At 32.5% G+C, this 72,089-nt stretch overlaps 3 protein-coding genes and 1 long non-coding RNA gene across 9 annotated transcripts; 2 read left to right on the top strand and 2 right to left on the bottom strand.

Annotated features, from left to right (window-relative positions):
* Positions 1-17,686: 17,686 nt before the first annotated feature.
* On the bottom strand, positions 17,687-23,001 carry LOC105798286 (alpha-mannosidase 2). Its single transcript, XM_012628300.2, has 4 exons — positions 22,322-23,001; positions 21,451-21,600; positions 21,243-21,275; positions 17,687-20,861 (listed from the first exon to the last, which is right to left on the bottom strand). Exons 1-4 carry the CDS (start codon positions 22,898-22,900, stop codon positions 18,126-18,128), a joined length of 3,498 nt encoding a protein of 1,165 aa, XP_012483754.1. The 5' UTR covers positions 22,901-23,001; the 3' UTR covers positions 17,687-18,125.
* Positions 23,002-25,009: 2,008 nt separating this feature from the next.
* LOC105765988 (uncharacterized) lies at positions 25,010-28,329 on the top strand. Of its 2 annotated transcripts, none has more exons than XR_008188587.1 (5): positions 25,010-25,227; positions 25,433-25,565; positions 25,730-25,914; positions 27,054-27,124; positions 27,664-28,329. It is a non-coding gene; the product is annotated as an uncharacterized LOC105765988 (long non-coding RNA). The 2 variants fall into 2 exon arrangements; XR_008188586.1 differs by having other exon boundaries at positions 25,421-25,565.
* A 22,473-nt stretch (positions 28,330-50,802) lies between these two features.
* Positions 50,803-54,261, top strand: LOC105798285 (E2F transcription factor-like E2FF). The gene is made up of 11 exons (XM_012628298.2): positions 50,803-51,051; positions 51,148-51,215; positions 51,470-51,522; positions 51,612-51,689; positions 51,776-51,829; positions 52,067-52,151; positions 52,318-52,385; positions 52,482-52,554; positions 52,642-52,703; positions 52,925-53,312; positions 53,897-54,261. Exons 1-11 carry the CDS (start codon positions 50,963-50,965, stop codon positions 53,977-53,979), a joined length of 1,101 nt encoding a protein of 366 aa, XP_012483752.1. The 5' UTR covers positions 50,803-50,962; the 3' UTR covers positions 53,980-54,261.
* Positions 54,262-55,856: 1,595 nt separating this feature from the next.
* Positions 55,857-65,819, bottom strand: LOC105798283 (paired amphipathic helix protein Sin3-like 2). Of its 5 annotated transcripts, none has more exons than XR_001134997.2 (24): positions 65,543-65,819; positions 65,368-65,443; positions 64,628-64,837; positions 64,356-64,536; positions 64,172-64,270; positions 63,881-64,054; positions 63,504-63,777; positions 63,122-63,258; positions 62,963-63,038; positions 62,851-62,880; positions 62,303-62,466; positions 62,064-62,218; positions 61,291-61,418; positions 60,926-61,180; positions 60,190-60,816; positions 59,956-60,047; positions 58,249-58,863; positions 58,057-58,157; positions 57,831-57,969; positions 57,605-57,757; positions 57,333-57,496; positions 56,676-56,787; positions 56,367-56,477; positions 55,857-56,261 (listed from the first exon to the last, which is right to left on the bottom strand). XR_001134997.2 is itself a non-coding variant. In XM_012628289.2 (24 exons), exons 2-23 carry the CDS (start codon positions 65,439-65,441, stop codon positions 56,396-56,398), a joined length of 4,083 nt encoding a protein of 1,360 aa, XP_012483743.2. In that variant the 5' UTR covers positions 65,442-65,443; positions 65,543-65,819; the 3' UTR covers positions 55,857-56,261; positions 56,367-56,395. The 5 variants fall into 5 exon arrangements, 3 of the variants coding, with proteins under 3 accessions (XP_012483743.2, XP_012483748.2, XP_012483749.2); XR_001134998.2 differs by having other exon boundaries at positions 56,367-56,474; XM_012628289.2 differs by having other exon boundaries at positions 56,367-56,518.
* Between the last annotated feature and the right edge of the window lie 6,270 nt (positions 65,820-72,089).

The raw sequence follows: 72,089 nt of genomic DNA, 5'->3' as shown, positions 1-72,089 counted from the left end.
CCGAGCTCATACGGGAAAAACGACAACCATCCGGGGTGCCGAGGGAAGTTGTGCCCACGGTTGACCACTAGGCATGACGGCTGCGACGACGGTGATTTTTGGTGGTAGAGCAATGAAAAAATTTGACGTCTAGTAGGACTCTACCGGGTAACTTGATGTCAAATTAACTTTTCCAAAGATTATATTATTTTAATGAATTTAATATTAAATTTAATTTAATATTTATCTAGATAGTATTTTATTAAATCAATATTAATATGAGATATTAAAATTGATTTAACAATTATCTAGATAATATTTTATTATTTTAAAATTAATGTAATTAATTCTAATCCTAGTTGAACTCTCTCTGAAGTCTCCCTATATAAAGAGAGCACAAGTCATTATTCTCACACATATGAATTCAAGAAAAGTGGTAGAAAGAAAATTCTCTGAAAAAATTATTTCAGAAAATTTCTAGAGATATTATTTTTATTTACAACTTGACCTCAGAAGTCCTACGAAATTGCCCCATTGATAATTTGTGAAAAAAATTTCTAATTCGAAGCGGGCCCACATTCGACAGACATGAGCTTGAGGACACGGAGAAGACTACTCAGTCGAAGTAGTCATTCTAAATGAATCATAAAGGTATAATTTTGTTTAAATGCTTATTACTTTAGATAACACAACCAAGTTCTTATTTTTCGAAAAAATTTTAAAACTCTGGTTTTCCCTTAAACTTATTTTTTATTGTATTTTCCGAACCCGATTTTCCAACATCTACTACAAAAGAAGTCATAGAGTTGGATGAAATTGTTCCTAATGTTTCAATAACAACAATGGAGAACCTTACTACAAAAGAGGTCTTAAAATTTGAAACTATTAATCCTCGTGTTGCAACAATTGCTAAAAAAATTGATGCATTAGTTGTTAAAGGTACAATAGAAGAAAATGTTGATTCTATATTAGTTAACCTTATGCCTAAGTTAAAAGAGAAAAAAGGAAATAAACCTATAAAGCCCCTCTTTTTAAAGAAGAAGCTAAAGAAGATGAAAGAAGAGAAAGAAATCAATGATAGATTATTGATGATATAAACATTCATTTGTATGACTTTTAGAGTTTGGATGTGATCACGTTATTGTAAGCATAGAATTTGTTGCCATTTTCCATTTATCTTCAACCTTATGAGAAAGCCATTTTTCTTGAGTTCTATAACAACCTTCACAAAGTTATCACTGTACGAGTATAGAGCACCAGGTCTATGTTCGAGGCCATACTTTTGATTTCACTCCTACCTCAATCAATAATTTTTTGAACCATAATGGAGCAGAAATTGATTATATGAAAGATTTCAATGTAGTTGTCAAAGACTTTACCAAAGGAATTAGACTAATTTGTCCTAGAAGTAAGGATCTAGATGCCTTCACTTATTAGAAATTCCATCAACAAAACTTTAGGAGTCTTGCTTCATAAAATTGGAAATATGTCTTCTTTTGATCTTAGAGTCTAGCTTTTTATCAAATTATTGTACATGTAGATGCTACAAATACCTTCTTGAGGTTTCCATTCCCTTCACTCATCTTCCAAATCCTTATGAAGTAGAAAAACATAGTGTTTAAAAATAACTATATTGAGCCTTCTCCACCATTGATCAAGATCCTAAACAAACTTAAGAAAAAAACATGCTGATGACACTACTCGATTTGATGATGAGCCAAGCACTGAAGTTGAACCAGAAACTCCATATGTTGACGATAATGATGCACTTGATGTTGCAACAACTAAACCTAGAAACTACACAAAAGACATGCATGATTGAAAATGTTGAAAACTGTATTAAGCTCAAAGACAAGAAGTAAGCCTTTTTAGTTTCCCATGGATTTAAACTATGTTATGTTTGTAACTTATTTAGGTTCTATTAGAGCCACCTTTTTAATTACAACGACAGATGCAACTTGAGGTATAACTGGAATTTGGATAAAACTACCTTATTTATGTTGGAAACTTTTTTATCCAAAATGATATGAACTTTGCAAAATACTTATGGCCTATCTATGATGCTCAAACATGCAAGAATCAAATCAACAAGGATTAATTAGATTCTTTCGATGTAATTCAATTTCCTTTTTTCTAAAGATCGAAACGTATTACCTTATGGATATTTTGGAGATTTCATTCTTTATCTTAGCCTTTAGACAATAGAAGACTTGATTATATGACTACTTATTTGGGAATGTAATTGTAATTGATTGTATCTTATTGTCACACCTCAGTCTAGAAATAAAGCTTAGGTGTATTTGAATTGAAGTCCCTAGGTTACTCAATTTCTTTTTATTATTCCCTATTGTAATTGTTTAGTACCAAGTTGTAAAATTTTGGGTTGAAGCGGGCCTTAGAGTAATTCTGGTTAGGAAATAATTGGAGTGAAACCAAATGATTGAGAACTACACAATTCCCCCTAGGGAAAACATAATGATAAGGCTATAAAATTTTATAATGTTTATCAAGTTCTAGAGATCAATAGGGGAGAAGGGGTATAAAAGGAGGAGAATTAGAGTTGTCTGGACTGCCCTCGGACCCTCCCATTCTCTCATTCTTGCATTCATTACTTTTCTTCCATTTTTTCTTTGGGTTGTTTCGTAAACAATAGAAAAAGGAATAAGGGAACAGTCTGTATGTTGGTGAAAATGAACGTTTTAGCTCGAGTAATGGAGATTTTGTCAAACTACTAATAACGAAGGAGAATGACCAAGTGAAAAAGGAGAAACTAAGCAGAGGAAGGTGATACTGGCTTCCAAGAATGCTTGTTGGTGAGTTCCTGAACTCAAACCTTCAGTTTTTTTTTTTTTTTGCATGTTCAGTATGGTGATTTGGACTATGGTTTCTTAGAAAAATTTTGTTGCATGTTCAACTAACGTCAAGATGTCGCTCTGTTTTGAGATATTTACTGTATGATGATGCGTTTTAAATGTTCGTATACATATGCATGTCTGGCTGCAAGCATAAACTTGTGGTATTGATGAAATGTTTACTAGGTAAACTGCTACTGATTATGTTGTCTTGTTGAATGGTCCACTGGTTGTAATGTGTATTAGAGACTGTGGTGAAATGTTTGGTATGCTCTGTTTTGTGCTAGTAACCCGTATGTTCAGCTGACTGTGGGAATCGTTGAATGCTTACTATATGTTATTTTAGTGAAAATGAATTATGTGCGGAGTATGGAGGGATGTAATGATGGATGAAGGAATAACGAGATGTCATGTTGTGCACTTTATGACGCTTGTTATTTGGCTTTGTGGAGGTTAGGTTGGACTGTATGGAGATATGGAAACAAGTATGTGATGACCTTGCGAGGGTTCTTATCAAGTATGAGACTCTACGAAGTCTAAGGCTTTGAGCCTTATGTATGTATACAAGCCCCATGGCAATAGGCATTTGCAAGTTATGACAATCTGCTGGACTTGTCTTCATGTTTCAAGTTACGATGACTATTAGATGTATCCTCAAGTTTCCATGCTAAGGCTATACGTTGGGCTCTACCATATAAGAATCCGTATGACTATTTGTTTCTTAAATCCGCACATTTGAATCCGCATGGAATGATTTCTCGCATCGTAACCCATCAAGTGTGAATTTAGCTTATAAGAATCTGTATCTATGAACCTTCAAGCAAGAGTCTGCAAGGACTATTCCCTGTATCAGTCCGTAAGGACTATTCCATGTATGATTCCACAAGGATTGTTCCATGTATGAGTCCACAAGGACTATTCCAAGTATGAGTTCACAAGAATCATTATTAAATCACGGTCCGCAACGAAGGTTACAAGCATGAGTCTGTGAGGTTTATTAAGAAGAATGAATCCACATGCATGTTTTCGCCGATTATGAATCTGTGTATATAAGTCCGCAAAAGTTATCCTCAAATTTACAAATTAACACAATCCATAGGGCATTTCTTTTCAAGCATGTGTATTCGGAAACTATCTCCTAAGCATGTGCACTAGTACGTATCCGCAACAACCTTCTCCAAGCATATGTTCGCAAGGTGTGAACACACAAATCTAAGTCCACCAAAACCTAGCCGTAGGTTTAAGTTCATAAAAAGTGAAATTATATGTAAAAGTCCATTAATCATGAATTTACGAAAATTAAATTTTCAAGAGTGAATTCACTGAGATTAATTCTTACGAATAATCCGCAATGGAAACATATGTCAAAACTCAACGCACGTAACTTATCTGCGGAATAAATTTTCAAGAAATTCGTAAGTGTAAATTTATTTCTCCTAGATGAAAACATGCATATATTTAGAGTGGATGGTAGAATTTAAACTCAGGGTTAAATTTTGTTATTTAATTGAACTTCAGGACATGGTGTAAGTCTCTTACAATAAGAACATCTTATAATATTGACTAGGATTTGGTTAATTTGCCTGTGATTATGAAACTCCTTTAACTCATCCTTCTGGATAGGTGGATTGTGTTGTTTAGTTCGCGAGCAAGTAGCAATCACATGGTAACATAACAAGATGGTTTCAATTCTATGTATAGCAACCCCGGTTGGCTGATTGTTTAGCTAAACAATTAAGGTGTTACATTCGCGATACTCATCTTTTTGGAAATTTACAGTTTAGTCCTAATATGTACTTGAAAAAAGTTAAGTTTTTGTAAGCTCTCCTATACTCGATAATACTTGTATATCGTGTTGAATACATGACTTGTTTAAAATTAATTATTAACTCATATAAATGATTGTGAATGATTATCGTTGCTCTAGTGATGAATGTGATATCTCGTAACCTAGATTAGACAATTAAGTCAAGTAACGGGGTGTCAAACTTATCAAGTCAAATAAACTTGTATGTATAATCAACTTGTATTAAGTTAAAGGAACTAAGAGAGAACTTTATTTTTTTCTATATAAAACTATCATTTTAAGTGCAAGTCATTTGGTTTACACCTAAGCTTTCAGAAGGAAAGTCTTAGGGTAGAATGACCCAGTCTAGAGTACAAGTGTGAAGTTGCTATATATTGAGTGTGTAGCACTTAAAATCATAGTTTGTACTTGTTAAAGTACAGTGGATTAATGATTTTTCGTCAAATGTAGTTGTCAATTCAGGTCAATTCCAGACTAAAGGAGTTTGTTTTCTAGGCAATTTAGGATTTTATATTTCATTTTCAGTAATTAGGCCTTAGGATAGAGAGTTAATAAAAATAAGTGTTTTTAACACATTTTTTAGGTGTGGTGACCCAATAGACTAACACGAGCCTTGGGCTGTGCTAATTGGTTTAATTGAGGGTGTAAGATAGATATATAAAGGCCCAATTAATGTTGAAGCACAGGTTGAGTGACGTACAAGCTTCCCGGGATGTCAACGCGCCAAAAGAGCGATACAAAGGTGTATGAGGGTGTCGTGTTATGTCACACCACGCAAGGGGTGTGGCGCGGCACAAGGCCGATGTGTTGCCCAATCTTATAGAGGGTATTCTCATCCACACAATCAAACTTATTCGAAGACATAGAACGTGCGAATGACCTAATTTGGGCTATCAACACCTCTATAAATATGACATTAGGAGTTGAATGTAATCAAATCGTCTTATACGCCTTCAAAACCCTCAATAGTTTAGACGTATATTTAATTTATTTTCTTTTCAGATTTTCATAACTTTCTTATTTTGCTTCTTGAATCAATTTTGATTCAAGGGTTTGTTTATTTAATTAAAGTATTCAATTTATATTTTGCCTTTGCATTTGTTTTATTTCTTTATTCCAATCGATTTTCAATCCGTAATTATTCAATTCTCTTTTCCCCTTCAAATTGATCATGTTCTTTACATGGTTTATTCAATCGGGAGAGAGATCATGAATAAAATGAGTGGCTAAATCCTTTAGGGGAGATTAACAAGTGGATGGGGGTGTGATTAATGGAGGATTTAGGGTTTCTCGAGAGGATTAGTTGGTATAAATTATGTGTGATTGAACTATTAGACTTGACAACCCTAATAAGTTATCATAAGCTAGACGAGGTTGAGAGATAAGTTGAACTAAGTAAATCGTAATTTATCTTGGTTGAGAAAGTGAGGTCAGAAGATAAGCGAGTATCAACCATTCGAGTAAGCTAATTAGAGACCGGGAAGTAATAACTGGTTAATCGATAGCTAATCCACCCTAAAACCTAACCGAAGTTGGTTACAAATCCTGAAGCTAGTTAATCTTCCTGATTGGTTTATCGATTTATTTTGTTATTGTAAAAAGTGTTTTCATTATTTATTTCATCCTCCCTTGGGTACGATCCTTGAAATATTTTTGGAATTTCATTGTACAACTATATTACAATTTGACCCGTGCACTTACGGACACCGCCATTCTCAATTCTTATATTTTTGGTGTTATATTTATTTTATAAAAGATAGTGTGTTTATAGGCGGTCAATTAACTCTTTAGACAAAGCCCCACATAGAAATATTACGAACTGCACAAGCAAGTTTTTTTGTCCATCGCTATTCTTATTTGCAGTTGTTACTTGGTTTAATTGCAACTTACCATATATTTGGACGTGTGTTCTTTCTAGTTCAATAAAAATATATAATTTGAGTTGAATTATTATTGAATCGAAGTTGGAGGTTAAGAAATTTAAGCTTCGTTTGGATTCAGGAAACAAATGCCATTTTCATTTTCATTTTCCTAGATAATGTTAACATTGAAGAAAATATATTTGATTGAAAATTTTAAAAGGGAAAATGAAAATATGTAAAAATTATTAAAAAATAGTAATAAAAAGTTGTTTCATTGTTTTCACTAAAATGTTTTGTAAAAGTGGAAGTGAAAATGAAAATGATGAAAACAAAGATTTTTAACTTGAAATGAATTAACCTTGGTTCAAATCATATAAATGCAAAAATATTTTAAAATATTAAATCCAACCCCTAGTTCAAATTCATATAAATGTAATAAACTTTTTTATTCCTCGTGTTTCTATTATAGACAAATAGTTACCAAACATGTTTTTATTTTTTATTGAAAATAAGTTTTATTTCTATTCATCAAACTTATTTTTCAATTTAAAAGAAAAAGAAAATAACTGATTTTTGAAAATGGAAAATGAGAAATGAAATTAAAAATATTTTTAGAAAGGTTTGAATTTAAATTAAATTATTTTTAAATTATTTAAATTATTTTTAAATTATCTTATTTAATTTAATTACAAAAATATAAAAATATTTGTACAAAATCTATTTTATTTTAATATTTTTAAATAGTAATATGTGCTTTTTCCCATAAACAGTTTGAAGTAAGTGGAAAATAGATTATTGCTTTCATTGGGTGTGCTTCTTTTGTTATAAATACCAAGAAAGCTTATTTCTTTTTTGAACAAAAAAGAAAAGAACTCTTGTTTCTTTATTGTCTATCCTTAATTATTGATTGTGGGTTACCTTTTAAGACTACAACTTTTGTCCCCAGGAAAATGAAAACTATAAACTCAAAAACAAAAAAGAAATGGTTTTTTCTACGTTTCTAATCCATGCGTTACGTTATGAACTAATTTACATGATGACACATTCCAAGTTGTGCAACCTCAACTATCTCATCTATCACTGGTATCACAAATCGTATTCAAAGCGTTTGAATACGTTAAGCAATTCCAAACAAAACTAAAGTTATATTTCATAAATTGAATGAATTTAGGTTAGGTTGATACAAGGTATCAACGGCAGGGATAGGAGAAGATGGCGTTCTGGTTCAGAAAAAAATAAAGAAGAAGAAGAAGAAACCCCCTTTTCTTTGGAATGTCTATCACTCTTTATTATGCTGGGTCGGATTCGGGGTCGGACCTAACTCTTTTTAAATTCCTAAAGAGTGCGATAATCTAATTAATTATGTTTTTAATATAAATATTTTAATTTTTAATGATATTATCTATATATACACGTCATCATTCAGTCAGGTCACAATTAATTGGAGAATTTATGAAAAGACCATTATTATTATAAAGCAATAAATGTATTTTGAAAACCATTTTATTTTTCATATAAAATTTAAAAAATATTTGTACGTGATGAATTATATCATTTGAACCGAAACTTTATTTGACTATTATGTTGATTTTCTCTCACATGACTTGATCTTTATGTTTTATGTTTCATCTTTTTAAAGAATTCGATTTTATTTAAATTTTTATCATCTGTGTCTAATCTTCATAAATGAAGAACTTTCTAACTCCAAAGTGACTTTGACTAAAAGTATTTCATTTCTTTATAACTTTTACTATATAAAAATATAAATTATAAACTCTTATGAATAATTAAAATATCTAATTAAAATTTATATAAAAAATAATGAAAGGTTAGAAATCTTAAAATTCTTTTTAAAATAATTATAAAATTAAAAGAGATATATTTTGATAATATTTTAAAATATGATTAAAAAAGTCTGATTTAAATATAAAAAATTTTAATTGAAAATTTACCCGATCCCCATTTAAAAAAAATAAATCATCGTATAAAACCGAGTCGATTTAAGTTAAATCCCAACATTTAAAGTTGTTTGTCATCTCTATCTCTATACTCATATTCAAAAAATATCCTACATAAATTTAAGACAAAAATACTTGAATGGGAAGGATATATTCATGTATGCGTGGGAGCACCCAAAATAAACAGAACCAGGCACTCCTAAAAGAAAACAGAAACACTGGGTGGTAGCTGACGGGATTCTCCACCCTAAAAAGAAGCACATCAACCATTAAAAGGAAAAAATGAGGCAGATATGTGTAGAGAAAAGATGAACAATCTTAACTTTTTAGGGTTTTTGGGAAGTTCTTTTAGCGACCGATGGTAACGTAAAAAATCATCAGTGGTTTAAAATGAGATGGATATCACTTTGGTTTTAAAGGGTATACCACCACAACCAAAACCCAAAAGATAAAAGCATTTGGTCAATAAAAAGATATTCCCATTCAACGTAATCTCCCCCCACTTTCTGTTTCCTTTCCTATTATCTTTTCATTTTGTTGTTGTAGTGTTCATTCCAACAATCATCAATCCAAGCGTATCCGCTCAATATTTAAAAAATAAATTTGAGAAATAGATTAGAATAAAAAAAATTTAAAGTTTATTTAAAGTCTAAGTTGATCTAATACTGAAAGTTTTGGACCAACTCAACTTTACTTATTTTTCAATTTTACTTTACTTTTATATATTAAGGTGTACCTATTTAAATGTTTAATAAAATCAAAATAAATAAATTTATTAAATATTAAATAAAAATATTAATTTTTAATATGAATAGATTTAAATAGGTTTAGATGGTGATGCAAAGGAGGCTAGTTCGCCTAAACAAGTGAAGAAGTGGAAAGTGTATAAGTGAGGAGGCTCTGAGCTAAGGAAGACAATATGTAGAGGACTTAGGATTACTAAAAGAGTGATGGATCCGATCTCTTGTTCATCGTTCTTTAAGGTATATATAGGAGAAGGGTTTCCTAGCCAGTAGTGCCACGTCACTGACAATTTTGGGACTTGGTGAATATGTGATCAAGCATAGTACTGCTTTGACATCTTCCTTGCTAAGTTAGTACAAGGTTGTTATGTCTCACTGGTTCCTTGGTAGTCCCTATGGGGATAAAAGCTTTCTTGTTAAAGGCAAGTGACATGGTAGCAGGTGGTCTATTCAGATGGCTGCTCAACCAATGACCAACTAGGCAGTGCGAGGTGGAAAGTTGTTTACGGGTGCTTCTCAAGTTACTTGTTATGATATCATGTGTTCAAGCTGGTATAATAAAATTAATATTTATAAACATGGGAGGATTTGATATGCTTCAGCTAAGCTAAGTTTAGATAGGTACGTACTAATAGTCTATGAAAACATTTATTTATAATGATTGATCTGAATAACATTTATATTATATTTTGTAATTAGGACCAAAAACGTGCAATTATAATCCTACTTTAGAAACAAGAGTCTTTGCTCAACCATGGCAAAGCAAATATAGTGCTTCTTTTTTTATCTTATCTGCTGCAAAAGCAATGTTTAAAGTCGGTTACTTTGATGACCAAAACTCTTCTATTCGTCATCAAATTTGATTGATAAACTTGATTATCCTTTTACAGGATTTTTATGGCTTAGCATTTCTTTATTATTTTAACAATTAGCAGTGAGTTAAGGGGACAAAGGAAAAAAAAAGTTACTTAAGTCTCATTCATAGATACATAACACATATACATATATATGTATATAGACAGACAGACATATAATTGTCTTTGCCTTGTTTTCTGGTTAGATTTTTAACAACATTTTAAGGTTACTTTTAAAATTGAAATTTGATTTGTCATATGGGATCATTAAGAATAAATATTAGATGTGTAAGTATACCTAAATCTATTGATATGTTGAAATTTTCGAGTCTTGTTGCTTTGATCTTCCAAATTAACACACAAGTATGTCGTAAAAGTTAGGTATGTGTAATTTTGTTGACCATAACCTTAATATATAACTTTTACACATCAACCTTAATTTCTAATTAGTCCATCATCAATTACAAATTAGTTATTAGAATATCTACACATATTTTACTCACAGTTGATTTAATAATTAAAGCCCAATAAGCTTTAACCAAATTAGATCATTTTAATTTGCACTAACATTTTATAACTGTAAATAATAACATACAATTATTCTTATTATATATATGATGTCAATATTATCCAACAATCTCCCACTTGGACCACATATATTTATATTAATTACTTTATAATTATATGTCATTATATAACCTTATGCTCAAAACCTTACTATATCCAAAAGGTATTCCGAACAATCTCATCCATTAATTATGCTAACAAAGAACCAACCCAACATTCGTTACATATATCGTAACGAAATCCATCCCTGGTCACGTATATTAACACAACCAAATGACATGTATCAAGTGCAGATGTGTAGCTTGGAAATTATATGCGATGTGATCTAAACATGTTTATTTCCTACTGGTCCGCCTTAAACCTTAGTGAGATTAAACATTACCAAATCAGAGTGTGAATAAACCAAATAAACATTATTTCTGCAGAAAATAGCATTAAAATTGTAAACTAACATAACTGGAAATGTGTTATAACAGGCATTTAAAATTATAAACTCCCACTAAAATCGAATAGCTTGAAATGACATTACACTCATATGAGAAATGTGCTCATAAAAACATCAGGTGGTAGTCCCTTAGTAAACGGATCTGCAATCATGGAGTTTGTCCCAATATGCTTTATAAACACCTTACCACTCTGAAATCTTTCTTAAATAACCATGAATTTAAAATTTATGTACATTGACTTTGATGTGCTCCTGTTGTTATTGGAATAAAGGAATGTCATTTATTGTAACTCCCTAAACCCAACCCGATTCACTGGGTCGGATGTCGGGTGTTACTTCACATAACTTAGCAAAATTTCAAAACTGTTGACGGATAGTCCTTACTTCAAACATATTTCTTATTATTTTATTTAAAGGCTCAATATCAAAGAAACAAACAAAAGTATTTAAAAATAATACATCAAACTTGTTACAACATGAAAGATTGGTAAAGACAAACTCATTAAGGCGTAATCCTACAATATGCCACTTTTACAAATATCCCACTGTATGCATAATGACTCAGTTCGCTGCTTTCTTGGTGTTGTCCCTCCTAGTACAATCACTTCTATGACAATACCTAAAACATAAACATAACACTTGTAAGTTACACAAATTTAGTGAGCTTTTAATATAGAATACCTTGGCGAATATGGTCATAATATCGTATGTGTGCCTGTACACTAATTTCCATACTTAAACTATCATTCCTATATCAGGTGGACACCCTTATAATATCGGCTTTCACTTATACGCCAAGTATCATGGTTAACATGCAAGTTTTACTTCCCTACTTAACTGACTTCAAGTCTTAGTAAATGATATTCCTCTATCTTTTCATCATATAATTCCAAAGATGCCTCTCAGAGAAATACCTCTACGAAGTCCACTTTTTACAATTTTCCTCTTCAACCCAACATTATCACTTTCCCAGAATGGTTGGAAGCACCTGCTTGGCTTGAGTTGCCAAGATTTTTCGGTCTATCAACAAACCAACCAACAAAAAGGTCTACCCCACTTGGTTGATTACTTGTGCCAGAACCTCATGCCTGGCCCGATGGGAAACTACTGGAGAAATTAGTATTAGGGTGAGTCATCTTAGTTTTCTGGTTTTTCTGATGGTCGAAAATCTGTCCACGCTCACCGCACGAAACTGTTGAGTGTTTTTAGTGTGTATCACTTTTAAAGAGTTAGATTCTCTATTTATATGATACGATTACTATTCATGGATGGGATGTCATAGGTAGGTCCCAATGCATATGAACACATACCTTATTCTAAGGTTAACACGTGTTTTCTAGATGTGGGTTTGCTTGCATGGTGGTGCGAACCCACATCTTACAATCTCATATAAGGATGCAAACACCTCACATGCAAACTCAATAAGCGAACCATGTAGACTACGGTCAAGACCCAATTAGTAATCGAGTAGCGGGTCGGTAATGGTGAGTACCATAACAATCTTTATTATTTGTTGCTTTTAATAATAATATAATGAGAAAAGACCTAATCTCATAACTTTCGTCTTAAAATAGAGAAAATAAGGGCCAAAGTGAGAGAAAAGTGAAATATGTATTTGCTTTTCTATATTTATTTGTAGGGACTTCACTTTCGTTTCATTTTTTCATCATATTATATAAAAGTACAAATTTGGAAAAACTTTTGAACTAAATATTAGAAGTTGTGATTATTAAACATTTAAAAATAATTATAATTAATTTACAATTATTAGTTTAAAATGTTGTGCTAATTTTAAAATAGAGTTATTACTTAAATAGAACTCTAAGGGCGGGTTTGGATGGGTGTTGCATTTAGCTAGGTTAGTGTAAAATCATCGGTGGCAGTGATATTAGATACAATAGTGATACTATAGCGTGCAACATAAAGTAAGCTAAACGCACTGTACCGCACCCCACCGCCCATCTAAACCCACCCTAAGTATAAAATATAAAAATTTGTTGTGATAATTATAATTGTACAATTATTTAAAAATTTTATTGTGTGTGACCGGTCCGAACATTTCGCGTCGCCCATGTCGTGCGCCCCTAACAACTTAACATATTTTTAAATATTTATATCATAGTATTATCTCTATAATTTTAAATCGAATTCAAAATTACCAATAAATATTATTGTTGATGAGAAGGAGATGGAGGAAGTTGGAGAGACAGTTCCTAGGAGTGTCGCATCTTCCCCAACGCCTCCTATTAGTTTAACAATTTATCAATCTCGTACAAAGTGTAATGTGATCTTTAATTGGGTTTTTTTTTACCCTAACTATTCTTGGGTAATTTCTTACTAAATCTCTAGAGAATGAGCTTTTTCAACCTACTTTCCCTTTAAATTTTATATTAACCGAATTGTCGCTTAAGGCTTCCTTTGGTTTCAAGTTTTCAGGCTGTGAGGTGCGTTTACAGTGCCAAACTCACTGCAGCAGTTGTTTGGTTTACACAGTGAGTGCAGTGAGGTTTCTTTTCCACCACACTGGTCAGCTAATTTTCAGCTGGAGAAATCAGCAGCAGTGGATGAATTTACTGAGCTGTTGGCACTGTAACAGACAAAAACACCCTTACTTTTACTTATTATTTTACCATTTTAGCCTTGAAAATTAAATTAATTTCTTTCCCAATCTGCAGAAAACCCTGCTCTTCAATTCCTTCAATTGACACTCACAGCAGACTCAAAGAAGCTCATATTCTCGACTCATCCTATCAATCTTGTTCTCAACTTTGATCTGGTAAGTCAAAAGCCTTCTTTTTCTACTCTATATATGTGTTTGAATTTTGTCAAAGTAGTTTCTGTTTTTCCTTCTCATCTTGTTCTCATCTTGTTCTTAGCTAAGAAAATAACAACAAATAAATATGTCCTCACATGGAGGACAAAATCTTAAAGCAGTTAAGTAATTACTAGAAATGAAAAAGAATTTTTGTATTCATACACAAATCCATATGTTCTTTCTCCATTATTTTCTTACCTCTACTTGCCGTTGAAGAGATTGAACATAATTGATGATTTCATCAAGCATACCAGCTTTGCCTGTGATTTTGTTACACCCTAGTATAAATCTTGCAGATACTTCATTCTTTCACTGATTTTCTCCCTTCTAACCTATATAAATCAACATAATTAAAACATTATTATCTAATGAAAGAGACCTTATAAAATAAGAAAAAAAATAAGAAAACATCTCCCGCAATGTTGTATTCATGTCTCAAACCCTCAAAAACTAAAACTATCAAAAACCAAACAAAGCACAACTAAACAAACGAAACAACAAAAGCTTGTATAGAAAGCTTCTAAGGTTCCCAATATTCTAGAGAAAGGCTTAGTCTAAACTTAAGCTATAGGCTGAGTCATGCATTTCTTTTTAGTCATAAGTGCTCCCATGCAGTTGTATAGGTTGAATTTTATTCTATTTGAGTTGTGAGGTAGACACGTAGGGCAAGGTGGCAGTACAGGTTACAACGTGTCCTACCTCTCACATGCATTGGACACATGGATAGCTATTTACCCACTACTTGTAGCAAGAAGAATGGATGCTGATTCAATCACGACATGTTGAATGCAAAATAAAATGGCTTCAGACCAAACTTTTTTCAGCTAGTCAAAAATATTCAATAAGAACTTAGTTTTAGATTACTTTTTGGCTTTCTTTCATAATCTGAGATCATTAAAGACCAGTGCTCATATTTCAAAATTTAGGGCTATTCTAGGAAGCTGTTAAAAGTTCAAGCTGATTCAATCAAGTAAACAACCAACCAAGAACTAACAAAATAATACTTCACAAGCATGCATGTATAGCAGAAGTTTACAAGTTAAAAGCAAAAGTACTTAACTTACAAGTTAAATATATTTTGAAGTGCAGTTCAATTAGGTGCAATTAACCTACAGATCTTCCAACCATATGGACCTAATGACTAACTAAAAATTACTTAAAAATAACTCATATGTGAGTAAATTAAGGCCCAAAATATATAACAAATTTTCTCTCATCAGGCTGTTGAAATTGGCCAACCATGCTGCTGTTACATGTTTTGGTTGAAGTGCATGCAGCTTGATGACATCTGCAGCACATATACTTGCTGTAATAGCAAGTTTTTCTTTTTAGTTTCTTTGTTGATTAAACTACTTGGAAATCAACAAGCTGATGACAGCTTGATATGTTTAGGTGTTGAATGACTAGTTTAGGTGGCTTGTTTGTGTACAAGCAATGTTTTTAAAGTTACTAGGCTACTTAGTGGTATTAGGTAGTAATAACTGATGTAGTTGGCTATAAATGTATTGTTTTTCTTATTGAAAAATTAAGCATATCAGTTGTGAAATTCAGATTGCTTCCTTGCTACACGTTTGTGAGCAAGTAAATTGTTTTTGTTTCTTCCTCCTTTGTTCTCTGTCTTGTTCTTTTTCTTTTTGCTGTTGTCATTGATCCAACAAATGGTATCAAGAGCCTAAGTCTTAAGGGACCATTGATTTTGCTTCCCCTGCTCAACATCGACTCAAACTTATAAGACCCCCAAACAAGCTTGAATAAGCTGAAGGAGGAGTTTCAAGGAAAGGTGTGAGCTTTCCAAATGTGCAAGCTTAGCAAGATGTCAAAGCCGCAAGCTTAACAAAGTGCGAGCTCATTGAAGACACCTGTTGAAGACAATATGCAAAGATGTGAGTCTCACAAAGGTGTGAGTTCAAGAACATGTGGAAGCTCAATGTGTGTTGTATAGTTGCAAGCCTATTGAAGACAGTAAGCAAAGTGTGAGCCTGTCAATTGCAAGCCAAAATGGCGAAATGAAGGCAAGCAAACTATACTCACGAACTGCTTGTGCAAGAAGAAGCAAAGAAACAAGGCAAGATGTGTTGTCAACCAAGGTCAGAAGGAGGAGAAGACTCCATTTGGTGAACAAATCTTTGGCACAAAAGATGGATAGTCAAGTGTGTAAGTCGATTTGTTGTTTGTGAATGAAGCCAAGGTTGAAAATGAATTGGTCAACTTGAATCAAAGCATCTAAGGACCGCCAAGTTCAAAAACTTGATGAATGATCGTATTTGCAGCATGGAGTCCAAGGAGGAGTGTTGAAATTGGCCAACCATGTCATTGTTACATGTTTTGGTTGAAGTGCATGCGACTTGATGACATGTCAGAAGACATATACTTGTTTAATAATAACAAGTTTTTCTTTTAGTTTCTTTGTTGATTAAACTACTTGGAAATCAACAAGCTGATGACAGCTTGATATGTTTAGGTGTTGAATGACTAGTTTAGGTGGCTTGTTTGTGTACAAGCAATGTTTTTAAAGTTACTAGGCTACTTAGTGGTATTAGGTAGTAATAACTGATGTAGTTGGCTATAAATGTATTGTTTTTCTTATTGAAAAATTAAGCATATCAGTTGTGAAATTCAGATTGCTTCCTTGCTACACGTTTGTGAGCAAGTAAATTGTTTTTGTTTCTTCCTCCTTTGTTCTCTGTCTTGTTCTTTTTCTTTTTGCTGCTCTCATTGATCCAACACAGGCAGATAATACTAATAATACGTTTGAGCCTCTACATTCAAGTTTTCTCATCAGTCAGATAATACTAATATAACAAATCTTCTCTCATCAGTCGCTTAAATCCATTGTTGGCTCCAAAAATGGCTCACAAACAGTTTGAGCCTCTACATTCAAGTTTTCCTTTGGAAACTCGTACGGAAAATCTACAACTCCTTACCAGTTGAAGAGGAACTCTTGAGGCACAATGTGGTGTTTGATATGTCCTGCGGTCTGGATTTCAAGGATTCACGAGCTACTGTGTCCACAAATCGGAGGCCTTGAATAGGATCAGATATTCTACGATTGCTCACAATCAACGAGGTGTCGCATACGTAATATGTAGAAGTCTTCATGATTGTTCAAAGCTACATGCCACATTTATGATTACTAAATTATCTGCTGCACACTTATCAATAATGAAAAGCCTTGAATCAATCTTTTACGGGAAAACTCAATTGGAACGAAGCTTTGCCAGTAAAAGTATTAAAAAATGTATAAACTAGTCTTGTATGATGTGTAAAGAATATATTGATGTTAAAAATTTCATCCAATTTACTCTATATTACATTATAAAGGAAGCTATAGATTGGCTCACTGCACCACCAAATCAAGATACTCATATGAATTACTTAATATATAATATTAAAAGAGATCATTTCTTTATCAGATTAAAAGAGAATTAAGATATTACAAAACTTGCAAAACAATAGTTAGGCCAACCCATATTTTAAATATTTTCTTCTTTTTCTACTCAAACCTATTTTGTTTCCATATATTGAAGAGTTCTGTTCTGATTGGATATACTCTCGGACAAGTTTAACTCTAAATTTTCCAAATATTGAAATATGGATTTGCTCACATGGAAAAACAGTTCTTGAACAATAAATCAAAATAGCATATTCTATCAATGGAATCAAGGAATTCCATATTCTATCAATGGAATCAAGGAATTCCATATTCATTTCAAAGTTGGAGCCAAGCATGCATGATAATGATTTATAGCAATTTTGTCAAAAGGAAAAAATAAGGTGATTGGATGACAAGAAACAAAGGGAAAATGAAATAACAGCCAGCATTTAATATCATTCTCAAAATACTACGCTTGAAAAAAGCCCTTTCTCTGCAACTTTCATATGCATTTGGAGCTAAACTCGCTGTTTTGAGAATCAATCTTCACAACAGAAGATTATACAAGCAAAATTTGAAGTGGATTATGGTCAAATAATATAGACCACAAACCTCAGTTTCTAGGAAGAATATAGTAAACATAGATTTCTCAGTGTTGAAGTTATAATATACTAATTGTACAAAAACCGAAAACTATCCTGGTATCTTTCTATGGGAATTTGATGACGCTAATCTCTTAGCATTTCCACTACTCTTCCTAAGTTACATACCTCAGACAAGTCTTTTACTTTACGAACCGTCTTCGAGGTTCTTGACTTGGTCAGATATCACATGAGATAGCAGCACACAGTTTAAATCAGCCCCTGGCATTTACTGGTTTGCCCGCAATTCTAACTTGTATGTTTGTATTTCCATGGGAGGAATAATTACACGGCCTTCTTGTGAGACCTCGCCAATCTGCTCGGTGTACCCTAGCATCTCCATATCCTCATGTAGAAGATTCAAGGAAGTTGGCCTTGCATTCAGTACCGCAAGACCCTTGAACATGTTGAATAGATTTACAGGTTCATCAGCCACGCTAGTGCACTCAGATCTGGCCTTCCGGCAGTAAGAAGGATCCCAGTTCCGCCTATGCAACATTAAAACAAACCTAGGATCTCCGACCTGCTGCTGAGAATATTTGGCTGGTCGGGGGACTTTAAAACTCACGATATGAAGATCACAAGGTAAGGGAGTAGTTAATGGAGAAAAGGGCCCCCAGTGTGTCTGCACATTAATGTCTTGTGGCTTCTTGGCAATGAATGTGTGTAAGGGATGATTCAAGTGAGCACCAACACAATGCGAGAGAAGAGATGGATTCAGAGGCTGCGGGTCAGAAACGGGATTTGAAGTCGAAGAAATGTTGGATTCGATCAAGATATGGAAAACAACATTCATAACACGATTGTCCACCACACCTTGTCCAAGACCACGACCATCGTCTTTTGCCAAACGACGGTCAAGCATAATCTCTAGCCACCCCTGTTTACAGCTTGCTGCACCCAGTGACTGCCGAGAATGGACAGAAAACCGATGGCCATTGGACCCCTGCATGAAAGCGAGAGAAGGCATGGGGTAGTAATTCCCCTGCAACGGAATCTTATGATATGTTTCTCTCCGACTCATCTGAAAGCCATTCAAGTCGGTGTAGAAAATTCTTTTGTTGTCAATATCTGTCTTATATCTAACAATTAATTCTTTGTCAATAAAACTGTTGCCGAGAAGCTCAACATGATATTCCTTCTCAATCAGAAACTCCTGGATCGTATTTCCTCCATTATAAATACGAGTACTATGGGAGATCGGAGTATTCTCCCATGCAGTCTTCGGATAAGAGTACACCTCCTGCATCAAGGGACCCTCAGAGATAACCAGATGCCCACCAGATTGACTTATAGGCACAGCTTCACCATGTGGTACAAATAAGTATGCACCTCCGGTACTTGAGTAAAGGCTTATCTCTTCAGCCACGGTATTTTGCAGACCTTTTTTCTGGATTACCTTTTGTAACAAACCATGCTTGACACCAAAGGTGAGAGTTTGATGCTGATTCTCAATTTCAACCACATCCCCTTCTACTTCTGAGCAATCATACGGTGTAGGGCACTGTATTGAACTCAAATTTGAGAAGAGCTTGAGTTTTGCCGGTTTAGCTTTTTCACATCCGACAAAGCCATTGGCAATATAATATGTCTGCAAACCCATGGCAGGAACAGAAGCTTTCCAGTGAACTCGATGCCTGCCCGTAAAAATCTTGTTTTTGTCGTGCTGCAGTTCAGGAGAAACCTGGCTTTCAACACATGTCCAGTTCGAGTCCAAAATAGTAACTTCGGGTCTATTAACAACTAGCATCACAACCTCTTCTCTTGCTCGCTCCAGTGGATTAAAGAGTACAACTGATTGTACGGTTCCTTCCCGAGCACTGATTGCTCTATGCACTGGCAGAGCATCGTATTTAGATCTCACCTGTACGGGATCAAACTGGGCAGGGTTCTGATCTGACTTCTCTTGGCGAAGCCCAAGCAATACTTCAATTGCTTTAGACATGAAAATCTGCAGGTCCTGTAAAGAAGTGTGCATCCGTGTTCCATAATCGAGAACAACATGATTCTCGGCAGTTCCAGTCACCCCATCATGATGCTGGAAAAGAGCTAAATTCCTCCTCGCAGCTGTCAACTTATAAGCATACCCTGTTGGCAGCTTTTCGCATTGTATTCTCTGGCAATAACCAAATAAAAATGCCATCAACATTTCTGATGCATGAAGTGTTTGCTCTAGTACTCGATCAACAGCTTTGAAGAAAGGTCTTGATACGTAATAGCCACTCCAATAATCCTGCTCCCTATCGGCATAAGTAAAGAAGTCACCTGATAATGAAGGAAAACCTACAACCTGACCCGAGCCAATTTCTCTAGGAAGGGAATAATTTATTCTGTCAGCCTCGTCCTTAAGGGTCTGGAAATAGTCATCCAAAGTACCGAATTTTGCTTCAGCATTTAAGCTGGGATTAGAGTTGATGTAATCAAATATCATTTGATAATTTCTAAACTGCACTTCGGCTTCATCAATGCTGACATAGCGGAAATCATCTCCTAGAGGTACAAGAAGTGTATTTGTCCGGTAAAGGGTTGACTTCTTCCTATATTGATCTAGTAGCGTTAGTGCCCTCTCCTTCACGTTTTCCTGGTCAATCTCTATAGGATGGTATTCCCATGGGCACCGTCCATAAAAAAAGCCATGAACACGAGCAAAATCAAACTGGCAACAAACAGCAGGCTCTGGTCCACAAGTATGAGGAATATCATATGAATAAAATGGCATCATGTGCACAAATATGTCAGTAGTTTCGTCAGCATCCCAGCTTTGACGCCAGATGTATTCCAAATTTTTATTCCAAGCAAGTTCCTTCTTCAGCTCATAATGGGTTCGTTGAATAAGCATATTCTCGAAGCCCATTCGACGGAGAAGATAAGCCATGGTAGGTGAGTAACCAAAGGGATCTATTGCCCAAGAATTCTTTGGAATAAAACCAATCGTGTCATTCAGCCACATATTTCCCTCAGTTATCTGCTTATACAAATATATATATATAAATCAAAGAGAAAATACAAGGCTTTAAAGAGTTCTTGAGGACAGAAACTATGAAAAATAGAAACCTTTATAATCATTGGTGTAAATGCAAAGAAGACAATGAAACAATACACGGAGTTACACAAGTGTTAGATTCCACAAATGCAAGACTAAGCCCTTCCTTTTGAGACAAGTCTAGAATCTATTGGAGTGAGAATTAAAAAATGCACGACAATTGTATATTTTTTGCAGATGACATCATGGATCGAAATTAATGGAAATGCACATAAAATCACAAGCTGCCAACATACCAAGACGACCTGAAAATACAGTCATAAATCCAACTACAATCACCAAGAAACAGGGTTTAAGGTATACCTGCTCGATTATAGCAAAGTAATGTGAATTGGCCTGCATTAAGAAAAAGAAATTAGTGTAGCCAAAAGCAAAACCTCATGTAGCAAAACAGCTATATTGAAGTCTAATCCGAAATACAGGACTAAAATGACCGAAAAGAAAACAAAATTGTAAGCCCCTACCCCCCACATACATGAATTGCTAGTATTATACAAGTGTGCTGGAATACCTCATCATTCATCACCCAGCCACCTCCTACTATTTCTAACTGACCATTCCTCACCAAATTTGTGAAAGACTCCCTTTTATCATCTGAGGCATCTCTCCACCACCTTTCCAAATAAGACATCTCTTCCCATATGAACTTCCGTCGACTATCCTGCAAAATCAATTCAAACAACTTTTAGAAAATTTAACAGGTTGTTCCTATAAGTTAACAGTTTCCTGTTTCTATCCCAATTTAATAGAAATAATTAAGTCCAGGTGCACCAAACCACCTGAGTGCAACACATTTAGTCCATGAAGTAGAACTGAAAAACAGGAATTAAAAAGGTTCAAAAACTGTAATGCCAATTAAAATTCTCGCTACATTTAACCATTTCAGCAATTTTCAAAGATTAACTTTATAAAATGAAACACCATAACCGAAAACCAACAATCTACTTCAGTAATTACTCCAAAAAACCCTCAAATTTATATCCCAAAGGAATCAGAAGAATATATGAAATTCCATTTCTATGCAAAGGAAAGCCAAAAAGAAAATTCAAGCAATTTAATTCATTGTAACCTGAGTTCAGCGCCATTGATCAACAAAATACTAACCAAGCTCAAAAACCAAATCCCAATCAAAATTTAATCTCTATTCAGCACTAAATATCAAACAAAAAAGCTATCAAGCTTAACAATCGATTCCCAATCAAATTCTTAAACTTTTTTCAAACACTAAATATCAAACTGTCAACCCCCACAAAAAAAGGTAACAAGCTCAGAAACCTAACCCTAATGCAAAGTGCAACTTTATTCAACCATTTCACCTAATATTAACAGAAACCCACCAAGAATTAAACCGCCAAGAACCCCAAAAGAGGAAGAAAAATAACCTTTGATAAAGTTTCAACAATGGTATCAAGTATATGCCTTGTTTGCTTCTCATAATACTCTTCCACAGTGAACTTCCACCCCGGATCATTATGAGAATGGGGCACCACAACAACCTTCAACTTTTCACTATCCCATTCGTCCCCTTTATAAGAAACTTTCCACCCTTGTGTCCAAGCCCCTCCAGGCTTGTTCAAAAACTCAATTTTATCATACAATTGTTTAGTTGTTATGTCGACAGCGGCACCGTTCTGGTAGGGATTGGAACCGGGTTTTTTCCGGGTGACAGGCCTCCGGGAGGAGAGCCTTCTGGACAGGGATCGGGGCTTGAAGTGTGAGGAAATGGGTTTGGGGATTCCGAAGAGGAAAAGGGTTAAAAGGAAGAAGAGAAGCGAAACGGAAAGCGCAATGGTGAAGAAGTTGGTGAAGAGGAAGTTAAGGAGAGCCGTCCGTTTGCGTGGCTTTCGAGGTTGATGGGCTTTGGGGGGTGATTTCACGGTGACTGATGATGAAGTCGGAAGCAACGCCTGTGTCCATCCTCCGCCACGGCGGTTGCTGCCAAGGTAGGAGGATAAGGGCATGTTTGGGATTCCCTTTTATGCCTTTGTTTCTTCCTCCTTTATTTTCCTCCGTTTTCTTAGAGATTTGTTTTGTTTTCTTCTTTTTTATTAAATTGTTGTTTGATGTTCTTCTTTTAAATGTGATGGGGTTCTAATTTTGATTTTTCATTTTTTGGTGAAAACTTTTACATCAACGTAGAAATTTCGGACATATTTTACAAACGTGGGGACTAAAACGAGACTGATTTGGGCGCATTACAGCCTCCTAAACTGATTCATCATAATTTAAATAAATATGTTATACACTTATATTTTAATTATTTATGTTTGAAATATTACGAAGTGGTCACTTTGCTGTTAAACTTCGTTATCACCCTAACAACAGTCCAAATGGGCTTTAAATGCTAACTTGGATGTCTAATTGTCGGGATGAAAGTAACAGAACTTAACGGTAGAGTGACCACTTCGTAACAAACATAACATTTCAAACATAAGCGACAAAAATGTAATCTGAAAGAAACAAAAGTGATTGATTTGTACCGTTAGATCAAGAAAAGTTCTATTAAAAATAGAGGTATTGCTCATAATTTGTAATAATCTCATTGTACTTTATTCTTGAGTTAAAATATATATTTAAGAGCATTTACTCAAATATTTAGTGTGCATTGCTTTCTTGTGACTTTTCAATTCTTTTTAACTCCTTGGTCTTTTGAGTTTGCTCCCACTATATTTCAGTACCTTAGAGAATTTTTGTGAAAATTATAATCTTTTAAGAGTTAAGTTGACTTAAGTGGGTTTAAATAAAAAAAATCACCTAAAGCTGTGCGGTTTGCCAAACTAAAATTCTAGTCCATTGGCATTAGTACAATCCGACCTCAATTTTTTAACTCTACTAAGGTGATGTCAATTTGGGAAATATTTTTTTAGAACAAAAAATGTCTTTTCAATCACATTTTAATATGCACAATTTATTACTTTCATAAGTTGTATATATATATATATATATACTATCATTTAAGCCCCTTATTGAGTTGGCGTCACGAGTTAATCGGACACCAACTCGGTTAGAAAAATTATAAAAATATTATTTTATATTTCAAATAAGTTATATTATTCGATGATACTTTAGCCTTTTTTATTTAAAACATTAAAAAAAAGTTATAATGGTATTTGAACCCACACACTGTGTAGAACTTTAAATTTACTACTCAATCAAAACTTTATTTTGAATTTTTTATACATTTTAATTTTATTATACACTTTACATATATGTTAATTGAGTTGGTGTCACAAGTCAACTCGACAACAACTCACAATTGACGACAACACCATAATAAACAATTATATCCATTTAGTATTTGTTGGGGATCAACCTGATTAAGCAACGAACAAGTAAATGTAGCAAAAGAAATTGAGAAATTAAACACACACAAATTTAATATAGAAAAACCCCTCCAAAGAGGATAAAAAACCAGGGGCAAATATAATTTTACTATACTGAAAAAAGAACGAAGAGTACTCGAAAATAAAAAACCCTCAAAATGTAAACACAAAATTCTTCGAAAGTGTTATGAGAGTTTCTAAGGTTGTAGAAGAGCATATTTATAGGTTAATTTCGTATGTCAAATAATAATAAAATAATCTAGATTAATCAGAGTTCGACTGAAACAAATAAACTGAGTTTAACTAGGAGATTATCTCTCAAATTTGACTGAAATATGAGTCATACCCAACAATATTCTTAACTTAATGTATTTACGTGTTTAAATTTTGTTTTACTCGCAATTTAATTTATTTTTCTATTTTAATATTATATATATTTCATATGTTATTATTAATTAGTTTCAAAACACACATTTTATTTTTTATTATATGTAATTTTAAACGTACATTTATATTCTAAATTTGTTATTTCCACGCACATATATAAGGTTTCTACTAATTTTTTAATTATTTAAACTCAAACTCATTACCCAAACCAAACAAATATATTATCCAAATCCAATCATATTTTATACACAATACTAACACCATGTTTGGTTGGGTGTATTGGCTATGCCAATACACCCCTAATCGGTGGGCCCCACTTAATCCTCCCTTAATCTGTTGTTTGGTTGGTTGTATTCCCATTACGTCCCAAATCTGTTCCTTCCCTAATACACCCGATCCCGTAATAGCTAATACCCCCCTCCAGCACCGATTTGAGAATCCTTACCCATTTCTTATTTTCGTTTCTTTTTTTGTCCTCATAGATTTCTGCTTCTTCTTCCATCGGTATTGCTCTGTCCTCATTTCTTCTGCTTTCATAACAAATCCTCAACATTGTCTTCATCGGAGGCCGATTTCAGGTATGAATCTTTGCTTCAACATTGTCTTCGGCTTTCTCTGTTTTAATTTTTCTCTCCTTTAGATTTTTCAACATTGTCTTCAACATTGTCCCCTTATTTGTCTCTCATTTAGATTTTTCTCTCTCTTTTTACTTAATTCAGATATTTAATTTTCTATATTATGATTCCATTGTTGACGTAGCTTTAATTTTAGTATTTCTTGTAGTTTTTCTCTCTTAGAAATTGAAACAGAGAGTTTAGGATTTTGAGAGGTTTGGATTCTGGTGGAAGAGTTTCTTATTTCTTGTTGTTTCTTCCTTTTTCCTGGATCGTGCTTCTCGATCAACCAGAGGGAGAAGGTGAATCTTCAACCTAAATTATGTTTATTTCATTTTGCGTTGTTCTTCTCCCTTTTATTTTCTAATGCTCTTCATTTTTCGGCGTTAATATTGTTTATAGTTGTGGCTGATGTTGAGAAAATTTATTTTCTTTTTGGAATATTTCCTTCAATTTCTGCTTTAAGGTGGGGAAGAGAGGACAATTGCTTTCATGAGAAGACTGGGACGTGCAAATTCTAAAACTCCACTATTGGGACACAGTTGTGAAAAAGGAACTATTAAGCACTCATTTCCTATGAAATATGTCCTAAAACCATGGAAACTTGGTCGATGGTTTTACCAAGTTGTCAAGTTCAGCATTGTTCAATATGTAAGTTCTCTTTAGCTTGAAGAAAATGAAATACTTAATTTTTTTTTGTTGTTGGTTTCCTTTTTTAATAGATTTGTATGCTTCCTTAACACATGATAATCAAGATATTGGCTGCTCTTTTAGCAGTAATTCTTGAAGCTTTTGGTATGTATTGTGAAGGAGAATTCAACTAGGAATGTGGGTAAGATGATCTTAATGTAGAATGTTGCTGGTGATATTGAGGATTTTGTGTGATTTATCAGTAGAAAGACCTTTTTTTTCTGGTTAGAAGAAAGTAATTCTAAAAGATTGTGATCCACATTGATGCCTCTTTTGGTGCTTCACTCGCTAAGCAACAAGCCACCTAAAACCTAAACTTATGATGTTTCACTTGTGAGCCCAAGTTTGTGTTTAAAATATTCTGGTATTCCACTGTTGCTTTTAAAATGGTGAACATTCATTACTGAAACAGAAATATTTGAATGGCCCCTCTTAAGAAATTTCTTATTATCTTGGCAATTTGTTTCTTGATTGTGCAGATATCCTTATATGGCAGTGGTTCTCAATTTCAGTCAAACATGGGCTTTTTATTGTTGGTTATCTAATTGGGCATTGAAATGCATTGAAATGCATAGCTATTTATGGTCACTTGCACTTGTTCTATATTCTTCATATGTAACGGGGATAACAAATGTTGGAATACTTTTCAGTTACAATCAAGTTCTGAAATTTCCCCTATTCTTTTTTCCCTCTATGGAAAATGTGTGACAGTGTAAAATGGAAAGCTAATGCCTTTTGTTAATCCGTTGTGCTAATATGTTGGATATGAGACAAAATATTTGATGTTTAAAATTAGGCTTCAACTTTTGCTTATTGTACCATACTTTTATTTTTGTCATTTTGCAATATCTAGTCATATGATTATACTCATAATTCCCGTCTGTTTTATTGTAATTTAAGTGACTAGATTTGATTTTATGTTTCCTTGTTTCCATTTATTTGTAATACATTTCTAAACTTAAAAACTATGGCGAAGTGCCTTATTTTCTCTGCCTCCTTTCTTTTGCTCTATGTATGGATGAGATATTTCTTTTGAGCGACTCTACTTTTATTTCTTATGAGCTACTAACTCATTCAACTTCTCTTGAATATGCATGCAGAACTCATCGCTATGGCTGGGTATTTGAACAAATATGGTCTCATCTCATGGTTTAGTCAAACCGTTGTTAAGGTTTGTCCTGTTTTCCTTGTACTTTCGTCTTATTTTCTATCTGCCATGTCCAATTTTACTAAAACTTTTATGGAATCACCAAAGAGCCATCACCATAATCTACATGCGGTGCTTTGCTTTTCTGGAAATAGTTGGAATCACATGTTTTCTCAAAAGGAAAATAGAAAGGAAAAACCAGAATACCATTGCCTATTTATATCTTGTCTTAAATAATGCAAACTATTGAAATACTTGTGCTCTACATTGTAATATATAGATCTAGTCAGTATGATTATTTGGCTCTCTCTAGTTCTGTTTTCATGTTCTATTAATATTTTCATATTACTTTGGCGTGTCCATTTGAGTCTTATTAAACAATGCCCTAGGATGTTCCTTTTCTTTTAGGCTAAGTTGTTCTGACACTGTTGTATTCAATGCTTCTGCTTTGGCAATCACACTAGGAACCTTTTTTACGAAGCTTGTAGCACGGGTCTGATGGAAATTAAAAATTCAGATGTTTGGAATTGCCTTTCATGTCAATGATCTGCTCATTTTTACAGGTCGTAGGTGGATTAGGTCTTTCATGGCAAATGTCATTTGGCATTCTGGTTCTTCTCTATTTCTACTCGCATTACTTCTTTGCCAGTGGAGCTACTCATATTGGTGCCATGTTTACAGCCTTCTTGTCTGTGGCTACTGCTTTGGGCACTCCATCGTATTAGGGAGCCCTTGTTCTATCATTCCTCTCCAACCTAATGGGAGGCATTACTCATTATGGAATTGGATCCGCACCTGTATTCTATGGGGCGGGCTATGTACCACTAGCAAAATGGTGGGGATATGGTTTCCTGATATCGGTGGTGAATATTATAATCTGGCTTGGAGTAGGAGGCATCTGGTGGAAGGCTATTGGCTTGTGGTAAGGCAGAATGTCATAAAATTTGCTGATACTGAGCTATGAAGGATTTCTCACCTAACTTGAAGTTTACAGTTTCTTCTTCACATCGGAAACTGATTTGTCTTTGATTCTTTACGTTGCAGAAATAATCTTTATAGTGGGGTGGGGTTTAGAGGGTTGGAAAAGAAGAAAGATTTGAGTTTGAGGTGGAGGTGGAGGTGTCAGAGCAGAACTTAGATCTTTACCACAAATTTTGACAAATGGAAAATACATTATTATTTTGAATACATATTAGTAATTACAAACACAGATTTGCTGCTTGATAACATATAGATCTTTTTTTTCATAGTTTACCATGGTTGCTTTATGCCTATATGATTGTTCATAGAAAATTTTTTTGGAAGAAGCCTATGCATGACATTTGTTTAATCCATGTTTTCTTAGCAAGTATCTACATTATTAATCTATATTATATAGTATTATATATTATGATTTTATTAAATTCATATAAGAATATTTAATATTAAGAATTTTATTAAATTATATATTTTATTAAATTATATTTAATAATAATTATTTTAAATTATATTATATAGTATTATATATTATGATTTTATTAAATTCATATAAGAATATTTAATATTAAGAATTTTATTAAATTATATATTTTATTAAATTATATTTAATAATAATTATGTTAAATTATATTTTATAGTATTATATATTATGATTTTAGAAAATTCATATAAGAATATTTAATATTAAGTTTTTTCTAATGATATGTGAAGTTTTTTTTTTTGAAACAAAAGAGAATTCCTATGGTACATTCTTATACATGATCCATATTCTTAAGTAAAAGCCTTTGTGAATTACATTAATGGTTATGCTTTTATTCATAATATACCTGTGGAAATATATTTAATATTAATTATTTCAAATTATATTTTATAGTATTATATATTATGATTTTAGTAAATTCATATAAGAATATTGATTATTAAGAATTTTATTAAATTATATATTTTAATTATAATATATTTAATAATAAATATGTTTAAATATGATTAAATTATTTATTATTGATATTAATAATCTTATTAAAATTTAAATAACAATAACAATAATAATTTACCAAAACAAATTTCGCTAATTATTAAGAATTTTATTAAATTATATATTTTAATTATAATATATTTAATAATAATTATGTTTAAATATGATTAAATTATTTATTATTGATATTAATAATCTTATTAAAATTTAAATAACAATAACAATAATAATTTACCAAAACAAATTTCGCTAATTATTAAGAATTTTATTAAATTATATATTTTAATTAAAATATATTTAATAATAATTATGTTTAAATATGATTAAAATATTTATTATTGATCTTATTAAAATTTAAATAACAATAACAATAATCATTTACTAAAACAAATTTATGCTAAGGGTATTCTAGTCATTTTAGTTTTTTCCATTATGCTATTACACCTCTATTTCATTCAACCAAACACAAGATTACTATTACGCCTCTATTCCATTACATTCAACCAAACAGTTGATTTGCTATTACACCTCTAATCCAATACACCTCTAATCCAATACACCTCCAATCCAATACACCTCTAATCCAATACAGCGAACCAAACGCACCCTAAAAGTTACAAACCTGAACTAGTTATATTACAAGGTTTAAGACCCCATCTAAAGTGAACATTTATTTTTTGACACGTGATATTGACATGTAACACGTGTTTGATTTTATTTAATAAATTCATACTATTTTAAATAAAATATAATAAATTATCTCAATAATTTTTAATTTTAATTATTTAATATTTTGTTAATAATTTTAATTTAAATTATCTCAATAAGTCATTTTGAAATAATTTCATGTTCCATATTTTAATTTTATTTTTATCACATAAAATGATCATTTTTTAAAAATGGGATAATTTTCGTTTTAAAAATAAACATGACGGGCAATTAAAAACAAACGTGAATTCAAATAAAAAAAGAAAGAAGATATTTATAAGAAACATATGAGAGTGAATTTAGGGCTCGTAGGAGCCCTAACCCTCCTAAAATTTTAATATTTTAAATTAGTAAAAATAAAATTATATTTTGGGCAAAACACTAAAAAAAGCCCTTTTTTTTAAATTTTCCGAAATAGGCCGATTTTTTAATTATTTACCGGAATGGGCCATTTTCCCCGAAATCGCTGCCACATAAGCGCGATGTCAGGGTACGTGATAGGTCGCGCTGACGTGGACGCGCTGACAAGCGCGAGTGAACAGTTCCCCAACGGTCAAATTTTTGACCGTTGCCCCCCCCCAACGGTCAGATTTTGTTTTACTATAAAACCCCCTACCCCTTATTTTTTCACAAACAAATCCCATCTCAAATTCCTTCAAAAGTTCTCTCAATTTCCTTCCAAAATTCTCTTAAACTCTCAAATTCCTTCCAAAATCCTCACAATTTCCTTCAAAAAATCTCTCAACTCCATATTAAATTTCTTTTTCCATTCAATTTCATTTTTTTAAGAAAATTTTAAATATTTTTATTTTTTTAAAATAATTTTAAAATTTTTAATATTTTCAACAATGGCCGAATCATTGATTCGTCTTGATAGGAATCACATATCGGTAGAGCAAATGAAAATGGTAAGTATTAAATTTAAATTTTAAATTTTATTTAAGATATTTTTATTTATGTATTTTTAGATAAATATTAATTTATTTTTGTTATAAAAGTCTAAAGATCGGTATTGGAATGAAATATTCGAATATGCATGGTCCTCCATCACCGTTAGTAGAGAACTACTGCATGGAAGGGATTTTGGCACGTGGCGACAGAGGGTCGGGATTCAAGTTGGGCCGAACCGATCAAGGCGCTCATCGAGAGGTGGAGACCCGAGACGCGCGCATTTCATCTTCCATGTGGAGAGTGCACTATCACTCTAAAAGATGTCCATCTGCATTTGGGATTGCCGGTGGACGGGCACCCAGTCACCAGGTCTGCCCAATCTAGCAATTGGGAGGCCGTGTGCTACGAGCTTTTGGGCGCTGTTCCGGATAAAATGCATGGAGGTAAGGTGGAGATGGGCTGGTTACGTGCCACCTTCCCCAATCTGAATGAAAATTCAACCGAAATTGAAAGAATTCGATATGCTCGATCATTCATTCTTCAAATAATTGGAGGCTATCTGATGGCCGACACGTCACTGAGCAGTACATCTAAGGTGGTATTAAAACTCGTTGATTTTAGAGCAACGGTGAATTTAGTTGGGGTTTGCCGTCTTGGCAACATTATATCGGGATATGTGGGCGACCAAACCGAGGAGAGCAAAAATCGGAGGTTGCTGTCACTCTGCAATCATGGGCACGGTTTAGCTTTCCATTTCTACGTCCTCGAGTGAACCACCCATATACATTCCCACTGTAACGAGGTAAATTTTATATTACATTTTGAAATTGTTATGTAGATTTTGTAAGAATAAAAGTATGCTAAAAATTTATTTAATTAGGTGGAACCATCCGGCAAGTTATCGTGGATTACCGTCTGAACTTGAAGATATACGGCTTCTATTGGACCAACGGTCGGAAGCAGAAGTAAGTATTATTGCAAATAGATATTTCCATACATTCGCTAGTGGATTGATATTTAGTATTTAGTATTATGTATATATGTAATATTTCTATCATGTTCATGTAGTTTCAATGGACACCATACGAGGATCCGGCAGTCCGGGCAGTAATCCCGGAAGAGTTTTTACAAAATCCGAACGCTTGGCACGTGAAAGTGGTGTTGATCAACTATGCAACCGTGGAGCCCCACCAGATAGACAGAGTCCTACGACAGTTTGGATGTATACAACCGATCCCTGCAGGCCCTGAGGTGTTTGACGAACACCACAAAATTGACCTTCGGCTATTAGGTACGGATTGGACTAGATACTGGTCAGAGTACATAGAAATGTGGGAAAATCGGAATGAATATCTACCTACTCGGGAACAAATCATCGTTCCCGAGTTAGCGTGCGTTCCAGAATACATGTCATGGTTTAGGGTCCATAGAAAGCCGTATTTACTTACGCCGGAGGAGAGGCAGCGACAAATACATATCGGAAGGGAAAGGCGCCCGCCTCTAAATCCAAAGGGACAAGATTACGAGGGCAGCCCCTCAACGAGGCCCAGACATTCACCCGGTTCATCATCAGCGGCCATGCAATCACCGTCCCCAACGAGAGCACCGACGCAGTCACCTGACGCAGCAATTCAACAGATGATACCCACGCATTTGCCTTTCCCTATGATGCCAGGTATGTTTCCTAGCCCTTATATGTACCCTAACCCGTACATGTATCCTTTTCCGAATCCTATGGCAGGTTGGAGACAAATGCCCAGATCAGCTCCATTTCCTGTAATGCCGAGCGGACCACCGATAACTAGGCCAGAGGCGCAGGAGGGGTCTCAAGGGGGCCGTCGGAGAGCTCTCCTTTTTACCAATCGCCAGCAACGCATGGCTTTCAAACTCCGTCGCTGTTCATGATACAAACACCTCCCCATACACTATTCTTTGAAGGTGGATCATCGTCCCAAGTCCGACAACCAGATGCCGAACCGGAAGAACAACAATCACCATCGGAGGAAGAACAACTGCCGCCAGAAGCTAGAGGAAGGAGGAATCCAGCGCGTAACCATCGACGGCCGCCATGTGGAACCGAATCCCCCGGTCATAGACATTGATTACCGTATTAAAATTTATCATTTGATGTAATGAAATAGAAGTTTATGACGATGTAATACACATAGAAATTTTTCCAAGTTATTTTGATATTATTTGATTAAAAATCCTATCCCTAACCTAATTTAATTAAAAACCCTAACCCTAACCTAATTTAATTAAAAACCCAAACCCTAACCTAATTTAATTAAAAACTCTAACCCTAACCTAATTTAATTTAATTAAAACCCTAACCCTAACCTAATTTAATTAAAACCCTAACCTAATTAAATTAAAACCCTAAACCCTAACCTAATCTAATTTAATTAAAACCCTAACCTAATTTGATAATCTTACTAATTTGTACCACACTATTTTCGCTTAATAATTTTACATAAATTGATAATTTGACTAACCATTAACAAAATTTTTGGGCATAATAATTTTACAGCTTTTACATAATGTTGGATTTAGTAAAATGTTTTGACTTGTACTAACATTTAAGAAATAGTAGTAATTTGATAATTTAACTAACAATTAATACAATTATCAATTAATAATTGAATAAAATGTAATTGTATCACTTATTACATTCAACTATTGCGATTAGGGCATGATTGACTTGTATGGCCTGGGTTCCTACACCATCCGCACAACTTCTGTTGACTGGATGTTTCTCGGATATCCATATTGTTCCGTATTCTAGTGGAGCAAGGTCGACCCTTCGGCTTGCGACGCAATTCTCTAAAAAACCTGCACCCTAAACCCTAAAACCCAGAAAACCCAATGTAAAACCAACGTCAAAATCGTGTCCCTGGAAACGTGCTACGTGATGGTCGGTAGCGTCCACGTCAAGAGGTCGCTACCGACGTGGACGCTACCGACTATCACGCACTCGACATCGCGCTTATGTGGCAGCGATTTCGGGGAAAATTGCCCATTCCGGTAAATAATTAAAAAACCGACCTATTTCGGAAAATTTAAAAAAAAGGGTTTTTTTTAGTGTTTTGCCCTTATATTTTGGCTCCCCTATAAATGATAAAAATTTGATTTAATCCTTTAAAATTTGTATGTTTATTATCGCAAAAATTACAATTCAATTTCAACCTCCTACAAAATTTTCTAGCTTCACCCTTAATACGTGTGGAAGAAAACACACAATTTATTTACCTATGTTATTTTTAAAAGGTAGAAGATAGTTTAAAATTAGAAATACATTACCTGAGATAAATATAAATTATTCAAATAAAAAACTCATTTAATACCGATTTCTATACAATTTTAAATTATATTTTGATTTTAGATTTAAGTTTAATAGTTTGATTATATAATTGAAGTTTTAATACTTACTTTTTAAAAAAATTATACAAAATAACTCATTTTTTAAGAAATTATATATCCCAATTTATTTTATTTTTCTATCATTACAATTAAAAATATATCATTTTAATTTTATTATTCAAGAGATAATAGTCAAAAATAAATAAATTCTGGATATTAGAAAAAACCTATCATATTTGCATATTAATTTATTAATTTAACTATCCTATTTTTGCATTACTTAATTTATTAACTTTAATATTTAGATTAAAGTTTTAAAATTTAATAGATAATTTAATTTAAATAATATAATTTTATTTCTCCCGTAAAAATATAGGACTTGTTTGATAAACCGTTAAAAATGAAATCCATTTTCAATGATTTAAGTTTTTACACATGTTTGATAATAAAAATAAAAACAATATGATAGAATTATTCTACAAAAGAAAGTGGAAAATGATAAGTAGATCACTTAATAGAGAATATTTTTAATTAAGTCAATTTTATTTTATTTTAAATAGTATATTATCTTATAAAAATTTACGTTTAAAAATTTGATCTTTATTTAAAATAAGGTGAAATATTGAAAATTAAGGATAATATGTAGAATATCATTTTAATTCTATATGATGTATTTAAATGATTTCATCAACATGTCTACTTGCAAGTGTTGTTTTATTTATTTATTTTTAGTATGATTCGTTTTACTGAGTTTAAATCTTGTTTGGGTTAGGGTGATATTTAGTTGAAGCTCTCTTAACAACGCAGACTCCAAGATTCAAACTTGGCTCAAATACCTAAAAAAGAAGTTCACTTTCACTTTTTTTTAAACTAAATGATGTATTTAAAAAAAAGTTTATCCATATATTTACTCATCGATTTAATATTTGAGCCTAATTTTAAAACATTTTAAATAAATGATTTTCTTAATTACCATAATTAAATTTTAACAATTAGCAAATATGATATTATTAATAGTGGTATTCTTAATTTAAATTTTAATAATATATGTAAAGATTATGATCAAGATGTTCGTTTGCAAATTAATTTAATATATATAATCAATCTTAAACTATTATTATAAATTTATTTTTTCATATTTTATAACTAAAAAGATAAAAATATTATTTAATAAAATTAAAATTTTATTTAAAATATTATTGTTAATTCCCCTGCGTAGTCTGGGCTCTGGGCATTAATTTTAGTTAATTACTTTTAAATAATATTTTAATTTTAATTTAATATTTTATTTTAAAAGTTGAATTTAAATTTATTAATTTTAATATTTAGTTTAAAGTTATAGAAATTTTAATTTAAATAATATTTTTTATTTATCCTTCAAAATATAGTTTAAAATCCTTTCATAAAAAATTATAACACTATATTTTTTTAAAGGTATCTACCGGGGCGAGCCTAATAACTAATCTTCCGTACTCTGTAAGCTCATCAAAGGGGTAGATGTTGACTATGAGTTTTAAAGCTGCTTCATACCTAAAACGAGAATCTATAAACAATTTTAATTTTAATTGTAATAATTTGTTTTGAATTTTAAGTACAAATTTATTAATTTTTATATTTAGTTTACAGTCAAAAGTTTCATAGAAAATTTAATTTAAACAATATTTTTATCCATAAAAATATATTTTAAAGTTCAAAATTCAAAGTAAAACATAATATAATATTTATATGAAAATTAAAATTAAAATTATTTTTAATATTTTTCATAGAGATAAATACTATTATCATAAAAATAAATATTATTTAATTATCTTTATCTTTATTTATCTTAATATTTATTTCATAACCATATTTATTAAATGATGTTTAATTTAAATAAATTTAATAATAGTCATTATTTTCCCTCAAAATTTATTTTTAACATTTCCAAATACATTCTTTTGAATTATTTAAAACTTTATTTTGTACCAAAATAAATTATTTAAAATTTTATTTTAAAATTAAAAATTAAAAATTATTATAACAATTTTATCCTTTAAACTTCTTTCCTAATAAGTAAAGCATAAATTATATTCATAATATTACAAACATATTATCTTTTAAAAATTTAAGTATAGTTTTTAATTTATTTAAATACTGTTTCATCAATAATTTTATTTGATAACTCATTATTTAAATAATAATTTTATAAAATATGTTGACACCATTTTTTGGATGAAAACGGGGTCGACTTAGGTTTTGAAAATAAAAACAAAAAAAAACGGGAGTCGCCACCAATCCTTTTTTATGAGATGTGATTGGGTCACCTCGTAAAAGTGGTTGTTTTTAATAAACAGTTTGATTTTATTAAAACAACAAGTTTGGTCCACGAAATTCAGAAAAACGGGTTCGGGAGTCGGTTATGCACGAGGAAGGATTAGCACCCTCGATACGCCCAAAATTGGTACCTAGTTGATTACTTAATGTCTTAGTGTCGAAGATTGAGAAGTTTGAAGAATTTTAAAAAAAACGATCCTTGTATTAAAACATTGAAAACTTTCAAAAAAAAGGGGCATATTTCACGTTATTCGAGAAAGAGAATCATATCCAGTGAGTTAGGACACAATGTCTCGAATTTTCGATACGCGAATGAATGCCAAAATTTTATTTATTTAAAAGATATTTTATTATCTCAGGTTTAGGAAATGGATCATGCCCAGTAAGTTAGGACACGATCTTTTCTTAATTCCGGAGATCATTTAAAAACTTAAGTTTGAAAAGATTCGTATATTTAGATTTATTGTGAAAATCGAAACCCAGTAAGTTAGGGTACGACCTTCTCGAATCTAAACACGAAGTGCCATTTTTTAAAACAAATTTTGTTATATCGAGTGAAATAAAAACACGAAGTCGTAGTAAAAATGTGAAAGCAAATTACATTATTATGCATGGCAAAACCATGATGAATACAAAAGTATAAAAATAATACAGGCAATAATACTAAAATAAAATAATAATAAAAAAGAACAAATCGATAACATGCGAAACAATATAATAGCAAATAAAAATTAAAGCACTTAAGTAAAATGATAATAAGCATGTAAATAAATGAATGAATTAACACCAAAATGAAACGATGATAATGAATAACATTATAATATTTATAGATATAGGTATGTATACATGCGAGAATTATAAAATATAAGAGTATACGTACGTGTATGAATTATAAAACATATAAAATGTGAGTTTGTATGTATATGTAAATTATATGGAAATATACATATAAAAAGACATATAAGTATGTGTATGTAGTTATAAAAATATGTATATAGGTATATATAAAAATTATGAAAATAGAAGTAATACAGACATGTATAAAAAATAGGTATTATTTATGATAATTAGAAATGTACAAGTATTATAATATACATGCATATATAAATAAATTATAAAAATAAGTAAGCGTATATGTATACATATATATAGTACAAAAAGTATGCGTGTAAATATCTAGAAAAATATATGTATATATAAAAGAAATATACGTATATATGTAAGAGCAACTATAATAATGATAATAATATAATAATAATACAAAAATAATAATATAATATAGAAATATAATAATGAATAAATGAGTATAAAAAAATAAAATACAAAAATAAAACAGATGGACTAAATAGGAATAAAAAACAAAAGTATTGGGCAAAATCGAAATAAATAAAGAATAAAAGGGATTAAATTGTGACGCGCCGAAAGAGAGGGGATCAATATAGTAAATAACCCAAAGCCCCAAAACGCTGTGCTTTGATGGGGACTAAGATGAACCAAAAATAAAATTTTGTAGCCAAATCGCAAATATGCGAAAAACTTCCATGAAAGCGCTATAAAATAAAAAGGACTAATTGCGCAAATATTCCATTTTAAGAAAACACGCGGATCCTCCCCCTGGGTCGGGTCACCGCGCGGGTCAGAGACCAAAACGACGCCGTTTTGGTCTCTGAACCCTAAATTCAAAAACGACGTCGTTTTACAGGGTATTTAAACCCATTTTTTGCTTCACAAAAACATTTCAGCCGCAATTTTTTTTAAAAAAATTCCAAAAGCCCTTTTTCTCTCTAAAAAAAAACTGACACTTGAGGATTTAAGGCCCCATGTCGCGCCGGCCAACCGCCCGCCACACCACCACCGTATTTCGACGGTCGGCGAGGCTCACGAATGGGTTTTTAAAGTCCCTCCCTGTGAGTTTCTTTGTTCTTTTTTTTATTTTCGTTTAAGCAATAAAAATGAAAAAAAAAAAAAACTATGATAAAAATAAAAAAAGAGAAAGATTGAAATCAGAGAAACCCGGAAATCACCTTTGATTTTTTTTGCTTTTATTTCTGTGAAAACTATTACAGAAGAAGAAAAAAAAAGAAGAAGCCCCTCCCTTTTTTTACAAAAAACAAATCGGTTCCCCTTTTTACGATGGTTGTTATGGCTTTATAGCCATGTTTACAATTTTTTGATCTATTATTTTTTTACTTGTCATTTCTTTCTCTGATTTTGCAGGCAAGTGGGTGGAGTCGGTGATGGCAGAGACGTGACGTGCGGCGCCGGCGACTAGGGCAAGTGGATGACCCTAGGTGCGGCGCACCTAGGGTTAGGGGGCTGCTGTTTTTTCTTTTCTGAAAATGGGCTAGGGTTTAGGTTAATTTAGTTGGGTTTGGGTATTGGGCAATTTGGGTCTAAAATTTTGGGTAGTGGGATTGAGCTGGTGGGTTGTTTTGTAATGGGTTTGGGAAGGGTTGAAATTGGGCTTGTACAAAATATATAATCAATCTGTACATCGCAATCGCATAGAAAACTTAATTTTATATATATATATTAAACTATAAGCACAAACCCAACCATTTTATAACTCAAATTTTTACCCAGTCATCATCATTCTAAAGACATCAAGTTTTCTTTCCATCGTGGTTCTCAAACTCTCAATCATATTCTCTTGCAGTACGCCCATATTAAATTAAGTTATTCAACTTTTTTTATTTAAGTGACAAGAAAAAGAAAAATGTTTTTAACTAAACATAGCGACAGGAAAAAGAAGAAGGGAAAAATGTTTTTTTTTTTAAATAAAACATGATATTTGTCATGGCAAGGCAAGTTTGACAAAAATTATACAAAAAAAAAAAACAACAACAACATTAAAATTGCTATAAAAGCAATCTTTTGAATGGAATGCCAAATGTTAGGTTGTATCTTTTGAATGGTGGCAAGCCCACCATTTCTTTTTCTTCTTTTTTCGTTTTATACAAAAATAATTAAATATTAAATTTGGTCCCTTTAATGTATTTAATTTTAAAATTTAATCTTTATATTTTAATTTTTAACATAATTTGACCTATATACTTGTATAATGTTATTAAAATATTATGTGGTTAAATATAGTTTGAATACCTCAAGAATTTTAGATTCTCATTCCTTTTAAGTTTAAGTCACTTTCTTTTTACATTATAAGACAAGGATTAAATTTCAATTTTGGCCTCTAGACTATACTAAAACTTAAGATTTAATCTTTATACTTTAATTTTTACATAATTTTGTCCATCTACTTTTATAATGTCATTAGTTAGTTTGAATAGTTAATATTGTTAACTATTTCAATTAAAATGTAGATGTCGATTTTCTCAAGAACACTATTCCTACGGAAAAATTATTTTTCATGACGATTTCAAATGAGTGCTTTTAAAAAAATTTATAATAAGTATTTTTAACGATTTTTTGTTATATGACTATTAAGTGATTATTTTAAAAATAAAATAAAATTTCACACCAAAGAATTTAATAGAATATTTTTAACGTTGATAACAACGCACTTGAATTTTTAAATTCGAAAAGTAGAGACTATATTCCCGAAAACAAAAAGTAGGGGACTAATTTTGAATTTACAAATTGCATAGGGATTTAAAACATATTTTAACCTTCAAATTTTTACTTTATAATTTGACACAAACAAATAATCAACCAAACGCGAAGCATAGACTAAGAACCATACTAGTTTGAATGATTATGTTTTATTATTATCCTATATTTATCTTATAATTATTATTGAATATATACTTGATTTCCTCTTAATTCAATAGTTTAATTGATTTTATTTTTATAATTATTTTAATATTATTATTTAAATTAATAAATATATGTTTTGAATTCTTTTAAACGTGAAGTTCATTTATGCTAAAAATTCAAAAAATAAACATAATATAATATAATATAATATAATATATTTTGTATCAAAATTATTTAGTAAAAGTATTATTATCTATTTGTTATATCTTCCCTAGGGTACGACATGTAGCAAGCAATCAAACAGTTTATGGAAAACCATCCACAAGGAATGGTCCATGGGTGACCTTCCGCAAACCTTAAAGGAACCACCCTACAGATAGCATGTCGTGCACCTCTCGTGGGGACCACTCAAACGTAATCGCCTTGTACGATCTTCAAGGATGAGAATGTCAGAGTAGGACTATACAATACACCCCATGAAAACAATTGACCTATAATGGCACTAAAACTTGGTCGCCCGCACAATCATGTATACCCCCTATGATGTTGGCTACATGGCACTACAGGATATAAGGGACCCCCTATATAAGCCTAAGTGCACGAGGGACCAAGGATCGGTTCCTTGCTTTAATAAAATTATGTTATTCACATTAATATAATTTGTATTTGTCCTCAATGTTTTTTGCACACAAAGAAAAATGTAAGCAAATATTGACTCATTGATTACCCAATGTTTAAATAATACTAAGTTGTATTTCGTGGTCGGATCATAATGTGAGAAGACAACTTGTATCAGTAGGCAATCTAAAAGGTTCATAGTCTGATGAATCAAAGTTGAGCAAATCAGTTAAAGGATTATTATGTCGTCTATCAAGTTTAATAATGGGATACATTGTCTTTGGTATCGAAGCAATGAACTCCCAGAATATAAAGACGTAGATGTGATTCTCTGGATTGACAATACATCAAACAGGACCCAAGTTAAACCAATCCTAAATCTGTTTATGGATTAATTTACTTGTGGTATTCATAGTGTGACTTACCTCAATACTAAGCAAGTGATTGACTATGAGCACGTTGACAGCCTATAAACGAGCCGTTTATAGTAAAATATAACACCAAAAATATAAAAGATTAGAACGGAAGTGTCCGCAAGAGCACAGATCAAATTGTAATATTATTCAGTACAACGAAATACTTTGGAAGTGTTTCGAGGATCGTACCCAAGGGAGGATGGAATAAATTATGAAAACCTTTTTACAATAATAAGCCTAAACAGTACTAATTAATTCCTATGCTACAATAAACCATAAAATATATTAATGAGATAAAAATGAATAACTAAAATAAATAAGAAAAAAAACAAACAATAAAAATCAATAAACTGATAAGGAAAATTAACTCACTTCAGGGTTTGTAATTAACTTCAAATTAGGGTTTTAAGGTGGATTAGCTACCGATTAACCAATTATTAGCTCTCGACCTCTAATTAACTAATCGATTGGTTGATACTCACTTATCTCACGACCTCACTTTCTCAACTAGGATAAATTATGATTTACTCGATTCGGCTTATCTCCCGATCTCGTCTAGCCTATGATAACTTCCTAGGGTTGTCAATCCTAGTGGTTTAAACACATGTAATTCATACCAACTAATCCCTCTCGAAAAACCATAAATCCTCTGTTAATCACATCCTTATCCACTCATTACTCCTCCTAAGGGGTTTAGCCATTTATGTTATTCATGATCTTAACTCCAATTGAATTAATCATGTAAAGAACACAATTGATTCAAAAAAGAAAAGAGATTTGAATAATTATGGGCTGAATAATGAACAGGGAATGGAATAACAAATCACTTGATTAGAATAAATAAATAAATCGAATGCAAAAGAAAATAAACCTAAATGCTTGAATTAAATAAATGAATTCTTGGATCAAAACTGATTCCAAGAGGAAAAACAAAAGAGTTATTGAAAAGTTGAAAGAAAATTAATCTACTCCCACTCCTAAACTACTAGGGTTTTTGAAGGCGTCTAGGACGACTTAGTTACATCAAACCCCAAATGTCTTATTTATAGAAGTGTTGGCAGCCCAAATTAGGTCTTCGTATAAAGTTACTTGTGCTGACAAAAATAACATCGATATACTTGGGTAGCACATCGACCTATTTCGCGCCACACCATGTTTATGGCGCAACACGACACACAATTTCTGCCTTGTGTGTTCGTTTTGTGCTTTGATGTCTCAGGAAGCTTGTGCATCACTTGACCCTTGCTTCCATGTCAATTGGGCATTTAAATCTCCATCCTACACACTCAATTAAACATATTAGTACTACCTAAGGCCCATGTCGACCTATTGGGTCACAACATTTACAAAATGTGTTAAAAACACTTATTTTACTAATATTTAATCCTAAGACCTAAATACAGGAAACATAAATTAAAATACTAAATTGTATAGAAAACAAGTTCCTTAAGTGCGAAATTGACCCGAATTAACTAGTCCATTTGACAGTAGGTCACACGTGACTCATATACTTTGATGTATTAAAAATCTGAGTTTAAATAACTAAATTGGGTATACGACTTCTGTATGACATTGTTTCATTTACAATAATAGAATTCATAGCATAATAAAGGATAAATGATAACCTTTCATTGGCATTACTTGATAGATGGAAAAGTAATCTGGTCGCGGGACATTTTTCTAGGATAAATGATTTAATTATTAATTTTTAGTAATTTATTTTTCATGAAAGAAGATGCATCGGTTACTATGAGATAAAATAGGATCATATTAGGTGAACAAATTTAACTCAAAGAGATAAATGATATTCAATAAGGGTAACACACTTATGATAAGGTCATTGGACAAACATTTATTAAGTTGCTTTCGTAATAATAATGGAGAGTTCAATCATGATACTTTACTGGAATGACTTCATGATTAAATAATATTGTACTTAATAGACGAAGATTTGGTACTTAATTACAAATTATTTGAGCCTTAATTATATATATGTCCAAACCGGTCCCTACGCTAGCTCGACATAACCCAAATCAAATTACATGTGGAACTGATACTTTGAAATGAAAGAAAATGACAATGAAGAGAAATAGACCACATGTATCACCATCAGTAATGAATGCGCTTTCTTGCTAAGTACAAAAGATAACTTAGAAATTAAATTGGTTTCTTTAAATTATTATTTAATTGATTGATATTGAATAATTGAAATTCGAAATAAAAATTAAATTAATTAATCATCATAGTTTTATTGAACGAGACAATTAAATATATCTCCTCATAGATTTTAATATGGTAAAGTTGTCGTGACTTTAACAAAATTAGAATTGAGTTAAGAAATTAATTTAATTGGTTAAATTAATTAATATTTTGAGAAATAGAAAAAAATAGTTATTGGTTGGTTAAATTATATGTGTTGGTTAAAAGTCTAGATAACACATATAATTGTACCAAATACATGAGACAAGCTCAAGAGGCCCATCCTAAATGAGAAGGGCGGTAAACCCTTGTGTTCAATAGGGTGTGTTTCCCTAGTTTTCTAACTAGAAAACTATATTTTTATATTAAAATATTATTATTTAATTATCCCTTTTCAAGAAAATTTCTTGTACCTTTTCCCTATAAATAGGAACTATGGGATGAACTAAACACACACCGGTTATCCATATTTTGAGCGATGTTACTCTGTTAGAAAATAGTGACAATCTATTTACAGAATAATTATATTTTCTACAAAGCTCAAAAGTTTGATTTCCCATGAAGAGAATTAATTTTCCTACTGAAAATTAATCAATGTTTTCATTATATACAATCGGTTCATGAACTTAGAGCCCACATTCTGAGCAAGTCAGGATTTGAGATAATAGAGAAAATCATTTGATATGGAGCCAGGAAATGATCTAGACTGCCCCACACAAAGCACATGTACTAATTCAGTTTAGGGTTTATTGTTATAAATATCACAATACTCGATTTAAGAAAAAAATTTAAACTTTCGTTGTACTATAAACATTGTTTTCTTAACCGGTTTTCTAACACAGCTAGCACACTTGGATGGGAAACTTGTGCCACAAGTATATAATGCTAGGCACTTAAGGAAATTCTATATTTAAAAAAAATGTAAGTCAATTTATATGCTTATTAATATGCTAATGTATTTATTTATTATAATCCTTTTCATGCCTCTATCATGCAACATCTTGTACAGAAAGCACTACACATGAGAGAAAATGAATGAAAGCATGATGGAGGCATAATTTGATATGTCAAATTAGGCTCTCCAATATACTAAATGAGCTTATTTTCAATTAATTTAAGTGTTTTTTTTATATATTTTTATCGATTTTTAGTTTTAAGCATTAATAAATGTTTTTATTTAGTTTTATGCCATTTTTGAGACACAAATTGGTCAGTCGTGTCATGGGGAACCTAACAATATGATTGAGTGGTGTAAGGATTCGATAATGTCCCGAACTTGAAGAAATCATCATTTAGAAGGGGGTATCGCGATACTGTGGCATGGACGTCGTGACACCTAACAATGCTGAAGTAAGGGAAATTGAGGCAACTTTAGTGATATCGTGATGTTGAAACCTCCAAAACTCTCAAGTTCAAGATTGTTTTGGGTTTCTCGATATCGAAGCTTATCATGATACCACTGCCTGATGGGTGAAAAGCTGCAAGGGCAATTTTTTGTCCAAACAAGCTTAAGTCTTTTTTCATTTAAGGGCATAATGGTCAATGTTAGGTTAAATATTAGTAGACTATAAATATTACTTTATAAGCTTTTGATTTCAAATTTTGTTGGCTAAACATTTTCTCCTTAGTTTCATAGTTTTTAGTTTAGGTTTACATTTTTTTTTTGCTTTTCATTTCTCTTTCCTTTTGTTTTTGTTGTAGTATTTTTTTTTTCATTTTTGTTGGAACCTTGTGGATGGAGATGTACTAAAGGCTCGTGCTTCATCAGATGTTTTTCTATTAATAAGCATTTTCTAAACCTTTATCTTTTATATTCTATGCCTACTATGTGCTTGTTAAAATGCTTGTGTGGAATTTAAGTTTAATCATGTGCTGAATTGTTTTATTGGTTGATTGATGAGTGAGTTACTTAGTTAAGTTATTATCTATGCCTTGATTGATTGTCTTCTCAAGTGTATTAAATTGCATATTACACTAGAATTGATGCCTCTAGTAGAAGATTTAGATAGACGAGACTGAGAGAAGATTCCTAGCTAGGAGTAGCAAACAATATAATCATCATAGATTTATTAGCTTAGTTAATAATCCATGACTCATTCAACCATCATTTCAATCCATTTGCATTGTTTCTAGTAAAAAAGGAAGAAAGTTAGTTTGATATTTTTATTTGTTGATTTAGATATAGCTCAAATCTTATTTTATTTGAACTTACACTAATAATTTCCAACTCGATTAGATTAGTAATTACTTAACTTGTAATTAACTTGATAAACACAATTCAATTATGCCAAACAAATAATGTGTTACATGAGGTGTTAATTGAGAAAATGGCATACACCCTATGGAAAATATTAGAAACCCTTTACGCGACAAAGTCTCTAACTAACCGATTAGTGTTGAAACAACGGTTGTACACGTTCTACATGAACAAATGTGAGCACCTTAGAGATCACATCAGTCACTTTATTACTCTTTTGCATGATTTAGAGAATGTTGAGGTTCAAATTGATGATGAAGATTAGGCTCTGCTATTATTGTGCTTTTTACCCCCATCATACAAGTCTTTTAGAGAGACCTAATTTACGACAGAATAATCTCTCATTCGAGGATATGAAGGGTCATCTGTTGAGCAAAGATAAACTCAAAAATGAGTTTTGTTTGGATATCAAGTTAGATAGGCAAGCCTCAATTTTGGTAGCATCAAGTAAGCAAGACAAGAGATGTTGTTGTTGTAAGAAGTTAGGTCACATTGAGGTAGATTGTTACAAACTGCGAAATAAAAGGGCTGCGGAGAGTAAAGAAGAAGATTTAGTTGGTGCTAATTTGGCTGATGAAAAGGGTGATGATTTCTTGTTGGTGTCAACAAGCGAAAGCTCCGAGCTTACGTCCGAGTGGATCTTAGATTTTGAGTGTTTGTTCCAAATGTGTCCCAACAAGTACTGTTTCTCCACATACAGTTCAGTTGAAGGTGGAGTTGTGAGTATGGGAAATGGTTTACCTAATAAGGTAATCGATATTGGTACAATTCAGATCAGATCAGGATGCACGATGGGATAATCAGGACACTGTCAGACGTTAGGTATGTACCTGATTTAAAGAGAAATCTCATCTCATTGGGAAATTTAGACTCGAAGAGTTGTAGAATTAACATCGATTCAAGCGGCATTAAAGTATCTCACGAGGCTTTTGTTTTTATGAAAGGTAAAAGGATTGACAGTCTTTATATTCTGAAAGGATCAACGGTAACCGGTGAAACATTATGTCCTTTGTCTGTTAAGAAGTTGAAGTCGACTCATTTGAAGTGGAGGCAACTTGGTCATAAAACAAAAAAAATGTATGACTGTTTCATATAAGAGAGGTTCTCTTTTTTATATAGGTTTTGAAAAGACAGGGTACTACATTCGTGGAAACCAGTCCTAGGTTAGTTTTGATTTGGCAGTACACAAGTCGAAGGCTAGAAGTCTTCTAGTTTCTAAGCACAACTTCAACTCAGTTAATAACCTGCATTGTTCGAGATAGGCCAGTGGCGAGCTTTAGCAAAGAAGTTGTTATGGAAATACGAGTCAAGGTGGAGATTTGTAGAGTATGCCTTGCATTTTTGGCCAAAAAAAGTTGACATACCTATGAGGAAGAGGCGTTGTCCCGACAACGCGATGAAGGGCGTCCCGACGATGCAGCAACCATGTCATGACGAGGCGACGTATTATGCAATTTTCTCAGTTTTATTCTTCCAGTCAAATTTTGATTATTTGTCCCGTTCAAACTCTGATTAATGTAGGTTATTTTAATATTATTTGACCTACGAATTTAGCCTATAAATAGGCCCTTTTCCATTCTAGAAAAATAACCCATAACCCATTTACTATTAGCTTTTACAAGCTTTTAGGGAATTTTGGGTTTATATTTTGAGGGTTTTTATTTTTGGGTTTTAGGGTTCAGATTTATCTCCATCTTTGTACTCTTCGTTTTTGTCATTTTAGTGTAATTATCTTTGCTCGTGATTTTTTATCCTTTTCAGAATGGTTTTCTACGTAAAATAGTTGTGTTCGATCTTTTCAATTTATTCATGATTTTACTTGTTTGTTGCTTAATCGGGTTTATCCGCAATATATCTGAACCCAAAAGTTGACAAAGAATAAAGGGACTTGCATAGGATCTTCATTGTTCTTTAAGCGATGAATCAATAAAAGATGGTTGTTAAAAGTCCAAGGATCTCCCTCAACCACCCTATCAACATCAATCTCATAATAGAACTTGAAAAAAGATTGCTTCTCACTTAAAATCCATGATGAAGACACTATTGGTTGGTTGGTAGAGATGAGCCATCGTATTGCGCATAGATTGAAAATGAACCACACTTGTTGCAAGAAAGCATCCCATTAAATTGAAATCCATTGATTTGATTGCCTCACCATTGTTCAAATCAATTTTTTAGGTTCCTCTCCATCGTCATTAATTGTCAATCTCGTTATTTTATCCTCTATAAAATTGTTAATAAAATAGGGAAAAAAGAGAAAAAGATCTAGGGTAGGGACTTGTGGGAAAAAAAATAAAGAAGAGTCGAAAAAAATGAAAGAAAGAGAAGAGGGAAAGGAAAAACGTGCTACAATAACAAACATAAAATGTGTAACAAGATAAATTAAATTATTAAAATAAATAAATCTAACGCTAAAACAAATTTTAAAAATTAAAATAAATTTAATAAGGTAAAAAATTTTAAAAGATAAATTTAATACTAAGCTATTAATTCAATTTTTAGGTCCATTTAGTTTTGAATTATCAATTTAAAAGATAAATTTAAAATTATTAAAAATAAACTTAACATAAAAAACTTAATACATAAGTTCAATTAAAATTTCTGAAAAATTAGGCAAATATCAATATTGAATCTAATACTCGACGCCATATTTTAAAATAATAGTTTGCAGAATAATTGAGGTTAAGTGGCTAAGGACAGTCACGTGATCAAATAAAACAGTTTCAGTCTCGATACCGATGCCTTTCCAAACCTTTTGGCGCGCCACCCGTTTTAACTAAGCGCACTGCCACCTAAACCGCACGTGGTAAGTCTTAAATCTTTGCCCTTTAACATGAAATTCCCTTTTTGCCCTCTAAATTATTTTTGGTAACCTCAATTTTTTTAATACAGATTCTAATATTTTGATAAATTGTCATCTAAATACAGTTAAATTAGAGATGGCAATCTCCCACTTTCATTGGATTTTTGTATTTTCCACTCCTACTCTACTCTAAAACTTGATTTTATTTAAAAATTTAGTGTGAGTTTGGATGAACGGGGAGATTCGGTGCAGTGCGTTTAGCTTATTTTTTATCTCACGCTATAGTATCGTTATAGTATTTAATCTCATCACCACCATTATTTTTACACTAACAGTAACTAAAGGCATTGTCCATCTAAACCCATACTTAATATCCTAATACAACTTTGGAAAAATAAAAATTCTTTAACTTTCATATGACTTCACCTGAAATATTAAATAAATGTTTTATATTATATTAAAATTTATAAAATTAAATAAATATATAATATCAAATTTAAATATTTTTATCAATTTGACCCTTATTCCTTTTTTAATTAAATTTGAACCTTAATCTTTTAAAAGAGTCAAATTAATTTTTATAGATATGTTGAATAAAATATCATTTTTAATGATTTAAAGTGACAACACATGTGACAATTCACGTATATTTCATGTTGATATGTTATTATTTGTCTTATATACGACATCAACAAAAAATAAAATTCATAAAAAAAACATGAAGTATATGTTGATCTCCATGCGAGCTACCACGTTTAAAATTTTAATGTTTTAGTCAGTATTTTTGTTAAAAATAACAATTCGATTCTTTTGAAATGTTGATGATAAAATTTAACTTTTTCAAAAGATTGAAGGCCAAATTTAACTTTAAAAAAGAAGAAGAAGGAGAATAGGGCTAAATTGAAAAAATGATATAAACATCTTGCACTAAATTTGGTATTATGTCTTGAATAAAAAAAAATATATTATATCTTGACGTACAAAGTGGTGATTAAAACTCTTATCAAACACTCGTTTAATATGGGTTCAAATCGTGTAACTCCCGTCCCCACCCTCAATATTGTATAAAAAATAAAAATATATAAAAAATTATAAAAATAAAAAATACCTAATTAGCATATAAAAAGAGTTAAAAATCTTACAAAAATTTGGAACTTTTTAAATAAAATATATAAAAGAAATTATAAAATTAAAAGAGGAGTATTTTGATAATATTTGGAGATGGGGCGGTGTAGATTTAATCAAAATCTGATCTTAAAAAAATTAAATAAAAACTCGTCCCGCTCTTGAACCCGCTTAAAAGAATTCCATCCTTATTGGATCGGATGAGATAGAAAGCCTCCATAATCAAGTTATTTTGCCATATAAAATAATAAATCAAGCGTATACGCATTTCGAAATTAGATTTACTTAATATAAATTAACCATGATTATAAAATCTTTTATGAGAATATTTTTTGAGGGACTTTTCATGATAGAGAAGAATGATGATATTGTAAAATTGGAACCTAAGATAATGATAAGAAGGATAAATTATTTGAGATTTGATCTTTTGTGCATCATCGATGTGATGAGTTTTTTAGGGTCTCGATAGTGATTTCTTGGTTAATTTGAGATCATCGTCAAGTTGGTCTGATAATGATAGGGTTATGATGCAATTTCAATAGTTTGATCAAGGCGAGGCATCTTTAATTTAATTCTGAATTCCCCGAATGTTATGACTATAGTTAGTTTGTCTTTCTCCTTTTGGGATTATTTAGTCGACATGGCATTTGTTTATTAATTTGCAATGTCTTATATGAGATTTGACATTTTGTGCATCACTGATGTGGTGGGTCTTTTAGGGTCTTGGCAGTGGTTTTTTGGTTAATTGGAGTTCATCATTAGGTTGGTCTGATAATGATAGGGTTTTGATGCAATTTCAATGGTTTGATCAAGGTGATACATTTTTAGTTTGTTTCTGAATTTTTCGAGTGTTATGGCTATAGTCGGTTTGTCTTTCTCCTCTTTTGGGATCATTCAGTGGACATGATATTTGTGTATTAATTTGCATTGTTTTGTTCATTGTTTGCACTAAAAAAATTGTAAAAATTTTCATGATATACTAATGCTTGTTGGGTTAAATGGTAAGGAGCTTGATGCTTTTTAAACAAGGTTTCGAGTTCAGGTCATATGGATGAAGATAAAAACAAGGATTAAAAAAAAGGTTTAGAGTAACTGAGTTAGAAGTAATCTTAGGGTATCCATTGTTTTTAATTGACTAACCATTACTAAAATTTATAAACAAAGTAAATGTAAATGTAAAATTACTATTAAATTTATTAATTTAATTTTGTTGTATTGGATGCCTATACCATTTTTAGATAAGCCCAATGGGAAGGCCAAGGACAAAAGAGTAATTACGTAAATTCGCGGTTCAAGATCTCAATTTGAATCCGCGGGACTAACCAAATGCCAACATGAATTAAAATGAAAAAGAGAGGACAAACCAGATCTGATTTCACGTTTGAATTCTCAAACCCGCCAATCATATTTTCTCTCTCTTTCTCACTCACCAAACAAGAAAATAAATAGATCCAATTTTCCTTTTTACGTTTCTTGTTATCTTGGTTTTCTCGGGAAAACATCAATGTCTTCGTTTGCTTCTCAAGAATCTGAATCTAATTCACGAACTCTTTACTGCCGCAAAGAAAAATCTCTTGGCCTTTTATGCTCCAAGTAATTTTTTTTTCAGCTACTTAAAGTTTCTTATATTTTATCTTGTTCAATCTTTAAACGTCTCTTTTTTTTTTAATTTAAATTCCTTTGTATCAGTTTTTTGGCGTTGTATAATCATGACAGCGTTCAAACGATTGGACTGGATGATGCGGCTTCAAAACTAGGTCTATACTCTATTTTTTCCTTTCATTGTTGCCAAATGAAATCATTACTGACAGTTTTTTTTTCAAATTTTGTTTGTTTATTGCGAAATTTCAATCGATTTTTCCGCTCAAATCTGGACCCTTGGAGATATACCGGAATTCCCATTAATTAAGTTAGACTACTCAAGTCTTAAAAATCAATTTTCGATTAAAAAATCAATTTTGGATTAAAATCATATTAATTTGCTTTACTGGAACCCTTTTGCATATTTCAGGAGTTGAACGTCGTCGTATATATGATGTAGTGAATATATTGGAGAGTATCGGAGTAAGATGCAGTTTCTTTTGGACTCTTTTTATTGGTTTAGTTCAGTGAATAGATTAGTTTGAGTTGGTTTTTGGCATTCTCTTGTTTAGGTAGTGGCAAGAAAAGGAAAGAACCAATACTTATGGAAGGGTTTTGGAGAAATTCCAAAGGCTTTGGAGAAGCTTAAGGTAGATTCTAAATTTCTGCATTTCATTTTTCACTTTTTATTCGTTTAAAACTGAAGAACTTGATTTATCATGTGTTCTGCTTACAGGAAGAGGCTCTTAAACAGAATTTCTGTTTCTCAGATTGCAGTAAATCATTAAGGGTATAATTCTACTTTGGTTTTCTTACTCCATCTGCATGCTGAGAAAATTTTAGCTTCAATATCTTAATCTAATATAAGCGGAAATTGGGTCTAAATATATCTTAAAAATCTGGCCTTCTGTTTGTACCTTTTTTTCGAAGTAAAATTTGAGGAATTCAAAACATTGTTTTTGTAATAGAGGTCTTATTAATATTCTCTGGCCTTGCCATGTTTAACTAGCTGAGCTATTTTGCATAGGTCTTAGATGAAAATGAAAGTGCAGACTCTTCATATGTGAAGAATGAAGGGCAAGATAATCTTTCAGAATCATCAAAACGTACTGGTAATAGTTTCTTTTCTTCTTTATTTTGATTTGCTAATATACTACTTGCAATAGAGATCATTGTGTTTACATACAGTCAATTCATGCGTGGGACACTTTTATTGTAAAATACTTTCAACTTTAATTGCTTTATTTAATTTACTCAGCATTATTGTTTATTGCTTAGATACAAAAAGAGAAAAATCCCTTTGGCTTATCACACAGAACTTTGTCAAGCTTTTCCTTTGTTCAGATGTAAGATAACGTACTGCTTTATGTGGATTTGTTGTTATATACTGGTTTATTTGTCCTGTATGGTCTATGCCAAATATCTGATTTATTTTTCTACAGGCTGAATTGATCACCCTTGATAGTGCAGCGATTGCTTTGCTGGGAGATGTCCACAATTCTACTGCTGTGAGAAGTAAGCGAGCAACAAACCATTATTAATGTCATGTCTGAAATTTTAATGGTCAATCCCTTACGCTTTTGTCTGGTAATTGTTTTGCAGCAAAAGTGAGACGATTGTATGACATTGCCAATGTGTTTTCTTCCATGAATTTAATTGAGAAGGTACAATCTATCATCCATGTTGCTCCAACTCCTTGAAGTATTCATGTCTGGCACTTGTACTTGACAAATACTCGGTTACGGGTATGGAGATATGACTCTCAAAGGACCCGCCAAATATATGAAAAAACTTAGAGAATATGTAAATATATTCGTGTCGAACATAATCTTATCTGCGACATGAATTCTACTTACGTAGCTTTATTTGGTTGATTGATTTTCAGACCCATCACCCCGAAAGCAGGAAACCAGCATTCAGGTGGCTGGGATGGGGAGCCAAACTCCACAATGGATCAACGACAGCATTGGAATTGAATGAATCAAAGAAGAGGACGTTTGGGACTGAAATTACAAACCAAAATCTAAAGAGAACGAAGGCAAACTCCTCTATTCATCGGAAGTTAAACCAGAAGGAAAATACGGGAATGCATATTAAGCTCGATAGTGTAGAACATGATCATAAAATGCAGCAACATTCAAAGCAATGCTCCAAGGGTTTTGCATTTGGCCCTTTTACTCCTGCTGCTATATCCTCAGGAAACAGAAATGTGAGACCAATTCGGGACTGGGAGAGCCTTGCTTCTATTTATAAACCTCAGTATCTTAATCAAGGTACCTTCTTTAGTTCATTACTTAAAAATAGACATCGTTGAACATGCATTATTAATAAGTGGCACTGCAAAATTCTGGCATTAGTTGGATGCTTGATTAAGCATCCGAAGGATTCTGTCACCTTTTCTTGCTGCCAACTTCAGTAACGTCACCAATGTGAGCTATCTTTTATGATACTTCATGGTGATTGGACTAAAAAGTTAAGGAAATATTAAAAATATCATTCCATTGCTTACATTCAATATGTTACTTGAACTCTTAAGTCGATATTGGGTATATTGCATTTTCTCCTAAGTTTTTCTATATATATATATCTGAAGAGTCATACCATGGACGAATATAGATAATGGAACATGACTACATTAGAAAAATTGAAGAGTCGGGAGCAGCATAGCTCAAAGACATTGTACAAGACTTTCCTCATCTGAGAGGAACTGTTTCGTCCTTTCATTTTGGATTTATGAATAGAACCCCGTACTAGATGGATAGAGATCCTGCAATTGCACATCATATGTGATCATATTAGAATCCATATCCTTGCCATTATTATTGTATGATAGAGTTTTGTGTTAATGTTATTGCAGCTCTTAGTGACCTTTTTGCTCATTACATGGAAGCATGGAACTCTTGGTATGCCGAAGTTGCAAGAAAAGAAGAGATTCATTGAAGTCCCCAATCGTCCTTCTCTATTTGATTCTCTAACTCAAGATGACCAAATACACATGTTCAAAAATGGTACGCAACATTTGTTTCTGACACTGTTGGATGTATTTTCTCGATCCAACAACCCTCTCAAGTAATCATATAATCTGTCTTTTCGTGCATTTCATAATTTCCTCTTTGAGCTTCCCATTTTTCCTCTCTTTTTCAGAAACTTAGAACATTCAATAAGTTTCTGAAGTACTTACTGATTAAAGAAAAAAGAAAAAAGAAATCATTGTGAATTTTAGAGGGGTTATCTTTTTGGGTGTGAACTAGATTTCCAAGTTCCTAACTAATTGCACTGCTTAGTGTCCTCCCTTTTGCTTTTGTTTTTATACGACCCTCGAGTATGAGTTTTGGAATGAGTGAGTACATGTCGAATGCAGTATTTTAAAACAGAAAGAACTTTAGGCATTCACAATGGATTGATTGGTAAACATTCAGCTGCTTCGATTATGATTTCATCTTTGAATCATAAATCCCAATGTAAAGGGATTGTGGGGCGAAGACAAGACAGCGATAGATTCAAACTTCCAATTATTAAAGCAAAATTTTCCCCACTTGCCTTGCCCACCCTCTAAAAAACTCATCTAATTTAATTTAATTTTTGTAGATAATTATTCTGCTTGTAGAATAAAAATAAAATCACAAGTGGGGTTGGAATGCAGATGTTTTATATCTTCACAACACATCACATGACCATGTTTTAAACTTACATACGAAGTTTTTTATTTCCCTCGCAGTGTTAAATAATAGTACTTTAATTTATTATAATAATTTAAATAAATCCTATATTTACTTTCTATATTATTATTATTATTATTATTATTATTATTATTATTTTAGAGACTTGTAAATAAATCTTTCAAGTGTGGGGATAAAAATAAATTTAAGAGAAATTAGCAAAGGCTTTAAGGTGTTGTATCAATGTTATTTTATTTAAGATTTTATTTGTATTGATTTTATTATGGTGTGTAAAAGAGTTATTGGCAAAAGAACTTAAAAGGATACAATGGAGTTTAATATTATCTACGTTTTGCATTGACGAAAGTAGTCTACTAGTGGAGTATAGCAAGAACATCAATATTTATAAAGAATTTTATAGTAATTCTTTATAGAATGATATAGGAATATAAAAATGGTGGGAGAAAAGAAGAAAGATTTGATGTGTTTTTTTGTGTGAGACAAATGAGAGTTTATTTCTATTTATAAAAGTTTTCATTTTTTTTATATGAACACGACTATCTAAAATGATAGTGATATCTTTTAACAATAAATATAATTATTTAATAGGCATATCCTTAAATAAACATGATTCATTATTAATAATAAAATAATATAAATTTTGAATTTAAGGGACATAATTCATCACTATAAAAGTGATAATTCTTAGTTAATAATCAAGCAAATTTTCATTTGCAACTATTACAATATTATTATATATGCATATTAAAAATATTTCAAGCATAATTTTACATCAACCTCATATGATTAAATAATAATTTTAGGGGTAAGAGGGAGAAAAGATATTAAAGAAAAGTAGTGTCAAAATCTTGTCAAATTAGGTTTTTGTTCTTTAACTTTTGCCATTAATTAACACTAGCGTTTCTTTTTGTCAAAGTAATTTTATTTTTATATTTTATAAATCAATAAAAATTACGAATACATAAATAATAATTCTATGAATAGCAGATGAAGTACATTTACATGCATATCTGATAACATTATATTATAAAAATTTTATTAAAATATTCAAAAGAATCGATAGTAATACAAAAGCAATATAACCATCGGTATCTTTTTTCGGATTTCTAATGGCTTCGCCATGTCAAACAAAATGAATTAAACCCAATTAATTGATACAATCACTCACAAGGATAATATTTGGTTCTCAACATTTCCTCTTATGTCCTTTGCATGCATTGTAATTACTCAGGTAGCTTCACTATGAACTAGATATGCAAATTGGAAGAAGCTGGTAAACCTGTGGGTAAAAGCATAAAACACGTTTGGAACAATGATTCTTTTTTTTTCTTTTACCTTTTTCCTTTTCTTTACAAATTATCATGCAAATTGCAAATCCTATTTACAGGATAATTGGTCAGATCCTGCTCATATCATCTTACAAATATGCTACATTTCCTAACAGTTCGTCCTTTCTTCAGTCTGAGCATCGACCATGTTTGAACATACACAAAACATGTCGTTTTCGAAAGCCTTTTGGGGTTTGGTTTCCACCAATGGGTTCTGCCAGAAAGCCATGAAGTGGATAAATTAAGTTGTCCTTGAAAATTGTCATAAACAAGTAATTTAAGAGTTATGAAGATGGAAAGATCGCAATGTTGAATGTACCTTTCGTGCCGCTGAGAGAGAATGCTAAATTATTGTGTAGTGGATAAAAATCTAAGGAACCGTTGTATTCTTGCCTGATTACTGCGTGATCTGCGCCGTGATGAATTTCTTCTACGAAAGAAGAAATCTTCAGTGTCCAATACATAAGATATCTGACAAACAATTACACAGATCATGAATGAAAAAAACCCAAGGTACTCAGTACATGCAAAGGCATTTTCTTAGTGATAAAGCATGCGCCGTGCTTCCGTAGTCCAATGAAAGAAGGGAAGACAAAAGATTAAACCCAATGTTATAACAGCACGATACCTTGTATGAGTTGCAAGCTATCTTGTTCTCTAAACCGTTAACCAGTTCAACGCCTTCCATGGCCATGCAAGTAGCATCAAATTCATCTAGATTTGCGTAGTTCTTCTTGTTTCTGCAAACATCGATAAAGAAAACCCGATTAGCACTAGTCCATGTTGCTCTGATGTTCCATAATTCTTTGGTAGACTCGTGCCCAACACCTATATCCTCTAAGGATCATCCAATTAGATAGAAAAACAAAGAAAAAAGAAAATACTATACACCCGTGTCAGACACATACTCGTATCTAACACTCACACCCAAGTCCAAGTAACATAGGATTTGAATACTTCTTGTTTCTGCAATATCAGTAAAGAAAAAAGCTTATTAGCACTAGTATATGTTGCTCTGACGCTTCATTTTTCTTGAAGTACTCATGTGCAGATAAGGAGATGGGATATGATCCACTAAAGATCCTCCAATTAGAAGATTTTTTTTTTAAAAGATTCAATATATCTGCGTAGGGCACATTCTCATATCTGATACTCATCACAATTTGAGCAACATAGGAAGGAGTAACATATTCCAATTCTTTTCTTTGCTACAATCATCTATAATAACACATAAGAGGCTAGCAGAACCTAGCATCTACATGCTACATTTTTTATCCGTCATTACCTCTTTAGTATGATGCCATGTGGTTCCTTCTTTCCGGGAAAGACTGACAGAAAGTCATTGTGCAAAATGGCTGAAAAATTAGGTTCCATGGAAACAGCAAATGCTTCGGGCTTTTCAATGACATTGTCCATCAGCTGAATAGACAAACGAGATGGCAAAGATGACTGCAAAAAAGGAAGCCAAAGTGTACATACGTAGGGCATTCATGTTCCTTATTCAGTTCATTTCTTTTTCCGGAAAAGGGGTGTAAGAGAGGAACATGTAAAACTTACGCATTTCAGTCTATATATATTCTCCTCATGGAGGAGGACACGTGCATTCTCGTAATAAACTGAATCCATTGTCTTCCAATGTTTCCGGGATTTTTCATATTCATACAATTGAAGAAGCTTATTATCCATCTCATTCGCTGCAACAGCTTGAAGCTGCAATGAAAATATCTCAAATGATTGAATGGAAAACAAGGAAGAATGTTGGAAGACCGTTGACGAAGCAAACCTGTTTAACCAATTTATATATCAACTTGTCCAATGTGAATAACACATATGACTGGTTTCCTATTATAGCTCGGCATTCATCCTCAAACTTCGTATTATCGGTCGATCCATTGAGCAGACTGTACAATGCACTCATAAATCTGGGTACCAAAGAGATGAAATTTCTGAATTAGAATGCATTAAACCCTTCAAATTGTTCAGTAGAGTTATATAGAAAAGTAAATCACCTGGCATATAAATCTGAAGAACTAGTGTCTTTCAAATGTTTCCATTTTATTTCACCACCGGCTAAATTTGTTTTTGCCGAAAGTATTCTTTCGTACAGGATCTAATGAAAATCAAAGAATAAAGAATACTTACTAAAATGTAGAAAGAAAAAAAAGAAGAAATAACTAAAAAGATTTAGAAATCTAACGTACTTGATGAAGTCTGAAAAGAACATAGAAATCGTCATTTGCATAAAAAACCCAAGAATTGTATTTCTCATCTTCAGGTAAAGCTGGTGGTACGTGCTTTGAAAGAGCCTTCACTGTAAAAAGAAAACGTTCCGAGAATGACAAGGAGGTCCCATCTCCTCCCACATGTGCATCAGCAATTCCTTCGGCTTCACCTTCACTCTCAGCCTTACCATCAACTTCATCACGTTCGACCTCTTCCTCCTCTTCATGGGAGCATTCATCACCTGCAGACTCGCTGCCCGATGCATCATCACCAGCCTCCGAGGCATTTTCACTATCCTCATCATCAGCATCCGCATCATTTTCTCCACCAGCATCCACGGAATGCAAATCTTTCCCATTTCCAGATCGCTGTTGTCTGCTTTCAACACCATGCTTTGCCTTCGGCACTACCTTTGGACCAGCATCACCATAGGCAACAAAATTATCCTCCTCAAAATCACCATTAGGTGATAATTCACCTTCTTCTTTTTCGACTTTGGAGGGACCAGTGGATTCTTCGTGATATCTGCTAGCATTAGAGCCATCTGTAGGCGTTCCATTTACTATTAAAGGATGTTTTGCTACAGTGACACCCTGAATCACCAAGCAAATTTGAATAAGCATATTTATTATGACTTAAAATTAAAGAGAGAACCCACTTGGGTATAAGGACATGCAGTTGGTCAATTCGATTGGTTTGGTAAAAAAACCTGAAAGCTGAGTTCAACTTACCTCCCATAAATAATAACCAAAAACCAAACTTGACTTAAAAAAAAAAATGAAATAATCAAACAGACTTAAGTCGATTGATTAACCGAAAATAAATAGGCTAATCTACCATTTTTTAATTCCAATTTATTTAAAACAATTATTTATATTTCCTTAAAAAATATCCTAACCATTGGAGAAATGTAATCAATTAAGTATTTTTCCATATATCTATACTACTATAAATATATAAAAGATACAAATATAAATATAATACATTAAGTCATTTAGTTTGCTGGTTCAATTATCAGTTATGTAAACCAAGAATCACTACACATTTACTCTACATTCGGTAAGAGTATTATTTTTTACACATGTTTTAGTACATGAGTAAGCAATAAACTAATTCAATTGATAATATTTAGGCACTCCCATGACTTTTTTTTAGCAAAGAGAAGGAAAAATTTTCGGTTATTTTGAAGAGGTATTATTTTTTAGAAGAGCTTTTACTCATCTTTCTAATTTTAAGTTTAAATTTGTACTAACTATTCTGTATTTGATGTCCAACTATTGAAATACATATGTAATAAATAAGCTTTTTCCTCATGTTATTACACTAGTAACCAAACGAGGCATTAAACCTTTAATTGACTAACACTAAAACCAAACTAACCAAACCGAATTAACCAAATTGCATAGGCAAACCTACTTAGGTGTAAGCATAGGATAAATTTGTGTCTGACACAGGTATGTTTTTTCTTTTATTTTTGAGGATCCTTGGAAGTTCATATCTTCACATCCATGTCTAAATATGTTTAGAACATAGATGCCAAACAGAAATACTTCAAGCAAAATAAAGAATCAAAGCAACATTCACAGGAGATGCCAAACATTGCTATATTTTACTAAAACCATTTAGTAATACCAGCTTCAGTGATGCTAAGTAGAATATAGTAGTTGATATACACAAAATCATACCTCCGATGAATGTACAGGATCAACATTAGCTTCAGATTCATGAGCCTCACCAGCAGTAATGCTAGTAGGTCTAGATGCAGCTGCACCGGGACCTTGAAATTCAAACTAATCTCAGTACTGCAACATGATCTCAGAAAAGAAGGAATAACAAGAATAAAAGTAATAACAAAAATGAGATCAATGAACAACAAAATCACGGAAGTGATTTTCATGAAACTTTTGCAGACTACACACCTGATGTCCCTTCAACATTGCTTCGGCCCTGATTATTTTCTGCTTTGATTCCAATAGCAACCATGTTAATTCCAGGCCTTTTATCAGCTGTAAATTTAATCTCTTTCTCTGGCTTCGAATCAACTCTGGAGACACGAACTGAGTGTTCATCTTTCGCTAAAGTTTCCCTGTTTGTCAACCCATTTCTGCAAGAATTTGTTAGTTCGGAAGAACTGTTCCCATCTCCATTACTAGCAGCCTTTGGTTGCCCTGAATTTACAGTAGCATCAGCTCCAGGGCTCCCATCACTTTCAGCAATGCTTGATGCAGTGCCATTTACAGCAGAATTCTGCGCTTTACCAGCACCTTCAGTGCCCTTTCTGCCATTACGTTGAGGAGGCACACCCAACATTGGTTCCAAGAAAGTGGTCCACAGCCTCATTACTCGATTTAACTGTTCTTTCGTTGAGCACATCTCTTCACATGAATATTCTATAAGTTTATATAGGTCCTCATGAATGTTGACATCCACATATTCATATTCAAGGTGTGGAGCGGGGGGTTGTCGGTGACCAGCAACGCTAGCCATAAGAACATCGTCCTCTTTCTGGTTCTTCTCTTTCAACTCCTTGATTTCAGCCACTAAAGCTGCAATTAGAAAAAAAAAAGGGATCATTTGAAGTAATAAGAACATTGTAGACCGCAAAGTATACCCTATACCAGAAACAAGTTGTTAAGAATCATCACTCCCACTTACATTTCACACTCAAGTTCTTTGAATCCTGCTGCTTGAAATAGAAGCTGCGGTGATCAAGCGATTTGTAATGGTTTTTCGAATAAATTTCAGCCCAAACCTTGTTGAAGTCTAAACGGCACTTCGTCCACTCTTCTTGCTTCTGCTTCAGGCGAGTTAAAATGACGGGTAATGCAAGAGCAGGATTTTTACGTAATATTTCCATCACATCAAGACCATGGTCACCATATAAACGCTCAATGCACCTTAAATTTAGAACTACAGTAAGTGATCAAGAAGAGTCCGAAAGTTAAAACGATGAAAAAGGTTTCACATAGCAAGGAGACATAAAATGATGAAAAAGGTTTCACATAGCAAGGAGACATAACCAGTGAAGTGTTCTTCAACATGGAACGGAGAATCCAAATTTATTTTATTTTCATTAATGCTATTTAGCAAGTCCTCGGCACGCTTGGCTGTTGAGCTCACGGATTCTAACAACATATCCAGCTCAAACCTAAGACCATCAAACAAGAACTGTCATGTCCAGGAAGGATATAATATCTAGATTTCGGTTAAAGCAACTGGTGGGTCCCTGTACCAAAGGCTAAAGGGCAAACTAGTCCCTCTACTACAAAAATGAGCAAGCTAATCCTTGTATTTTTTTTAAACAGTGGTAAATTTGAAGGATAAGAAAAGCTGACTTGTGTTTTAAAGTGACAAATGAAAAAGAAATTCAAAACATTTTCAAAACACAACAAGGACTAAATTGCTCAGTTTTTCTCTTGCCACTTTAAAACATGGCAAGTCAATATGTTTTAACATTCAACCTTACCACCGTTTACAAATTTACCTTTTTGCTTTAAAATTAAATCTACAAAGATTAAATTGCTCGCTTTTATAGGACTAATTTGCTCATAAGCCTATAGTACATTGACCAGTCAGATAGTTTAACACCGGAATACAAAAGGGCATAAACGAACTGAATAATTAATCAGTGCATATAGATATTTCTTACGAAAGTTCATTCTCACCTTCACATGCAGTATATAAAATTACAATGGGAACGACGCATAATTAAATTACAAAAAGAGATAAATAATCACCAAGGTGAATGCATACATAGCACTGGAATAAATTGAGGAAGGCCCGGAAAATTTACCTATCATCCTCACATCTGAACAAGCTCTCTTCATATTGATTTCGGCGCATGTGCTTAAAAGAATAATCCTCACTTCCTGAAGTCACAGATACCCAATTATCATTCAGCACTAGAGCGCCGAGCTCAGATCTCTGACTTGCGATAGGTATTGGGTACTGCAAAAGAAACACCAAAGAGCATTAAAAACTGGTGCCAAATCATAAATAATTTGCATGGGGGAAAAAAACAAAAGTTTATACATCATCAGGCAGAAGCCGATAGCTTGGAGTACAACTTTGGCAGTTAGAAAGGTCAAGCTCCTGTATTGATTTTCCCATATACTTATATCTCTCCTTTTCCTTAGCCGCCTCAATTTCACGTTTTTCCTCTGACTTGGGTGCATGTCCAACAACTGTAAGAGATTCTGTAATCAAGAAGTAAACATTATTGCGATTTACAGATAAATAAGTGTTGAGAATCTTTTGATTATTTGATAGCATTGATTAGTATCTTTAGAGATTACAACTGATTTTTAGAAATTCTAATTTAGAGATATTCTTTCCTTAGGTTGATTCAATCTTCATGTATATATAGTTCTACATATTTCTAAGAAATACATACTTTTGAGTGAGTTTTTCCTCAATACATTAGAGTATTCATCTCTAATTTCATCATGGTATCAGTTTTTTGATCCAATTTTTGGGATTTTTTTTCCGATACAACGGTCTCGATAAATGAGAAAGTGGCAAAGATAAATAAGAAAATGTGTAACAAAATCAGAAAGAAAAGGAGGCTATCAGTTGCGTACTTTTATTAATAACACCAGCAAGAAGCCCATCTGCAGGAGATATTTGGTTTAAAAACAGCCATAAGAATTAATAATCGAAACAAACAACTTAAAATGATGCTTAAGTTGTTACCCGTATTCTCGCAACGCTCCAAGAACTGATTGAATTCATTCATAAGATCTGGATACTTGCCAAGTAAATCAGTCACCTAGGGACCAATATAACATATAAGAGAAGTGATTGAATGATTCTAAAATCAAAGATAACTGTTAGAGATGGTGTAAAACATACCAAATTTTGCAAATCATTTCTTTTGATTATTCCGTTGCTATAAATATTAAGGCACTTTAAGAACGCCTGGTAGTCATCTGAGTTGCATAGCCTCTCCTTAACTTTCTCGCAGAATACAAACCCTTGGTTGCACATGCCTGAGATTTGAATAGAAAAACCTTTAAAAGGTTGATATAAGAATAACAAGAAAATGTGCATTAACCTGGATCCCACTACACAAGCAAGGCTACTTTATTAGCAAAGCATTGCAAAAGAACAGCAAAATTGTCACCCTAAACACCCTAAACTGTATAATTATGATACGTTCAAAAAGCAAGTAAAACAAAGGTGATACTTTGTATATTATACACATATAATAGTTATAAAAAGTTGAGAGACTTACTTTTGAAAGTATCCCTGTCATCATAAGAAGCAAATCCTTCAACCTTCCTTCCGGATCTCTTTTTGTCAGGAAAACGTTGCAAGTTAAAATCCCTATTGTTGTCATGCTCAGGATCATCGTGATCACGAATTCTCTGATCCCTACTGTCCTTTTCCACGCGCTTTCTCTGCTCCTTTTGCACTTTTATAACAGCTTTGTCATCGTCCAGTTCAGGACGGTCAACACTGAGATCCCTATCAGCATTGGAAGTAATACTCCTATCCCTCCGACGTTGCTGGAAAAATAAAATAAAAGAATCATTGTTCATATCACAAGCATATCAATGCATAGCAAGTAGCAAGAAAATAAATATTAAAAATAAGAGAGAGAACAGCTACCTTATCCATTTGTATTTGCCGCAAGGTGGGTGTAGCAGAGCTTCGCTCGTTATAATGCTGAGTTGAGTTTCGACCATATGGAACTTGTTGGGTCATAGGTGCTGCTTGAGAATCTGGCAAAAATCTTGTGAACTCATCAAGAAGATCTGGATGGTCCTCAAAAAGAGAAGCAACCTGAAAGCAATGAAACAAAGAACACATGATATTTTCTGAAGAAAACAAAATCAAGAGATTAAGATTCAGTAAATGCCAAAGAGCAAATGAACACAGTTAAAAAGAAGAAGACATTACCTCAGTATAGACCTCATTTATGTCCTTGTGCTCCTTCCGGTACATATTCAAAATATCCAGAAATGATTTATAAACATGCTCATCATTTTGGAAACGTTTCTGCATAGTAAAATGGATAAATTAGATGGCTAAACACAGGCATCAATAAGCCGAAGATTATAGCACAACAATTTCAGTATTTCACCTTTATTTTGTTTACAAAACTGATTGCTTCATCAAATTCAACAGTCTTTTTTGGAGGAGCCTCATCCTCGTCAAGGGTAATTCCATATCCCTTTGGCAAAAAGGTATTAAATCCATAAATCAAGTTGTTATGCCCTTTGAATAACTCTTTCACTCGGGCAATGACACCAGCAGTGTCAGTCCTGCAGAAGACAAAAGATGTATAGACATTTAGTAGTTTAAACAACAATTCGTTGTCCGTCAAGAAAACTTGGCATTTTGAAAATGGGATACCTTTGAGCCTTGAAATCCTTCATGACTTCAAGGAACATGTCGTACTTCTCTTTTTGATCCTGAAACATCTCCTTGACTTCCTTTAAATATGTTAAGGCATCGTTTGTAGTCAGTTTCTGCGACATACTTCCCCCTCCTCCAGCTCCTCCTCCTCCCCCTTCCCCTCCACCTGTACCGCCACCTCCACCAGGCATTTGGTTTTGCCCATAGCTTAATAGGTAGAAATAATGAAAGAAAATTCAGAGCTACATCCATCTCCACAATAATGAATAAAAAACTCTACAAATTGGGCTAAACGTAATTTACTTTCAACAGATGATTAATCTTAGAAAGAGCTAAAGATCCCTTTAGTTAAAAAGTGTTATTTACCAAATATTACAAAACCAAGTAGCAAGTCTTACTTTATGTACTGGTCCCAAGAATCATAGACACCAATATGATTCAACCAAAACATGATAAATCAAAAACATAAACGAATCACTCAATTCAAAGTGATAAGCAATACAATCCCACATGCAAATCCAACAAAATTCTCAGTCAAATCTCACCAAAAAAGACCATTAAAGCTGAGAACAATAACTAACCAGCAACAAAAATTAGGAAAAAAAAACCAAGTTATCAAAAAAGCCAAACTTTATCATATTAAAACAAAACCAACCAAAATAACCCTAAAAGAGAAAGCAAACAGATTATAAAAACAGAGGAACCAACAAAAAAAAAAAAAGAAGAAGACAACTTACGATTCAGCCCTTGAAGAAGTAAATGGGCGTTTAAATTGAGAACCAGAATATATATCATCTCTTATTCGCTTCATCCCTATAAACCCAAAAAAAAGAGTGAATTCTTTTCATATAGGAGTTATCTTTGAAGAAATAGGAACAAACCCATTTCAAGAATTGGATTAAAGAAACTTACTTTCCAGATCTTACACGAAGAAAAGACGAAGAAACTAAACCAGTTAAAACCTTTTTTTTTTTTAAATTTCTGATCCTTTGGGTTCTATAATTATTTTCTTTTTGGTCGGGTCATGTAAGAAAGAATTGAAGAGGCAGAACAATGAAAGAGAGAAACTTGGATACGTGAGGCAGAGTCAAAATCAAAATGAGAAAATTAAAAAAAAGAAGAAGAAGATGGTTTTCGGAAACTGGTGAAGAACAGAGAGAGATGTCTTAATGTTTGTTTGTGTTGTGCGTGCTGTTCTTTGGTTTTGTGGTTTCTTCCTTATTGGGCCTTTTCTCAGTTCCATATTCAACTATAGGCCCCAATTACCTTTAGTTAATTTAATCATCGTTCGAATGAGACCAATTAAAAGGATCAATTCATCTTTATGAACTTGAATTAAAATTTTTTTTCACTTTAATTTTTTTAAAGAAAGAAATTAAAAAGTATAACTAAATTATGCGAGGCCACCCTCTTTCGGAGTAATTATCATGTATCAGTTGAAAGATTTTATGATGATCGCATATAGATATACTTAATCAGAGACTTCGAAAATGTCAATATTGCCAAACTATGGACGACATGTGTAATCCGTATTATCCAAGAAAGTTGGATTAGATCTTTAATTGCTCTTAACGCAATTCAAGAATTCTAATAAATTGACTTTGCTTGAATTAATTAAATAACAACAATACTATCCATCTTAAACTCCACCGATTTAAAACCAACAACATGTTTGCTTGACTGTAATGGTGATACATTATAGCCCAATTCAGTGGACCCATCACGAAACCATTGTTTGGTTGGCTATAATAGTTATTACAGCTATTCGTTACGGGATTATTTAGTGTGAAAATGCATCAAACCATTTCGTACTCCCCGCACTAAATGATGATTCAAGGAATGGTGGAACAACAAATTAGAGAAATGTTTCAATTTTATCCTCACCATTCTCCTCTCTTTTTCACAGTTTGAAATCCCCAATTCCAACTGATATTTTTTTTCATTCTTCTTCCCTCCACCATTGTAAACTTCATTTCTTCTTCACTTAATTTAATTTTTTTCTTTTTTAATCTCATTTCCTCCTAACTCTGATAGCTTAATCCATTGAAAAAAAAGAAGTGAAACGTTTTTCAAGTCGTCTCGCTAGATCCAAGATCTGGTAAGTTTTAATTCGAACTATCTGTTTTTCAATGTTTCTTTACGTTTTTTTCAATTAATATTTGTTTTTCAATGTTTCTTTTTCGATTGTAAAAGCAAATGTAAAACTTACCCTTGTTCAAGTAATTTGGCTTTCTAGGAAGAGCTTAGATTCCATTCTATTTGTATTAGATTGAAAAAATTTACCCTTCTTCGATATTTGGCCTCTTCGTCTCGCTGTTTTCTCTAACACTTCTAGTAAAACTTTCTTTCTCTGTTTTCTTCATTTTCTTAAATATTTCCTTTTTGATGTTTGGCCTTCTATGAATTTGATGATACATTTTAGTAAAATATCACTAACTCCAACAATAACAAATCATTTTAATTTTTAAACAAAAGGAAGAAATTTTATTTTTATAAGCCATGGAGAGACAATGTGTTGTTCTTGTATGCGTGCCTAGTGTTTGTTTGTCTGTTTAAGGTAGATAAAGGTAGCTTCAAATACCCAGATTAAAAATTAAGGGAAAAAAGTGTAATTTTAGGATCCCAATGTTTAGAGATTTTGATGATTCTTATAGGAAAAATGGGAAAATTTTTTTGTTAATGCGCCAATTTGGTATTTAGCTTAAATTAATGGAATATGTTTGCTTCTTTAAATCTATTATCTAAGATTTTCTAGTTCTTTCTTCTAAAGGTGTATTGGATTTGTTGGTTTTTTATTCGATTTATCGTTTTATTTGCATTGAATTTAAGGTTCTTGCTTGATAGTCCAATGCTAATTATGGATCTTACTTGAAATTTGTCTTGGTTGATGAGAAGGAATAAGGGTTGAAGAGAGTGCAAGATTCATATTTGTACTGTAACAGCCCGTTTTTAGTGAAATCGAAACAGTGGTTTCGGGACCACAAATCCGAGTTAGAAATAAAATTTATTTTAATATTATTGTATGATCTACATTATGATAGGAATGATGTATAAAAATTTCGATAAGAAAATTTTACCGATTTCATGTTTAATTATAGAAATGACCAAATTGCATAAAATGCAAAAGTTGAATTCTAGTAGCTAGTGGGATTAAATAGCTATGGAATTCAAAATTTGAGGTCCTTATATGGCAATTAGATCTTTAAATGGAGTTAGTAGATATTTATGACGATTCATCCATTGAAAATTAGAAAAAGAAAAGGACCAAATTAGAAATGGAAATAATTAAAGATGATAATAAACTAATATCATCTATTTCATCTTCATCCCCAAATTAAAAATACATGGAAACCCTAGCTAAGAGAAAGTGAGCTCAAGCAAGTTGTTTTCGTTCAATTAGGTATGAATTCTTGTCCCGTTTTTAGTAATTTTTATATTTTCGAGATTGTAATAACCTAATCTATCTATTTTGGGGATTAATTTGCTAAGTTATCAAAGTATTAAAATTTTACCATGAATGAGTATGCTGAAATTTTGGAATTTATGGTAGAAAATGAAAGGTTGTTGATAGATAAACAACTTTTGTAAAGGAAATTTTGATGAAATTGTGATTTAGGGACTAAATTGTAAAGATGTAAAATTTATGGAAAATTTTTGAATTTTATGAATTGTAAATGTTATATGAAAAATTTGGCTAGGCTTGGAATAAGGATTAAATTGCATGAATTTCATTTTCCGAGTCTAGGGACAAAATTGGAATTAATCAAAAGAATAGGTGCAAAATGGTAAATTGGATTGAATTGGATATGAAATGTGTTAAATTGATGTTAAATCCATTTATATAGATCCGGAAAGATCAAATAAGGAGTTAGATCTAGGAAAATAAAAAGTATCGGATTAGTAGATTCTCTTATACAAACAAGTGTCGAGGTAAGTTCGTGTAACTAAATCATGTATATTAATATGTTTGAATTGAATGTTGTATATGTGTGAATTGTATAAATGTCTTATCTTATGTATGAAATTGATCACATGTCCGATAATGCCCGATAAGTAATAAGTCTCGTTTGAATAAATGAAATTCGATGGATATAGTATTTCCCGTATTGGTTGTGGTCCTGCAGATGTTGCGGACACACCATAGCTCGAAAGAGCATCCTATTATAAGCCTTCTCGAGCTTCTCGTTACATGGTCCCTGCGAACATCCCGATCGGTATTGACCCTACATGTGTTGCAGTCATACTGCAACTCTTTGTGAGCGTCCTGTTATATGATCGGTATGGATCTTGCATATAATGCGGACATATCGTAGCTTTTTATGAGAATTCTAATATAGGCTCTTTGTGAGCTTCCTGATATGGCTCGCTTGAACTTCCTATTATATGGCTATCCGGAGCTCCCTGATAGTAACTCTTCGGAGTTACCTATTAAGCTCAATGAGCTTCCTGTTTTAAACTCTTATGAGTTTCCTGGTATAGCCCAGATAAGTTTCTTGTTACATGGTCACATGAGCATCCTGTTATATGGCTCGAGAGAGTGCTTTCTGATTATGTGAACTAATGGGTACCCCTGAATATGAATTGACGGATTACAGTTCTGTACACTTCGAGTGTACTACATGTGTATCCATCGATATTTCAAATAAATTTAACGGGTAAAGTTCTGACATGGTTAAACTGAATTTAAGATGATTTGTTATAGAAATGCACATGTTATATGGAAATATGATATGAAAATCATATGTTTATGAAAGTTATTACATGATGAGCTCGTCCTTGATTCTTGGCGTTTATATATAATATCTGACTAACAAGTTTCTTGAGATTATATGTGTTTAGGCAAATTACCAAATTTCTTTGGATAAATTTTGTATGCTTATCTTAAATATAAATGATTGGTAAGTTGATTTTCCGTTATACGAACTTACTAAGCATAATATGCTTACTCTATTTTATTTCCTCTGTTTTATAGTACTCAGAAGCTCGTAAAGGTTGGAAGCAGGTCGGAGCAAGATCATACTATCCTTCAGTTCATTTTGGTATAATTAGTTAAATTTTCCTTGGTATAATGGCATGTATAAGTTAAATTGACCAAATGATGGTATGTTAATATTTGGTTGTAATTAGCCATTGGAATGGCTAGTGATGGTATGTTTTGATGTATATCTGTATGAGACCATATTATGTTGATATGTGTTGTGTGCTTGAATTGATATACATATTAGGTATAAATATGCTTAAATGAATATTTGACCAATTTGGTAAGTTGGTCACTTGAAAATATGTGACGATATGTCATACATAAGAATTGGTTTTGGCTTGATTTAAATGTTTTGAATTGGTTTGGGGATGTGTTAAAATGTTAATGTAGGTGGAAGACAAACTGGGTGAGAAAAGTGGCCTTGAAAATGACCTATTTTCGTCCACAAGGGTGGAGACACGGGCGTGCATCTTAGCCGTGCGTGACACACGGCCATGTGCACAGGCGTGTGGTTTGGTCGTGTGTCCCTTGCATCATTAAAATTGAGAAACAGAATGCTAAGAATTGATCACAAAGGCAGAGACACGGGCGTGTGTCTCACATGGCCTCTTGGCCATGTGACCCCTACACCTAAATTTTGAAAATTAAATTGTCCACACGACCTAGTATACGGGCGTGTGGTAGGCCGTATGAATCAAGTTAGAGAGTTACACGGGTATGGACATGGGTTAGGACACTACCGTGTGCCTCACATCGAATGCCACATTGTAACACCTCTTACTCGAGACCGTTTTCGGAGTCGAGCACGAGGCATTACTTAGCTTATCTTACTAATTCGGAGTATAAAAACTTAGTTTGAAAATTTATTTCACTATTTACAGCAAATCTATCCACCTGCGCATCAGTCACTTATTTAATTATAAATCGAGTTATGAAACTCGAAATTTAGATCCATAAATTTTCCCTGAAACTAGACTCATATATCTTTTCACCATAAATTTTTTAGAATTTTTGGTTTAGCCAATTAGTACAGTTTATTAGTTAAAGTCTCCCCTGTTTCAGTGACTGACCATCTTGACCTCTTGTCACTAAAATTCAATTATCTCTTTGTACAGACTTCATATGGTGCTTCCACTTATTTCTCCTGAAAATAGACTCATCAAGGAATCTATAAATATAAATTATAACTCATAATTCCTTCTGTGAAATTTTTAATGAATTTCTAAAGTCAGAACAGGGGACCTCAAAACCATTCTGACCCTGTCTCACTAAAATTCAAATATCTAAAAATATACAACTCTTTTTCTTACTCTATTTCTTTCATGTGAAAGTAGACTCATTCAGATTTAATTTAGTATCTCACTCAGCTTCTAATTCAATTTCCACCATTTTTTGATGATTTTTCACAGTTACCTCAATGCATATATCCAAAAACTGTTCCATTGCAAATTTTTAAAAAAAAATTCAATATAACCCCTTTATAATTATCTAACCTTCCCGCAAATTTAAATCACAACCAATTCCAGATTTCAACTACTTCATTTAAATACTAATGAAGTTCAACCAATCAACCATTTCAAACTAAAAACATGTATATATTTCGATATCTAACACAACCATAACATTCAAATTTATTTTGCATACTTAGTCATTCATACTAATACTTTTTACTTCAATTCCCTATACATGCCATATAAATCCAAAAAGTTGTTTAACAAAATCTACCGGAGTAAATCTGGATAGTATGATCGTTGTTGTAGATCCGATCCTCCGAAATATATATACGTCAATCTACGAGAAACAGTAAACACACACCAGTAAGCTTACAGAAAGCTTAGTAAGTTCACAGGCTCATAATAAAATATTACCAAAATTTCACTAACAACATTAACAAACAAATAAAAATTCAGCATTTCCTGCCAACCCCAATCTCAAATAATAAATATATCCAATCGAGCTCAATATCAGATGTCAACTTCTATTCCGACATTTAGTTTCAATTGCACTTACAAATACCTGTCAAATTAAGGATCGTCTTACGGAATTGGGTACATCGTTTGCCCGGTGCCACAATTTGCTTGAATATTTCACATTGCTATAACTCAGTATGGTTTTCTTCACTGAAATACCATACCTACTTTTCACAACTCAGTATGGTTTTCTTCATTGAAACACCATACCTACTTTTCATAACTCAGTATGGTTTTCTTCACCGAAACACCATACCTACTTTTCACAACTCAGTATGGTTTTCTTCACCGAAACACCATACCTACTTTTCACACTTTGCCATGGATCCACCATGGACTTATCCAATCAATTAAATCGTTGGTTGCCAAGCATGTGTACTCAATCCTGCGTATCCCTTAATTTGAACTAACAATCTCATCTTCTTCTCATTTTACCATAATCATAATTCAAGAACAATATACTAATTTATACAATATATCATTTCCACATTAACAATTAATCATAAAA

Source organism: Gossypium raimondii, chromosome 9 (genome assembly GCF_025698545.1).
Source record: "Gossypium raimondii isolate GPD5lz chromosome 9, ASM2569854v1, whole genome shotgun sequence".
NCBI classification, from domain to species: domain Eukaryota; kingdom Viridiplantae; phylum Streptophyta; class Magnoliopsida; order Malvales; family Malvaceae; genus Gossypium; species Gossypium raimondii.
This window is presented reverse-complemented; position numbering and strand designations above follow the sequence as displayed.

Excerpts from the sequence above, each read along its gene's own strand:
- LOC105798286 (XM_012628300.2), bottom strand. The coding sequence starts at position 22,900 with ATGCCCTTATCCTCCTACCTTGGCAGCAACCGCCGTGGCGGAGGATGG. Across the intron at positions 21,601-22,321 it reads TTGTTGAAACTTTATCAAAG|GATAGTCGACGGAAGTTCAT; the intron begins GTTATTTTTCTT and ends TTGATTTTGCAG. Across the intron at positions 21,276-21,450 it reads GCTGGGTGATGAATGATGAG|GCCAATTCACATTACTTTGC; the intron begins GTATTCCAGCAC and ends TTCTTAATGCAG.
- LOC105798285 (XM_012628298.2), top strand. The coding sequence starts at position 50,963 with ATGTCTTCGTTTGCTTCTCAAGAATCTGAATCTAATTCACGAACTCTT. Across the intron at positions 51,052-51,147 it reads CTTGGCCTTTTATGCTCCAA|TTTTTTGGCGTTGTATAATC; the intron begins GTAATTTTTTTT and ends CCTTTGTATCAG. Across the intron at positions 51,690-51,775 it reads AGGCTTTGGAGAAGCTTAAG|GAAGAGGCTCTTAAACAGAA; the intron begins GTAGATTCTAAA and ends TTCTGCTTACAG.
- LOC105798283 (XM_012628289.2), bottom strand. The coding sequence starts at position 65,441 with ATGAAGCGAATAAGAGATGATATATATTCTGGTTCTCAATTTAAACGC. Across the intron at positions 62,219-62,302 it reads ATCGGCTTCTGCCTGATGAT|TACCCAATACCTATCGCAAG; the intron begins GTATAAACTTTT and ends TTTCTTTTGCAG. Across the intron at positions 57,970-58,056 it reads TCTTCAGATTTATATGCCAG|ATTTATGAGTGCATTGTACA; the intron begins GTGATTTACTTT and ends TTTGGTACCCAG.